The sequence below is a fragment of the Rutilus rutilus genome (assembly GCF_951802725.1).
Source record: "Rutilus rutilus genome assembly, chromosome: 1".
Classification (NCBI taxonomy): Eukaryota; Metazoa; Chordata; class Actinopteri; order Cypriniformes; family Leuciscidae; genus Rutilus; species Rutilus rutilus.
In genome coordinates this window covers 57,841,497-57,913,585 of record NC_140209.1, presented here as the reverse complement: position 1 = coordinate 57,913,585, position 72,089 = coordinate 57,841,497, and the positions used below count along the sequence as shown (strand labels likewise).

Sequence of the window (72,089 nt, the reverse complement as noted above, 5' to 3'; positions counted from 1 at the left end):
ATTCATATGCTTTTAATGTGTCCAAACTCTTTGGAAAAACTTGTGACTTGTGACTCTGAGTATGTGTCTATGGGTAAAAATAACATAGTTATGGGAAGTGAAACTAGACAGTCTGTTAGAACAAATTAAGTCATCATTAAAACCTTGTGATAAGTAATCACAAGATCAGAGTTTGCTTTACCTAGTAACAGAGGGGTTTACATATGAAGAACCAATCAAATAGTGAGGAAATTATGTAATGCAGCCTGACATTTATGCCATACCCTGATTCTATAAAAACTGTTGTATATGTGTTTTTCGGTGGGATTCTCAATGGAATTTGTCTGAGATCCTCCGGCCTCTGCTTCTTGGGAGAGATTCCCTGAGAACTGCTCGGGAAGATCTCCTGGCCGTGATTAAAGCATTTAAAGGACATTTGCAGATCTGTTTGTCGATTTATTCCTGCGCAGGAAGCTAGTTTAGGGAAGCAAGTTAGTTAGAAACTCGGCCAGTTGTCGACTGAAGACGCAAGAGCCGGAGAGTTAAGGTATTGGTGTCGAGTGTAGACGCCAGAGAGAGTTTAAGGTATTGGTGTCGAGTGGAGACGCCACAGATATTAAGATCAGTAGGGTGTCGAGTGCAGACGCCCCAGATAGTTAGGTTTAGGGAAAGAAATCCATGACACATCTCAATTCTTTTTTATTTTTCCACATATTGTGCTTGCAATTTGGCCTATAATATCCAAGGAAAACATGTCTAGTAATTGTGCAGTTAATTCTCATACTGTATTTTCAGTTTTGGAATATTTATCCTCTCCCCAAATTTGTCACTAATAAAACACAATAAAAATTATTTAAAGAAAAGGCTTATATTTACCTTTTAATAGTTTGTTTACATCTACCTTGTAAATATATTTTTTTATTAAAAAGGTTACAATTACAACAACAATTCAAGTGTAATATTTCTTTGTAAAAACTAAAGTATACATTTTATCATACATATTTCAAAGTTAAGGATTTGATTGATTATTTGATTACTTTATTTTTGACAAAACATACTATATTTAACATGAGCAAATATTGGCAAACAAAAGCTTATTTGAGGTGGCAGATATTTTACAGTAAAAATGTATAATCTATCCAAAACTAATCAACGAAATGTTGTCTTTCATATGTCTGTAACATAGGTCTTTCATTTTTATTATAAGAAATATAAATGTTAATTTGCAGTTTAATACGTTGCTTATACAAATACATTTTATTTCAACATATTTCAGTCGATTTTTACTCAGTATAGCAATACAGTTTACTAAAACCGAAACATTCATTCACAAACAGAAACGCCTGACTGTAACGTTGTTTTTATGAAATATTAGGGCATATAAATGTTAATTTTCAGTTTAATACGTTGCTTATACAAATAGCCTACATTTTATTTCAACATATTTCTGTCGATTTTTACTCAACTCAGTATAGCAATACAGTTTGCTAAAACATCATCATTCATTCACACAGAGACGCAATTTAAATTTAAACTGTCTTTTTGCGAGCTGTGATAAACAGCGCGCATCTCTGCGGCTGCCATTCATTCATTCACAGAAACGCGATTAACTTGAGAAGGAAAAAAAACGTACTACAGTATTCGGATCCTCTCTCCTGCAATACCCGCACTCTGAGGTAGATTTTCCGTTATTATTATTCCTCACAGCACTGCCAGATGGTGTAAACACGTAGGCTACAATGATATGATTAAACTTGTGTTTTCTCGAGCTGATATGGGGGCGTTCACAGGTTTGCTTGGATTGCCTCAGTAATTTGCGTTTGAATAGCACGCGCTCTCTGTGGGCGGAGTCACATTACATTTGAATGAGCTCTAATTAGCTCGACTGGAATCGCTCTCTTTTAATACAGATTTCACAAGATGAGAATATTTGTTTTTTATATAAATTACCTCATTTTAAAGAAGAGAATTCAAGCTTCATGCCTGTGTGTCTGTATGCCTGTTTGACTGAGTATTCGCTGAGTTATTGTTCATTTTCGGACGCGTTTCAGAATGGTCTTCACTGAGAGAAGGCAGAACTCGCATCACGTTTATTTTTCTTTATTTGGCAAAAAGCACAACACTTTGTTTTTATTGTGAGTATACACAAAAATAATACACATTTAACAGAATCGATTGATGTATAAAACGTGCTTGTAATATCAAAGTCAACAGAGCAAAATTAATTTATTTTGAACTGAACTGAAAAAAATCCAGCAAAACGCGCGGGCGCGTTTGTCGACCTCAGAGGGTTAATAAACCTTTTAACAAGCAGAACCACTGAAGGAAAGAAGAGAACAGAAAAAGAGACGAGCAGAAACACAAGAACTACAACTGACTTCAGACACAGTCTAAGATGAAATCCACTGAAGAGAAAAGAAGACATTAAATCTGTGAAGATCTCAGCAGAGGAGGATTAATCAACTCCACAAACAGCATTACCAGCTTCACTTATTACTAACCAGTCTGACTTTATTTCTGTCAGACGTCTGTAAGAAGTTTTTATAGAGAATTAACAGGGGTTTAACTCTAACGTGTTTCATTTGAAGTCACCATAACAGTGATTAGTGTTTCCATTAGTTGGGCTCCTAAATTGCACAGGATGCCACACCAGTCTGCACTCTTACCTTCACAGCTGATTGTGTCTGTGATTTTCCATTCTTTTGTGATCGTTTAAGTCCTGTTGCTGCTCCTGCTGCAAGTCCACCTCCCAGGAATTCTCTGATTACTCCTGCTGTTACTGCTGCTCCTGATGTTGATGATACTGGTGCTAGTGATTCTGATGCTGCTGATACTGGTGCTAGTGATTCTGCTGATACTGGTGCTAGTGATTCCGATGCTGCTGATCCTGGTGCTAGTAATTCTGATGCTGCTGATACTGGTGCCAGTGATTCTGATGCTGCTGCTGCTCCTGGTGCTAGAGATTCTGATGCTGCTGATACTGGTGCTAGTGATTCTGATGCTGCTGATACGATGCTGCTGATCCTGGTGCCAGTGATTCTGATGCTGCTGATCCTGGTGTCACTGATTCTGATGCTGCTGCTCCTGGTGCTAGTGATTCTGATGCTGCTGATACTGGTGCTAGTGATTCTGATGCTGCTGATCCTGGTGCTTCTGATGCTGCTGATCCTGGTGTCACTGATTCTGATGCTGCTGCTCCTGGTGCTAGAGATTCTGATGCTGCTGATACTGGTGCTAGTGATTCTGATGCTGCTGATACGATGCTGCTGATCCTGGTGCCAGTGATTCTGATGCTGCTGATCCTGGTGTCACTGATTCTGATGCTGCTGCTCCTGGTGCTAGAGATTCTGATGCTGCTGATACTGGTGCTAGTGATTCTGATGCTGCTGATACGATGCTGCTGATCCTGGTGCTAGTGATTCTGATGCTGCTGATCCTGGTGCTAGTGATTCTGATGCTGCTGCTCTTGCCTGTGATACTTTAAATATTGTTGCTATTCCTGATCCTCCAATTAATGTTTCCGCAGGTAATGCTGCTTTTACTCTTTTTACTAGGTCTACCACCCATTGTAAGCTATCTATCACCCAATCTATTGTATTTATTGCCGACTGTAATTGTGTTCCTCCTGCTGCAACCATTGCATCTCCTGCCAGCGCTCCAGTTACTGCTGATCCTGTTAGTGATTGTGTTCCTAACAATAAGTGCAATATTGCTGTTGCTGTTCCTGCTAGGCCTCCTGCTACTGCTATATATGCTGTTCTTTTTCTGGCTTCTGCTTCCGATAGTGATTGTAAAATGCTTATTCCAGCTGCTGCTCCTACTACTGCTGCAACTATTGTTGATGTTACTGAATCACCTGTTACTGCAACTGTGGCAACTGTCAGTGCTATTACAGTTTTTGCCCGTTGCTTGAACACTATAGATCCATGCTTAGACTAAAGTAACACAACTTGAAGCTTTTGTTACCATACCTCCAACACATGTACCCATACCTTAAACAAAAGCGCTGCTTTGCACTCTAGTTGCAATTCTGCAACACACTTACTCCTTTATGCAACACACTTGGTCCTGCATACTACACTCTATTTCATACATAAGACACTTCGTTCAAAAATGAAATCTCAGGGTGGCATTTGGAAAACACATGTATCCAAAATACAAAACACATCGGGTAATTGCAACCACTCAAATACACACCTGAAGGCACTTACTTGCAAAACTGAACACCAATCAGCCAGCTACAAAAAGGAGGAGGAGGAGGAGGAGGAGGAGGAGGAGGAGGAGGGCCCGGGATCTTGTGCTACGCCCCTGCCATGATTACTTACAGTATAACCATTTTTAAACCCTATAGAGGAATTATTTTCGGCTTGGAGATGGCGTGTATGACCGCCAACCACATGCCCGCATGCCTCTTCTGCAGGAAATGGAACAGGCCTGCAGCGACATTCAGGTGACAGCAATCCATGGATGGTTTCGACATGCAAGGGGATATTTTCCCCGGTGCCTAGCGGGAGAAGACATTGCTTGCGATGTCGATGAGGTCCTGTGGCCAGACCCCAACAGACGGTGGGATCCATGAGCCCACGTATGCACAATTGCCATGATTTTCTGTGTTTACAGCATAGTGTTTTTTCTATTATTATTTATTTTTTTTTTTTTTGCTTTATCTGAATTCATGTTACTGCAATATACAATATTGAGTAGGCCTATTTGCTTTTTTGGTTGTTTGAAAATGTGCCTCCTGAAAATATGCCTTCTGAATAAACAGTGAAAATCAAAGACTGCAGTGTTTTATATAAAGTAGACTAGTGTGTTCCCCCTGATCTGAAAGTGTATGCATATGATGCAAGTATGTGTCATTTTGTCATCAGAGTTACATTTTGACAAAGGAATGTTAGGTTTTGATAGCAGAGTTTAGGTTTTGATAGTAGAGTTTCAATTTGACACAGTGAATGGTATATTTCCCAGTGTTGTGTCATGTTTACTTGTGTGTAGAGTTTTGGCACAATGAGCGAAGTTTTGCAAAATGTGTTCAAGCAACGGGCAAAAACTGTATTACTGTTATTGGTGATTGTAGAGTTGCCCTTTGTTCTCCTGCTTCTTCTCCTGGCACTGCAATATTAAAGAAGAATTGTCTTCATGAAATGTCATCATCACAGAAATTATGCTCACTAATGTGTATAGGATATTGATGTTATCCATTTATAATTTACATTTCTTACCCATGTTGATTGATTTTAATTTGCCAGGATGACATAGATCTTCCCATAAGTACCCTTGTCAGGTTTACAGCTTTTTTCCCCCTCTTTATTTCCAAGCCATTCGCCCGCCTTTAAAGAAACAAATGTTAAAACATTTTAAAATATTTTATTTTATTTATTTTTTTGACATGCAGCAGAAAAAGACAGTCAGTCAGAATGTTCATGGTGGATGATTAACCAAGTCTTTTCCGAAGGATCACAGTAGGTGAACAGGTGAGTATGTGACTTCATTTTCACTAACATATTTGTGGAAATATGTAGCAAACGTTCAAAATGATAAACAGAGCAAATTATTAATCGACAGTAAAATTTAGATAACACATGAAAACATGCGTTGCTTGAAATGTGCAAGATGTGATTTAAAAAGAGAATGAACGGTGTTTGCGGTGGCTGAGATGCAGCTGTGTGTGTGTGTGTGAGAGTGAGTGTGAGTCGTCAAGGAAATGAAAAATGAAGTTCACGAGCACCGCTGAGCAGCGATTTCGGCCCTCAAGAGGTTTCATAGTGAACTGTGGAATTGTGTGAAACTTCGTTTTAAAAAGTGGGTGGGACAGGAGTCCTGAAATCTATTTCAATAGTAGGCCTACATTGAGTTTAATTTATAAATAATAATAAATATAAAGATTTGCATAAAGCGATCATGTGAAAGCAGGATAGGTGATTTGTTCCCTCTCTGTGAAGTCTCTTCACATCCTGATAGCAATCACTAAGTTAAAGAGTCTAAATATATGTTTATATATTATTGTATAGCCTACTGTATATCATCTGTGTAAGGCAGAGGACCATAAAATGATTGTCAAATCCTTCTTGCTAAAAAATTTATCTACTATATTAAAAATCTAATTCAGGATTCAGGCCCCATCATGACTTACTTTTAGCTTCTGACCAAGGCTGCATCTCAATACTAGTTTTACTTGATCTTAGTGCTGCATTCAACACTATAAATTAGGGGTGACCCCGAATAGTCGAAGATTCGATGCTTCGATTGGAGGAGCCTGATTCGACTACCGATCTCACGGTCGAATCTTCGCCAAAAAAATAAAATAAAATAGAACTACCGGTTTTCTGTCAATACATTAATATTCAGCCTATTATGATAATGCTGTATATAAAAATGTGCAAAGAAAGAAGCTTTTAATAAATATTTTTTAACGTGCGTGAATAAATCCAAACACCCCGTGACAGATTTAAGTTTCACTTTCAATCCGTGACCGACAGAGGAGCGTGTTAGCGGCAAGGATTTAAATCTTCAACAATGTCTGGGATAAGAAAATCTAAATGTACACCATCAGAAAGGATATTCTCCAAGGCTAAATTCAGCATTCAAGCATTTTTCGCACTTCTGCCGGCCAACGTTAACAAGATGGCTTTCCACGGGACATTCTAAAATGCTTAACGTGAAAAAAGCTTTTAAAACGCTTAAAATGCACTTTAAAGCAGCACTCAGTAGTTTCGGGATTTCTTCGCTGTATTCTCGCTTTTTGTTCGCAGGTTTCTCTCTAGAGCTCCCCCCACAGCTTCGGAATAGATATTTGACAACACTGTTGTAAAAACTCGTTGGTGATTCTCAGACACCAGAGGCTAGTAGATCAACGACATCAAAGCAGATGGGACATTCTTTAAAACGTCTTCTTCATTCGGGTTCGGACAGCGTGAGGGAGCGCAATAATGACAGTATTTTAGCAGATTTCTTTTGGCTGTAAAGCAATTGTTTACATCGCGAGACCTGATATCACGCGATACTTCCTGACGCAGCGGCCGGCGGCCCGCCGCCCCAAAGTTGCAAGTGCGAATATTCCGCTCACGGGCACCAGGGGGGTGCGAAACGACCACCATTCAACCCGAAATAAGTAATATAACCATTCCAATGACTCCGAAGCTGTTCAGTTAAAGGGACACTTCACCCATTTGCATTAAGCTTTGCATTGTTAGAAACCCAGTCATACTATTGAATGGTCGTGCAACATTTTCTCATTTTCCCCTGAGACGGGAGAAATCCGTTATTTACCTCTTACACTTCCTCCTACAATGACGCAAAAATCGTCATTTTGCGTCATTGTAGGAGGAAGTGTAAGAGGGGGGGATTTCTGTTCAGACTACAGACACTCGTTCCTCATCTTTCCCAGGGGGCGGGACCCGCTCACGCTACAGACCTATTACAGATCAGTGGGTGGGACTTTACTCTCTGAAACTGAAAGCAATATCCTCCATCTTGTTTGAAGCTAAGCTAACAGGCGCTGTGGAGACAGATGTAAAGTTATGACAATAGCGGAGGAGAGTGCTCAATATGATATAGAAGAAGAGGATTTCGGAAGTCTGATACTTGAATCAGGTGTTTGTGGCTACCTTTACAAGCCGCATTATAGCGAAGAGCCGCCGAGGCAGAAGACCTGCCTGCCGCGGACGAGGAGCCCGGACTGGCTCGGGTTAGGGCGGACTGGTGGCGCCGGTGATCTCACTATGCAACTACGAACCGCTACGAACACAGAGATAGAGTCCGTCTGTGGCAAAGATTTTCAACGATGACAATTTCTCCTGGACGAAATCTCTGAATCAGACGAGGACACGGACGTTTGTGTTGTGAACTATCCTAGTTTCGCACCGCATATGTTCTGACTGAACATCCAGGTACCATGCAATAATTCACCTTTTCGAAAGATATACAAACGAGGAGTAATGAGTTCGCCAACTAACTAGACATTTTGTGTGAATGTGAAATTAATTTCAAGCTCTGGTGGTAGCTAGACTTGTAGACGGAAGAGTGATTTCTCTTATAGGCAGATATGCGCTTTCTGGATTAGTGGGAGTGGCTTGCGGAGCTGTGCAATGTGGTGCATTGTGGGAGTTGTTTTTCATACAAATGCGTCCTGAAGTTATTTTTTGTCTTTTCTCGGTCACAAAGGCACCAAATTCAAAATTTCTTTTACATTTCGACTACATATATGACCCACTTTAAATAAAAAACAATGTTCAAATGGGTGAAATGCCCCTTTAAAGGGATACTCCACTTTTTTCGGAAATATGCTCATTTTACAACTCCCCCAGAGTTAAACAGTTGAGTTTTACCGTTTTAGAATCCATTCAGCCGAACTCCGGGTCTGACGGTACCACTTTTAGCATAGCTTAGCACAGATCATTGATTCTGATGAGTCCAGTAGCATTTCTTTCAAAATGACCAAAGAGTTTCAATATTTTTCCTATTTAAAACTTGACTCTTCTGTAGTTAAACCGTGTACTAAGATCGACGGAAAATGAAAAGTTGCGATTTTCTAAGCCTATATGACTAGGAACTACTCTCATTCCGGCGTAATAATCAAGGAACTGTGTGGCCGTACCATGAGTGCAGCAGGCGTAATGATATGACGCAGCGCCTGAAAATAGGTCTAATAGGTTAGACAAACTTAGTCCCGGTCACGTTGGAAGAAGTTACCGAGCTGGGGACTATTTTCAGGCGCTGCGTCATATCACTACGCCTGCTGCACCCATGGTACAGCCACACAGTTCCTTGATTATTACGCTGGAATGAGAGTAGTTCCTAGCCATATAGGCTTAGAAAATCGCAACTTTTCATTTTCCGTCGATCTTAGTACACGGTTTAACTACAGAAGAGTCAAGTTTTAAATAGGAAAAATATTGAAAAACTTTGGTCATTTTGAAAGAAATGCTACTGGACTCATCAGAATCAATGATCTGTGCTAAGCTATGCTAAAAGTGGTACCGTCAGACCCGGAGTTCGGCTGAATGGATTCTAAAACGGTAAAACTCAACTGTTTAACTCTGGGGGAGTTGTAAAATTAGCATATTTCCGAAAAAAGTGGAGTATCCCTTTAAGGTAAAAAAAGTTATCAAAAAAAGTTAAGTTAAGTTTTCTTTACATAATTTGATATTTTAATTTAACTATTTTAGGAGATTAAGCCGTAAACGCTTTTCACGTTTTAGAATGTATTTTATCCGCGCGCACAATTTGAAAAGACTCCAACGGACACAGACAGAGTGAAAGACTGGATTTGTTCTCACGATCAGGTAGGGTACAAGTGATTTCAAAACTTTTCAGCCGTTTCTAATTAGATTTTTGGATGCTGTGAACATTTTTAGCTAAAAAGACTGCCACTCCAGTTTAGCATTTATTGTTGTTTAATAATTTGTATTGTAATAATTTATTTATTTTAATTTTATTTATTGATCTGTCAGGGTTATCTAATCTAACTATTTGTGGCTTGTGTTTTAAATATATGTTCCCCTGCACTTTAGGCATTTTGCACACATTTGCTCCTCATCTTGTGACTTGATTCTGATTTATTTCGTTTTGTATTTTTATTTATTAGAAAGTTATATTCTGTTCTAATTTAATTTTGTAAATTGTTTATTTTTTTCTGTGCATTGATTCTGTGCTGAGCCAGGAGCCTGCTTGCACAGGTAATTTAGCTGATTTAATTTGATTTGCATGTGAAATGCAAATCCTGTTTGTGGCCTTTCTGGAGTTATGTTATTTCTTAGTTTTATTGATCCAAAATGTTTTTATACATTTTCTTATATATCTTTGTGTGATTTTCTTTACATCACGACTTTGAAAGGTTAAAGCCCCGCCCCCAAGCACATGATTCGACTATTAGTCGACTATAGGCAAGACTTGACGATTCTGATTCAACTATGAAAATCCATAGTCGGGGACACCCCTACTATAAATAGATCATGACATTTTCTTAAATGGATAACATAATTACACTGGTATTCAGGGACAGGCATTAAAGTGGTTTAGATCAAACCTGTCTGAATGTTACCATTTTGTTTATTGAAATGGGGAAATATCCAAGTTAACATCAGTAAAATATGGAGTGCCGCAGCCCGCAAGGGTCTGTTTTAGGCCCTCTGCTATTTTCAATACACATGCTGCCCCTCTGTAATATTAAGAAAACATGGAATTAGTTTCCACTGTTATGCTGATGATACTTACATTTCATGACCAGGTGAAATCTCTATAAATGATCCAATTTGACAGATCTGTGTTAAAGATATAAAAAATATTGGATGACCAGTAATTTTCTTCTAATACATTCTGTATTACTTATTGGACCTTAAAATAATGTACTGTTACTTCATCCTCAACAGTTAAAGTTCTGGGTGTTACAGTTGTGGACAATTTCACGTTCCTAGTCACCCTGGTGAGCTAAAAATGAAAATATGAATGGGAATATACTTCAGAGATATTTTACTCCTAAAAATTCATGGGGTGCCAATAATTGTGGCCAACGTGTTTTAGAGAAAAACGTTTATTTCATAATGTGATTTTACCCCTAATTTTAAATATTTTAGATTAGATTTTTGCAAAAAAATAATTATGAAAGATCAAAAGGATAAACAATGCAGATTAATTTTTAAAGCCATCTTTGATCATATTTACCAGGGGTGCCAATAATTCTGACCACAACTGTATATTAGATAACTTTTCGAAAATCATATTTAATATGTTACAAAAGCCTTCTTCCACCTCAGAAACATTGCTAAGCTACGAAACATGTTATTTGTTTCTGATGCAGAAAATTTTGTTCATGCATTCATGACCTTAAGACTGGATTATTGTAATGCATTACTAGCTGGTTGTCCTGCATCCTTAATAAACAAGCTACAGTTAGTCCAAAATGCAGCTGCTATTCTTACCAGGGCAAGAAAATATGACCATATAACCCCAATTTTATCATCTCTACACTGGTTACCTATTAAGTTCTGTATAGATTAAAAGTATTGCTACTGATCTATAAGGCCCTAAGTGGTTTAGCTCCTGTGTATTTAACTGATCTTCTATCACCCTACAATCCATCACTTTCTTTAAGATTACAAAACTCTGGGCTTCTGGTAGTACCTAGTAGCCTGGTTCTACCAGACTCTCGTACATTTCATTTGTACAGAGAGTCTGGCCTCTCTCCATTGACAAGCGTTAACTTCCTTGTAGGCGGCTATTCTGTTGAAGTTTAAAACTATTGGATCTGCCCAGAGTCACTCTGGATCTACCATAACCAATCGCTAACCTTTGGTCGTGACGTAACCCTACAACTCAAACTAATGCACGACATCAACGTCATCGTTCTCAGCCACTCCCTCTGTTCGCTGATTGGGCCGGAGAAAACCAAAGAATACACCACAATCCCAGACGTAGTACTGAAGGGAAACAGAGAATGTCTAATAAGGGGAGAACTTCCACTCTCAGTAAACTTCCGGCTTCTGAACTGGTTGCAGTTCCACTCTGATTCCATATGAGGGCGCTCACAGGACGAGTGCAGAATGAATGGAGGTCTATGGCAGTATACCCATCAAAATACACTTTTCTCAGGATATAATTTTTTGTCTAGTAATTTGAATGCTGTATTCGAAAAGAGATGCAAAGAAATTACACATCGCTGGGTGTTAGATTTTTTAGAGTCACTTATTTGCTTTAAAAAGTCTTTTAAAGTGTCAATGACGCATACACATCGTACGACCAGATATACTGATTTACGGCAATCCTTCAGTCACTCTGGTGCGTTCACGCTCTGCACTTTCTTTTCTCTCGAGGCATCGACAACACAGCTGACACAGGTAAATACACGTTGTTTTGTTTGTTTCTGGTCCCGCTTCGGATGCCGCGATGCCATCAAGCGGTATCTCTAGTCGTAATCAGTCCTTCACTGACCAATCAGCGTTCATTAGCAGAATGCTAGCGTGTTATGGGCAACAACAACTCAACCTGTAAGAAATCGAAAGGACATAAGTACTCGTTCATTCAACTTTCGACCTATAACCCATGTTGAACTTGCAAAACCTACAATCAAATCTGAGATTTATCAATGGCAATCGAGTGAAAGAGACGAATTTAGCCGTCTAGCCCCATAGACTCCCATTCATTTTGCACTCATGGGTGATCGCCCCCAGTGGAACTCTGGTGGAACTACAACCAAAATTCGGTACAATAGGACTTAATAGGGAGTGGGCAGGCTCTCCGTAGATGGGCTCTGAGGGAAATAAAATTGAGCGGAAGTATGCAGGAGGGCGGAGCCAGGCTAAGTACCTAGGATATCTAAGTCCACTAAAGGAGGGAGAGCGTTTTCACATTTGGCTCCTAAACTCTGGAATAGCCTTCCTGATAATGTCCTCTCTCTCCCAGTTTAAATCTAGATTAAAGACACATCTCTTTATCCAATCATTCAATGCACCTCATAACCTTATACTCCAGTTATATCAGATCAAAAGCACATGATTATATATTACTTGAAATATTATGAACAGCAGCTCCGCTGATTATTTCCCATTAGCTTTTCTGTTTTTACCTCGGGATCCTGAGTAAGCCAGCTCCAGTTTGGATCCAGCCTCTTATGAAGATTTCAGATGATCCAACACTTGTGAGGAGAGGACGCCAACCCCTGCGAGGACATCAGATGATGCCAACTCTGAATCAACATACAAAACTGCCAAATTTTCTATATACTGTAATCATTATGATCACAACTTGTAATAATTGCTTTAACTCTTTCCCCGGCTTTGACGGAATTTTCCAGTTTTCTGTGTTTTCACTGTTATACGGTAGGGGGCGCTATCACACATCTTCTGAAAGAGTACAGAATCTCCTGATCAAAACCTTTATTTTACTGTCTATGATCAAAACACAGGCAAAACAAGAAGCAGAAACAAGCGATAAAATCAACACGTTGTAGTCTTTGAAAACAATTTTCTCAGCTTTTGTTTAAAATGTTGTTGTTTTTATGAAACTTACCCACATTTAAGTGTTGATAAAAAAATAATGCCTAAAGCTACAGAGGATCTGTTATTTATTTTGATACATTGTATGTTCAGATATTCAACAAAATATTCGGGGGGCCATGAACGTTTTTTGAAAATTATAAAATAAAATAAAAATGCTGGCAGTTGCAATGTTTTTTAAAGACTCTGGTGGGGAAAGGGTTAATGAGCTCATTGTTTCTGCCTAAATGAATACATGATGTTAGCTAGCATGATCTGTATTATCTTAGAACTGTACATTTTGACATATTGACATTACTTTGACACAGTATATAGGTATATAGACATATGCATTCGTGAGTAGCCTAAATCTTCGCTCAGTCATTCATGAGCTTTGAACTCGTAATTATGATATTTTCGACTCCACTTGAAGGACACATACAGTAAACACAGCAGTAAAGTGTGTGTGTGTGTGTGTGTGTGTGTGAACGAGGAAGCTGCTTTACAGACACGCCTATTTTACACACGTCACTCAAACACAGAACCAGGAAACTATTTCAGCTCCTCAGTTCAGAGAAACAGAAACTGAAGTGTTGTTGAGCTGTTGTGTGTTTGTGTCTCTCTGTATTCATGCAGTAAAATGGCAGAAGCCAGATTTTCTCAGGATGAGTTCACGTGTCCAGTGTGTCTGGATCTCCTAAAGGAACCAGTGACTATCCTCTGTGGACACAGTTACTGTAAGATCTGTATTACAGACTGCTGGGATCAGGAGGATGAGAAGAGAGTCTACAGCTGCCCTCAGTGCAGACAGACCTTCAGTCCAAGACCTGCTTTAGCTAAAAACACCATTCTGGCTGAACTGGTGGAGAAACTGAAGAAGACTAAACTTCCTGCTGACTGTTACACTGGATCTGGAGACGTGGAGTGTGACGTCTGTACTGGAAGAAAATACAAAGCCGTCAAGTCCTGTCTGGTGTGTCAGGAATCTTACTGTCAAACTCATTTAGACCGTCATGAGGAATATCACTCTCGTAAACCACACAAAGTGATTGATGCCACTGGACGACTGCAGGACATGATCTGCCGTAAACATGATAAAGAGCTAGAAATGTTCTGTGTCACTGATCAAGAATGCATTTGTGTGCGGTGTAAAGAGTATGAACATAAAAACCACAAAACTGTATCAACTGCAGCACAGAGGACAGAGAAACAGGTATGAACTGAGAGAGATTGATCACGCAGTGATATGAAATAAATATGAATATATATGCAGATATGAAAGGTATATAGACATAGCCCCACCTACTGGCAACAGAAACTGGCATGGTTAACACAGTAATGCAGTACTAACCACATAATTATTGTGTACTAAGCATGCTAGAAACATACTAAACATGCTAGTTTTATATTTATACTAAACTTAGCTGAGTCATGAAGCATGCTATTATCACCATTATACAAAACATTTTGTAACTGACTTTGACATACTCTTACTATATATACCTCCTTAAATGAGCCCAAATAAAGCTGACACTAATCACGATTTTGGTGACTTTAAATGAAACATTCAATGAATCGTCAACACCAAAACCTGTTAATTCTCAATAAGAGCTTCTGTAGCGTCTGACAGAAATAAAGTCAATCTGGTTATTAATAACAAGAGAAAGCAGCATTTGAAAAAGACATTGAAAAAGAGGCATGATGTGATTGGCTGCCAAAAAACACCCGTTAATCTTTAAGTTTTCATGAATTAAGATTTAATTTATTTATTTGAATGTATTGCTTTATTTATTTTAGAGCATTTTATGGGATACCATATAAAATATACCTATAATTTTTTCATAAACACAAACTCTTCTCCACCCAGTGCTATTCTAGAGTTACATTTGAACACACATTGTGTGTTAAAATATACACAACATGTGTCAAATACCATCAACACATGATGTGTGTTGTTTTTTAACACATCTCTTTTTAGAGTGTATACCTCCTTAAATGCACATTGCCCAACCATGCTCTGTCTTCCTAAAGCCACCGAGTGACGCTTTCATCGCTGCTTGCAGCTTTAATTCACATATACTTTTTTAAAGGAATGCTGTTTTTAAAAGTTTTTTTTTTTTTTTTAAAGGACCAATTTTGATTCACAAATCAAATCATTGATCAACTCATGTACTCAGAGCCCAAATCAAAGAGGATGACGTCTTTAACCCTTATTGTGTGATAGTAGTTTTATGTGTCATTCGCTGTTATTGGTTTGTCCTCCAGAAACAGCTGAAGGAGACGCAGATGAAGATCCGTCAGAGAATCCAGCAGAGACAGAAAGATCTTCATCAGCTGAGAGAGGCTGTGGAGTCTCATAAGGTGAGTCTGGAGAAGAAGAGAAGTGTGAGACGTCTCAGTTTGGACTCACTGAACTCACTGTGTGATTGTGATGTGTGTGTAACAGCGCTCTGCACACACAGCAGTGGAGGACAGTGAGAAGATCTTCACTGAGATCATCCGCTCCATTGAGAGAAGCCGCTCTGAGGCGACACAGCGGATCAGAGATCAGGAAAAGACTGCAGTGAGTCGAGCTGAAGGACGACTGGAGCGACTGGAGCAGGAGATCAATGATCTGAGGAGGAGAGACGCTGAGCTGGAGCAGCTTTCACACACACACCATCACATCCAGTTCCTGCAGGTAACAGAGATCTAGAAGAACTGGATCATAGTGGACTTGAGCAAGAGACTCACAGAGAAACATTTCATGAGAGCAGAATGAGACTAACTTAAGCAGGGCAAAAAAAAAAAAAAAACACTCTAAAGCTCAGCTATTTGCATTTAATACAAACATTAAACTATACCACATTCATTTAACTGCAAATAACATGCAATTAAGTTTCTGAAAACAACAGCCAATCTGCACTTATATTTTTTAAGGTTTATTATTTCTGTTACAAGTACGGTACTTTCTTTTTCACAAGGAGTGTAAGTGTGAAATACTAGAGTTTGTAGCATTAAATGATGAATATGAGAAGAATGTGCTGATTGTGTGAAAGTGCTGGATTGAAGCGAGTCACTGAAGAGAAGTGAAGTCAACAAGAGCCGCTCAGATCTGATATAGTGCAGGTTATTGGCTGAAGTGTGGAGATGATGAGTTTTGATTTCTGTTTTCTGTAGAGTTTCCAGTCTCTCTCAGCACCTCCTGAATCTACAGACGAACCCGACGTTTCCTTCAGTTCTCTCTCCTCTTTTGATGGCGTGAGAGAATCTGTCCGTCAGCTGAGAGACAAACTGGAGGATTTCTGCAAAGAGGAGCTCAAGAAGATCTCTGATAGAGGTAAAGTCCTGCGCCTCGTTTATACAGACGTGTGGAGAATGATCCGAAATATGAACGTACAACAGTTTCTGAAATGTTCCTATGATTTATAAAACATGCGCACAAATAATTGTCCTAAACGCATCCCACTTTATAAATCACAGTTCATCTTCAATTCAAGTGCATCAACTCTACAGAACAGCCACAAACATCCCTTGATGGTTTAGAAGTAATTAATATTTATGTTTATATTGAAATTGAAATCTATTGAAATTTAGGATTGAATTCGATACGTGTGTTTTATATATGAGGCATCTGGAGATTCTTCTGTTCTCAGAAATGAGTCCTGCATCATCTAATATCAGATTAGAAACGTCTTAGAAATGGATGTATTTTATCTTGTCATTTCTCTTCACACTGTTCATGTCTGTTTATTTCCACAGTCACATTCACCAACATGAATCCCAAGACCAGGAACGACTTCCTACAATGTAAGTCACTGAGAAACAAGCAGAAAAACTCACTGAATGTGTTCATGTTCTTCCTGTAGAAGGAGAAATAAACATGATAGAAGAGTTTTATAATTGATCATGTAAATGATGATTTGCACAGGATATCTGATCAGCTGTACTGAGACACTGATGATACATTGTTCAGATACATTAAAAGATCAGACAGATTCATAATTCCTGATTCTGATATGTTTTCTCTCCATCAGATTCCCATCAGCTGACTCTGGATCTGAACACAGTGCATAAACGCCTCAGTCTGTCTGAGAGGAACAGAGTGATTACTTACACTGACACACAACAGTCGTATCCTGATCATCCAGACAGATTTGATCACTGGCGTCAGGTGTTGTGTAGAGAGAGTGTGTGTGGACGCTGTTACTGGGAGATTGAGTGGTCTGGGAAAGGTGTGTATATATCAGTGTCATATAAGAGCATCAGCAGGAAGGGAGCGGGTGATGAGTGTCTGTTTGGTCGTAATGATCAGTCCTGGAATTTGATCTGCTCTTCCTCCAGTTACACATTCAGACACAATGACATAAAGACTGTTCTCCCTGTAAAGTCCATCAGCAGAAGAATAGGAGTGTATGTGGATCACAGTGCAGGAACTCTGTCCTTCTACAGCGTCTCTGACACAATGAGCCTCATCCACACAGTCCAGACCACATTCACTCAGACGCTCTATCCTGGGTTTTATGTTTATTCTGGATCATCAGTGAAACTGTGTTGATGTTTCAGAATAGACTGTAGAGAGATTTTACCCAGAATACTTTGAGCTGATAAATCAGTAACAGTGAGATGTTACAGAGACTCTTATTTTAATTTTCATTAATATAGCTGAACTTCTGCTACTGAAATAACACATCAGAATAAATGTGTGCATTAGTTTTTTATTTTTATTTTTTATTGCTAACAAGCATCGGTCGATACTGAAAAAAAAAAAATCCACCTCTATCAAAAACAACTTAAATGATGGTGAAGAATTCTGGAATTTACATTTATGGATATGAAACTTGCCTAACAAAATGTAAAGGTTTACCATAGTATATAGTTTCTTTTCTTTGTATTCAAAATAAGTGATAATGTTCTTCCCCTCAATGTTGATTTTGTGTTTTGTTTTACATAATATATCATTCTCAAGTTCTTTCCAAAATGTAATACTGTATGAACAACCATAAAACAAATGGGTTACATTTTCAAGTTCATTTTTACAAAAAGTACATTTGTTTTCAATATCAAGAAATCTTGAAATGTACATCTTAGATGGGTATATGTTATGTAGTATTTTTAGATGTAATTCTCTCATTTTATTTGTGACACAAAATTTAAAAGGAACAAGCCATGCCTTCTGCCAATTAATATTCATAAAAATAGCATTCCAAAAAAATTTTCCTCTAGGTATTATTTTTTTGGCATTGTAGAAACATTCTCTGATATGTTTATTAGTACATTTTTTGCTTAGAATGTCAATACCGTTTATGTAAAGAATGTTAGGAGTAGTGCGTTGTACATTTTGCTCTACATAGCTTTTCATTAATTCTAATATTCCACTGGGGAATAGAGTTAATTACTGAGCTAAATTCTTTACATTTTACAGGGAAAGTTTTCTGTGTAAGAAAGTCTTCATAGCTAAGAAGTTGACCATTAGGGCTAAATAAGTCTTTTAAATAAATGATATTTTGATCTATCCAGTTTTGTAAATACAATGATTTGTTCCTTTTAATAATACACTCATTGTTCCAAATGATAGATTTATGTGGTGAAAAGTTATGTGAATAACATAGCTTCCAGGCTAACAGAGCTTGTTGATGAGATTCCGACATCTGTAATTTAGAAATACTGTAATTACAAGACAGTAAGAACTTGAGACCTCCAACCTTCTTGAATATATTATGAGGAATCCATAATATATCCATAATGAATCTGGAGCTTTTAAGCATTCCTTTAACCATTTAACTTGAAATGTATAATTTAAATCAAGTCTAATAGATCAAAACCACCTTTAGCTTTAGGACCAGAAAGCAAAGCTTTTCTCAAATGATGGTGCTTATTCTTCCATACAAATTTTACAAACATATCATTGATTTCTTTACATGTAGAATCACAGACATTAAGGGAGAGTGCTGGATACACAAATCTAGAAACTCCTTCAGCTTTAGTCAGAAGGACCCTACCTAAGATTGATAAGTCTCTTTGAAGCCATAGGTTCAATATAGTTTTAGATTTGTTCATTTTGGGGGAGAAGTTAAGTCGTTGGCGCTCTATAACATTCTTACAAACAAAAACACATCAGAGATATCTAATACAATTTTTAACAGGCATATTATATATGGTTTTAACATTTGTTTCAAACAGACATAAAATTTCGCATTTAGATTTATTCAATTTTAGTCCAGAAGCAGCTGAGAATTCGTCTATTAATGCTACAGCATTTTCAATCTGATGTTTGTCCTTTAAGAATAATGCTGTATCATCAGCTAGTTGGGTCAGTTTAATTTCCTTACCAAAAATAGATAAACCTTCAATTATTGGGTTATTTAAAATATGTAATGAGAGCAATTCGACAACAATCAAAAATAAAAAGGGAGAAATCGGACAGCCTTGACGGACGGATCTCAGCACTGGAAATCTTTCGGTAGTGTTTGGATATAGTATGACACAACTGTCAATATTTTTATAAAACATTTCGATTGTTGAAATAAAATTTTGACCAAAACCAAAGGTTTGAAGTGCTTTAAATAAAAAATGATGTTCCACCGTATCAAAAGCCTTGTAAAAATCAAGAAAAACTATAAGGGAGTCATTATCAATGTTTTCAGAGTAGTCTAATAAGTCAAGAACAAGCCTTATGGTGGAACTAATATGACGGTTGGACATAAATCCAGTTTGAGTTTAATATAATTTCTCCAAGATCTTTTAGCATATACCAATGAGATAATTTTGTAATCTATATTTAAGAGCGTAATAGGTCTCCAATTTTCTATCATAAGGTGATCTTTTTCCGGTTTAGGAATTAGTGTTATAATACCCTGTTTCATACTTGTTGACATTTCTTTCCTATCTTGACATTCCTTAAATAATTCCAATAAAGGATCCACAATAATATTCCAAAAATGTAAATAGAATTCAACCGAGAGGCCGTCGTTGCCTGGAGATTCTCCTTTTTTCATTGATTGGATTGCTTCTGATATTTCTGATTTTGTGATGGGTCGTTCACAGTTAGTTTTGAAGGGCTCTGAAATGGTTGGTGTATATTTTTTAATTGATTCAATAAACTTATCACAATCATTGATTTGGGAATTTGATTTGTATATGTTACTGTAGAATGAATAAGCATATTTTGAAATGTCCAAATGATTAGTGGTTATGACATCATCAATCTTGAGTGCAGAGATATTGTTTCTTTTTTGATTTCGTTTCTCTAGGGCAAAAAAGTAGCTAGAGTTCTTTTCGCCTAATTCCAACCATTTTGCTCTTGACCTTATGAAGGCTCCTTTAGCCATATTAATATATGTATGATCTATTTCTTCTTTTAGTCTCTTCAATTTAATTTCTTCTTCCTCTAATAGACTATCTTTCTTCAATAATGTATTTAGTTCGTTCATGATACTAATTTCTTTTGAGGCGTTATTATTTTCTCATTGCTGCTTCTCTTATCTTAAATTTAAAGTATTCCCATTTTTGTGTATGATTCATTTTAGGATCCCTAAATATCTGTTTCGCTGTTCTTTTAACATCACCACAACATATTTCATCATTTAATAAATCATTGACAGAAACCACGAAGATTGTTTAGATTTTGTTTAGTGCCTATTAAATGAATTTTAATCAATTTATGATCAGATAAGGGAGCAAAATCGTGAGATGCTTCTGAAACAAATTGTGTGCAAGAAGGTGATATAAGCCACAAGTCAATTCTGGATTGTAGAGATCTATTCGTATTACTCCAAGTAAATTCTTTTGTATCAGAATTTAATTAATGCATTAATTAATTAATGCTTTTAAATCTTGAATGTTGAACTGTTCTCATCGGTAATCGATCTAAGAGATCATCTGGAGCATCATTATAATCTCCCCCAAGAATCAATTGTGCTTCTTTGTACTTCAGTTTAAGAGCTTCAAGTTTCTTACACAATTGCATACACATTGTTTTGGCTAGAGCTGTGTTGTTATGATTATATAAGTTACAAACTATAAAAATGGTGTTATCCAGTTTGAAAACTGAAATAATCCATCTACCCTCATCTGAAAATAATGATTCAATAATAATTTTTTTAATTTGTTGAGGAGAATTGCTACACCAGCAGATTGTTGAGAGGCATGACAAAAGTAACACTGATCACCCCATTGTGCTTTCCAAAACTTCACGTCATTTTCACTTGAGTGAGTCTCTTGAAAAAGGATTAAATCTGCATTTTTTCGTCTGCAAAAAATAAAAGACTTTCTTTTGGTGCTGTCACGGATACCTCTAACATTAAGGGATATTATTTTTAAGGAACTGAAATGGAAGTCTGTCATAGAAAAATAAAGTAAAGTGAACTAGAAGACTGTAAAATAAACAGGAACTTGTAGAGTGTTGAGATATAGACACACAAGTAGGTACTCTCAAACGAGAACTCTAAATATTGAGTACCTTATGAAATTGAAGACTCATTTCTTTCTCTTTTTTAATATAAAGAAGTGAACAAATTGCTTAAATAAGCAAGTAACTGTGCCACTGTAGAAGTAGGTTATTTAACTACTAGTACTCATAGTGCAGTATGCTAATTTCAAACATAGGTAACCATCACATCAATGTGATTGTGCTATACAGTGGACAATAAGTGCCTTAGTAGGAGAACTTAAGTTATGAACATTTTTCCGGTAAATCAATACATCTAATCAAACATGTAAACTTAAATTAACCATTGTTCCTTGTGAACAATAACCTGAGTTAGCTTGAGGTATTTAAGGGATCTTATTAATATTACTTAGCATTCAACTTAACTTAAGATCACCTTATTATTCATCTAATTGACTCTTAAACTGTATGTCTTACACCATCAATGATGGCCACCGGGCCGATCCATTTGGTCTTCTTCCCTTCGTCTCGGGCTTGTTTAACCTTTGGCCAGAGTTTGTTTCTGCACTGTCTCTCCATGTAAGTGAGGTCTTCTGCCATCCGTAGATTTTTTCCCTTCAACACATCGGAGTTGAGGGAGGCTCTCCATACTTTGTGTCGGAAAGTGCGCATGGTGAATTGCATGATAATGGGACGTGGTTTGTTGTCATCTTTATTTCTCCCCACTCTGTGTACAGTGTCTACCTGGGCCCGTATTCATAAAGATTCTAAGAATCCTTTCAGAAAACTCTTAATTTAGCTTAAAAACTTTTACGTAGGAGTCTTAGCTTAAGAGCGATTCGGGACCGATCTGAGAGCAACTCTGAGTAAGGAAAAGACAAAAACTTTCATCTTAGTAAGGAGGCGGGGTTGACCCCGTTGCTATGTATGACACAATCTTTTGAAGACTGTGATTGGCTGGTTGTCCAAGAAGGAAAAAAAAGTGATTTTAAGTATAGGGTCTATTCTAAGCCTTCACTTTGAAATTACATGCGTAATTTTTCCTATTTGACCGTTCTCTCTCTCACACACACACACATTATAGGCCTATATAAATCCTTTTTTATTTTCCATGCTGTTAATTTCCTATAAGGTATTTGATTGCTTAGAATGATAAAAATTGTTCCACTCTTTCCAGTTACACTGATTGCTGGCATGTCTATTTAAGTGGTGGTTTGAATGTTGAGTTTAATGTTTCAAACATGGAATTTTCCCAGTTGCCAAATATCGTAATGTAGTGATTACTTTCATTTCTGGCACTATGGAATTTCTGCGCTGTATCGGAGATGTTAGCGTGTCTCTAATAAGATCAGTCACAAACACGATCTCTGCACGATCTAATCTATAGCGTCTTATTAACTCACTGTCATCCATTGTCTGCAACACATTTCTTCTCCCTCTTTGTCTTTCTGCCATTTTCTCCTCTGCTAAAGAAACTCTTAAGCCTCTTAAAAGTCCTCATCTGTGCTCCTAACAATTTTGACCTTAAGACCTCTTTTAAGGGTTAAGATGCTTTCTGAATGACTTTTTTCTTTACTAGGATTTTTTCTTTAATTTTAAGAGTAAACGCCCACATTTCTAAGAATTTTGTCACTAGGAGCTACTCTTTGCATTAAGATTCTTTATGAATACGGGCCCAGGATCCCAAGTCTGGACTTTTCTTCTGGAATGATCTGGGCGATTATTCCCATCACCTCCTTTCTCACATCTTTGTTGCTGTATTCCGGGAGATTAAGCAGACGGAGATTCCATCGTCGGCTATATCTCTCAGCCTCCTCCTGCCGCTCCTGAATTGCAGTCGCTCGCTCGTTCAGCTTCTTCACGATGTCATCTGTCACCTTACACTGCATCCCAAGGTCTGTCATATGCTCCTGCATGACCACAATCTCCGCCGTGTTCTTGGTGCAACCCTTTCACACAAAATGCATTCAATGACCACATTTCCCAAAATCCACGAACAATTTTGTCATTCATATTTCACCTTCTGCAAAACACTATATATTTGCAGCAGAATTTTCCACTGCTTTCAAAACTGATCAAAGCTCATTCAAATCAGAATTATGGCAAACTAATAATTTCTGCAGGGATTATATTGAAATATAAAATATTAGCAGAATATTTACAATGAAATTAAATAATAATTATTACAAACAACTAATTTCAGTCCTATTTTTAGTCTGGATCATGGAAACTGAGGAAAGAAGAGTGGCAGAGAGAGGGAGGACTAGAATCCTCACTGTACTGTACATCCATACATTCATCCGACTATTCCATACATTTTCCAGAAGTGAAGCTTGTCCTGTAGGGTCGTGGGGAAGCTGGAGTCTTTCCCATCGTCTCGGGTCGGAGGCAGGAAAACACCCTGGACAGAATGGCCGGTCCATCACAGGATGAGACACACACATTCATATTCACACACACACACACACACACACACACACACACACACACACACACACACACACACACACACACACACACACACACACACACACACACACACACACACACACACACACACACACACACACACACACACAGTCTCCACTTCACCTGTCCTGTATGTCTTTGGATTGTGTGGGAATCCCAGAGGAAACCAACGTCATAATGGAGAGAACACACAAACTCCACACAGAAAGGCCTCCGGACACAGCTGGACTCCAATACTGCACATACGCCATTACAGTGTGCTAGACATGCTTTTAGATTTTTTTGCTTCAGGATTTTGTTGTTGTTTCAACTTTAATTTTTTTGCATGTTAATGACTATATTTAAAGACATAGGGAAAAAAAAAAACTTCTGCATTTCTCATTCATTCTTTATGCTGTAATACAGTCAGTCAAATGAAAAGGTCTTATTCTTATGATAATGAATACATATGTGGGGAAAAAAACATTCAAACATTAAAAATAAAAGTTCAACATTTATGAAACGCTCCCTGTTGTTAGTGATTTTAGGTCAGTCTGTTATGAGTGAAATGTATATTTCCTGAATGAGAATTGTTCAGTGTTATGGTGGAACGAGTTTATTTTGAGACATATATGAAGCGTTTTGTTGTTCTGAGTGAGTTTTGGAGGTGAGATTCACTGTTTGGCCAAGATTCATCTTGATAATGCAGAATGTGTGAAGAGTTTTGAAAATGTGGCTTCAGTTTTGAACAATGCTTGTTAGCAATTGAAAAAAACCCTCTAAATCCTCATGTAGTCAGTAAGAACAGTGTGTGTGTGTGTGTGTGTGTGTGAGAGAGAGAGAGAGCGAGAGAGCTCAAGCTCTTTTTTTTTCTCAAGCTCTTTGTTTTGATGAAAATCACATTCATTTAGTTTTATTGTAGTGAAACATAAATACATAAATCATTTTTATGGTAACACTTTAGAATACTGTTCCTTCATTAATGAATAACTACACAGGAATAAATGAGTAATGCACTATTAACATTCTAGTAACTACTATTAACTAACAAGAAACTCTGATTTTCATACCTCCCAGATAACTACACTGAAAAAAATGATTCATTGACTAGTTGAATTTACTAAAAGAAATTATGTTAATTGGATCCACATAATTGATTTTAGCTACATTTAAACAAATGCATTACGTTGAACTAAGTTCAGCTTAATGCATTTGTTTAAATGTAGCTAAAATCAATTGCGTGGAACCACTTACGATCATTTTTTTTAGTAAATTCTACTAAATCAATAAATAATTTTTTTCAGTGTATATACAGGTTCATAATTAACATGAATAATGCATCATTTATAATAAAATGCAGGGCTCGAAATTAACTTTTTTACTTGGTAGCACTGGTGCTCCCAACTTCAAAAAGTTAGGAGCACCAGCAAAAATTTAGGAGCACCCACCAAAAATTAAGGAGCACCACAACTACAAATTATATATTAACAAATTTTATTTCATCCTGTGGCCAAGATTTGAAATTTGGTCTTCTGGCTCTATATCATCTCACCCCGATGATATTGGCACATGATTTGTCATTTGACATAAATTTAGTGAAGGCAAGCTCTTCTTTGGCGATGGTGTATGCGGTGTTATATTCATAGACAGTATGGTTATATTTGACGTATCCTGCCGATTAAAAGCCTTAATAATTGAACCTGATTTGTTTGCCACACACCTGTTCCTGCATTTTTTGCTTGGCACTTGGCACTCTATTGCTATTAATATGCTGTATTAATCTTTGTTAATCTTAGTTAATAAAAATACAGCTGTTCATTGTTCATTAATGTTACTTCACAGTGCATTAACTGTTAAAAAAAAAAAAAAAATCAATAATGTATAGGCTATTAGTAGCCCAAATGTTGAAATTAACATTAACAATGGTTAACAAATTAACAAAGTGCAGTTTTTTTAATAGTACAACTGTGTTAACTAGAATTTAATAAGTGGAACATTATTGTAAAGTGGTACCGATTTGTTACACCGATTCAGACGTCTCGTGAGTGTGTTGGACAGATCAGTTGTTTTAACCATAGATATCATATAAAGGCTAGATGTCTTAAGGCGGAGTCACTTCCGGCATCACCGGCGGCCATCTTAGGACAGGGCTCTGTGAATTAAGGTGAGTGAGCAGCACGCACACAAATCCTCTTATCTCGCTGAAATCTGGACGGATTTACAAACAGTTTGGTTTCTTACAAACGTTATTAACGTGGCTATAATTCTGAATGCTTAAACATTTTGAACATAATTATTCATATGTATACAGTATAATAGCTACATCTCTGACGTTTATAACAAACCAAACCGTTTGAAAATCGGTAGAAAATTGAGCAAGTTATGGTTATTTAAAAGTACATGCACCATGTTATGAGTGAGCGAGCACCCTGTCGTAAGATGGCCGCCGTGTGCGGATGTCGAGCTCCATTGGCCAGCAGCGCGGACGAGACATCTAGCCTTTATATGATATCTATGGTTTTAACCATTCATTAAAGTGAATCGGTTCAAATGAGTCATTAGTTCGCGAATCGGAGTGTCATTAGTGGAAGTGTAGCATACGGCAAGCGTTGTGTGATTATCCCGGTAGTTTATTTTTTAGCACAATTCACACTCCACGGTAATTTAGGAGAAAAAAAAAATCTCCGAATGCTCCACGTGAAACTTCGGTCTTCCGCCCTTTTTCTATCGTGTCAAATGATTTTGATTAATATGCGCGAGGGAGAGAGAGCAAGACAGCGCTCGTGTTGTTTGAAGACGTGAGAGTGCGCGCGCGCGCGGCCGGGGCTTTCTCTCGTCAAGCGCAGCAGTCACTCACGCACCGATCAAAGGCTTTGGCGGCCGCTAAAAAAAATCAATGCAGGAAAAACCCCGGGATTGGTTATATAACGTTGGATAGAATGACGGTCCGGCCATCGCGTATCAGCGCACATAAGGTACACACTGTGAAGTAATTTGCAAACGTTTTTTAGAGAAATGAAAACAGGTCGCACCCTATTTTTTACAGTCTATGGTCGCACCACAACCATTATTTGCACACGTATTTGCACACGCACAAATGCTCCCAAATATATTTTTAGGTCGCACAGATTAAATTTCAGGAGCATATGCGACCAAAATGGTCGCAATTTCGAGCCTTGAAATGTAACGGTAACCCACTAGTAATGACTTGTTAGTGTTACTACATCCTTCTAAAGGAACTAGTAATTATTTGGATCAGTATTGTAAAGTGAAAAGCTTGATAACTTCCTAATATTGACTGAAGTCACGGTAAGCTTTTGATATTTTCATAAGATATTGAATAGTAATTCCTTCTGATGGATTTGGTAACACTTTAGTCATTACTAGTGTGTTCCCATGATCTTCACTTTAGAATACTGATCCAAATAATTAGTAACTCATTTAGAAGGATGTAGTAACACTTGACACATTACTAATGGGTTACCATTATATTGTACATTATGCATTATTATTTCATAGTAATTTAAAGGAACACGCCGAGTTTTTGGGACTTTAGCTTATTCACCGTATCCCCCAGAGTTAGATAAGTCCATACATACCATTTTCATCTCCGTGCGTGCCGTAACTCTGTCTGACGCACCCACTGCTAGCCTAGCTTAGCACAAAGACTGGAGGTAAACGGCTACAGCTAGCACACTGCCTAGAACCTTGCACGGGGGAAAACATCCAGCCCTAACCGAGACCTGGCCCGTGGTGTTCAAGCCCTAATCCGGCCCGAGACCAACATCAATATCACTTAAAGACGCACACACACACACACACACACACACACACACACACACACAAGCTACTAGGTAAAATTTAATTATAGGCCTCAAACTGTAACGGTCACCAGCTGGAGTGCCCTTGAGAGCCACCAGAGGGCACTCCACACCGGACTATCATATTCACTCACAGACTACATTTCCCATCCTGCATCTACCTGGACTGATTACTTCATACACCTGCACTGCACTGATTACACACACCTGCACCTCATTCACACACACATAAAAGCCACTTCCACACTCCACTTCTCTGCGAAGTATTGCATTGCCCCGGCGTACAATTTCTGAGCGTTTTCCCTGTGTTTGCTGAACTGTTACTGACCTTGGATTGTTTATACCGACTTCTGATTCTTCTGCTGCCTGTCTTGACCCGGATTGTTCATTGGACTGTGATTCCTGCCGCCTGCCTCGACCCTTGCCTGTTTTCTGTTTCTGCTCTGAGATTATCTCCATTGTTCTGTCTGCCCCTGATTTACCCTGCCTGTTGATTATTCTAATAAAGCTGCAATTGGATCTTACTGCGTCCTCCACATCATTACACAAACATAACTACCACCACCGACAATTATGCCCACAAATATTAATACAGACTGTCCATTACAGAGAAGCATAAGCATGCAGTAGAGAATATTATATAGCCAAATGTGATCCAGCAGTAAATGAAGATTTACGGCCTACCTTTTTTTGATGTCAGGTAACTTTACTGAAGAACAACGTTTCAAAGAACTCTTCGTCAACTGGCTAACGTTAAATAATAATAAAAATATGATAAAGGGAAAAAAATCCGTTGAACTGAGTATAGGCGCTCATTCACTGTTTATTCACAAGTGTTGAGAAGAAAAAGAATAGCATCCACTGTTGAAGGCTTCAGGCTCATTGTTTGTTGTGGTAATCAAATCAAAACTCTTTCAAAATGCAGCTTTTCCTGAAGTATTCATTCGGTTCACATGACGTCACTGTAGCTTTGCGCTGCCATCTTTACGACCGACGGTCTCAGTAATGCCTGAGTTCTTTAGGTTAATTATATTTCCATTATACTCTCAATGCCCAACATTATACAGACAGATATCAAATGTACAGATATCGACAGATAATGTTTTTTCTTCATTTTATTTGTTGGATCTGTTTAAATGTTAAAGCACTTTATCATGGTAAGTTAGAAAGATTTGGGGTTGTTTTGAATATAACCGTCTGTCTGTCTGTTAGTTAATACCTACCTAATCTAACGTAATAAATATTTTTCTGAAGTTCATCTTCGTCACATGCGCTTTAGATGTTATTTTGTGTAAGTAAAGCCTGGTTCACACGGGACGATTTTAAAATTGTCGGCCGATTTTCAAAACCTGAGAGACCCCACACACAGCGATAAAAAATCACGGGTCTAACAGTTTTGGTCGTACAGTGTGTGGTGCGCAGCCACAAGGCAAAATCAACACATCACACACGAACCGATTTGACTCCCGAGCATTCCCAGGTCAGACGGGAAATCTCGCAAAATCCCTCGAGATCAAACGTGACTTCAGAGTAAACAATCATGGCGGACGAAGAGGATGCAGTGGCGATAGTTTGTAGTTTGTTTTTAACCGAAAAAAAAAAAACGTTATCAGTTGGTCCTCCATCTACGACGTCCACCGGACTTTCTGGTGCGCCATGCCGCCGGCTGTTTTGATTTTGTTTCCCGATGCTTCCTCGCCGCCTCGTCACATCGCTTTCTGATTGGCTACACGCCACAGTCCACAGGCTGCGTGCTCGTTTGTCCCCGGGGGACACCACACACGAGGAGAAATCGGGCCAAAAAAATCCAACATGTTGGATATCCCCGATTTGAGATCGGAGCGGTCCCGACGTCCTTCCGAGCAGACGAGAGCCGTCTTAACACACCACACACGGCAGGAATATCTGATCAGATTATTTTACGATTAAACGGAGCATCCTTAAGATTGTCGGAAGGGGTGAATCGGGGCTAAAATCGGCCTAATTATCCTGCTGTGTGAACCAGGCTTAACGTTAGCTCTGCAGACGATGCATAATCTCAGCCTTGAAATGCATATTAAAGGACTAGTTCTTCCAAAAATTATAATTCTGCCGTCATTTACTCACCTTCATGTGCAAATCCTTAAGTTTACTTTCCGTGGAAGACAAAGGGACATTTTTGAATATGTAGCCTAATGGAGACTCTTCTTGTCGATGTAATGAAAGAGAATGAGTAACGTTAGCCTACTGGGGGCTGTCACGCAAAAGATAATAATAATAAAGACAAAAAAACATCACAAAATTATCATAAAAAGTGATCTAATACGACTCGTCCGTTATATTAATATCGTTATTTATTCATATGATAGCTTTATGTGACGAACAAACTGCAATTTAAGTCGTTATATTATAATCACTGATGAGCTTTACCTCTTGATAGCTTTTAATTGTAGCCGAATCGTGAGTGAATCATTCAAAAAGATTCGACTCGAAAGATTCTTTCATTTCGATATTTGTGTGTATTAAACCTTCTCTATAATTGAACATCTGTTCTTTCGGACAGATATGGCAGTCTTTTATGATTCGGCTGATGTCTCTGGTTGTGCTGATGCTGGTGTCTCAGCTGGACTCTGCCAGTGCTGCTGTTCGGATTAGATAGATTCATTCATGCCAGCCGAACAGCTGCAGATTCATACATTCATTCATGACATCGCCTCGACTCTCATGAACGTGCGCCATGAAGCTCTATCACTTAAGTATTTCTATATCATGAAAGGCCAATTGGGGCAAGCCTGGGGCAGATAATAATGAACTAAAGAAAACTGGGGGTAACAAATAAGGATCGGAGGCTAAAATTGAAATTTTCTCCAGGTATCTCTGTCTCTCTCTCTCATTCAAATGGGCAGTTTGGGCGGCCATACCGGGCGAGTCGGTCGTAAATATGGCGCCGTTCTATTTGTAGTGACGTAGGTGGCATCTATGAATTGGGAACTTTTAGTAACTCCCCGCTCCAACTTCTCCCTGATGCTCTGCATGGTCAACTGTCACCTATAAAGCATTGCACTCGCGTAATCGCATATTGCGTTGCCTATTTCGTTAGCCACATAGCATAATTGCCTAAGTCATATTTCAATTTCTTTGGAAAACAAGATAAAACAAAAAATGACTTAGGCAATTATGCTATGAGGCTAACGATTTATAATATTATCAATATAACAATATTTCATACAGTAGCCTGCGCTCTGCACGTAAATTATGGGCATGATGAAAGGAGAAAAGCTAAATGAGCCCGAGTCCGACCAAAAGCCCGATCTGTAAAAAAAAAAAAAGACCCGACTGGAAAATGTTGCCGTTATTTTGTCACTTATTGGGAGCAGTATGCTAGCTGTAGCCGTTTACCTCCAGTCTTTGTGCTAAGCTAGGCTATCGGTGGGTGTGTCAGACAGAGTTACGGCACGCACGGAGATGAAAAGGGTATGTATGGACTTATCTAACTCTGGGGGATACGGTGAATAAGCTAAAGTCCCAAAAAGTCTAGTGTTCCTTTAATAAAAAAACGGCACTGTACTATGAAAGCCCATGCAAATGAACTCGTCCTCCGTAGAGGTCACAGTATCAAACTGAAAAAAGAAGAAGAAAAAAAGTGTTTTAAAAAGCCCAGAATGCACAAATATGAATATGAAGTTAATTCGATGGCTTATTAAAATATCACAAAATACTTAAAGTGAACATTGCATTATTTTATACATTAACAACAGCCTTTCAAAATGTGTCATCAATTCACATCAACTCCGTCAGATATTTTTCAAATTCGAAATAAATCAGGCATATTTTGGTCAGCTTTAACCCTGAGGACCCCCTTTGACTTCTCTCTGTTGATGGATGCAGCAGTCCAACACATGGTCCCGTAAGTTTTACTTTTTTTTTTAAAAAAAAATCAGCAAACAAGTTGAAATCCCTGTGGTCACAGCTTTTATGTGTCAACACTATCTTCAAAGTAGGGATGATTTAAATCAAGAATTTTGAAATAAAAGTTGATATTTTAGTTTAGTGGCAGCTGGCAACTGAGGAAACTCCAAATGGCTACCATTTACTAGACATGATTAAGTTGAGAAAACATGTTGTCAACTCTCTCAGATATTTTGTGTGACGGTGTTGACATGTAAGCTGACGGAGTGGAAGATGTCCTTTTGATACTGACGGGGACAGCTCTTCCCCTCCAAGCAAGCCGGACCAGAGAGCTCTATGCCATAGCCCCTGATGTTATGGACTTCATAGAGCGTAGGCATGTTCAACACCTCTTGTCCAATGCCCAAGTCCCGCAGGTTAGACAAACTATTATATAAATATCTAATGCTTGGCTCTACACTGAAGCCAGTAATGACAGATAAAACTCTCTCTATATATTTACTTACTTGTTGAGAGAAATTGAAGCAAATCATAGAAATGACCTGCCTGAGGCCCTGTAGAACAAAAGAGGAATTACCTGTCTGAACCCCTGTGTTAAAGTAGAGCTGGAATTACAACAGACATTTCAACCAATTTAGATTTACAGAAACACTGACATTATGAGTCTGATTGTTCACTTTTCATTTTTATAGTGAGCCTTTGGAAGGAGTCAGGAAATACATGAGGAGAATTCTGGATCCTGTTACACTTCAACATCTGTACACTATTAACACTATTACATAACTTTCTTAGTTAGTTCTCAGCCTAATGTGTCCTCTTGCAAATCAGTTGTTAGATTTACAGTTTAGTTCAAATATAGATGACCAATAGAGGACCTCCAGAGATACATTTGCTTTTTTCTTTTGATACCAGGAACATTTTGACATTTTCATGTGTGCCTTAAAGATCCTGTCACCAGGTACTCTTTGTTTGAAGTTTGATACTCTCTCCCTTTGCCATGTCAAAACTAGGTAAATATCTTTAATCAGTTTGATTCTCGATTAGTTTGTCAATTGTGTGTCAACACCGTTAGTTGTGTGTCAATACCGTAAGATGGAGGTTTTTCATTTTTATAAAAAAATTTATGTTTCTTTTGTTCAATTGAGTGTGTTCATACATTAAAACACCAACTTATCTACATGCATCAGTGTCTTGTGTTCACAAAACCACTGATTGTATATATTAAAAATGAAAACATTAGTAAACTAAATGAAGGTAATTTAAAATGGCTAATTTCTAAAACAATATTAAAAGTGTATACAATGCAATTTATCAGTTAACCTTGCTAAGGCACACCATTTCTACACACTTAAAGATTCTGCAGTGTTGTTGAATGGATCAAACACACACACACACACACACACACACACACACACACACACACACAAAAAACATATTTTCATGTGTCAGAGAGTTGACAAATGTCAAGTTACTAAATGAGTAAATGTAGCCTACATTTTTATAAAAAGTGGTTCAATAAAAAACCTGTTCCTTTTCATGGTATGAAAGATGAGACCCGTGTTTATGAAGATATCCAATTCAAATTAATGTAGTATCGATTTTTTGTTTGTCACTTTTCAAAAGTACTTTTGTCCCTTATCTCAAGAATCAGTGACTTAATAATTCATTAATCAGAGTTTCTTGTTAGTTAATAGTAGTTACTAGAATGTTAATAGTGCATTACTCATTTGTTCCTGTGTAGTTATTCATTAATGAAGGAACAGTATTCTAAAGTGTTACCGTTTTTATACCATCAAAAGTACCTTTCAGATGAAATGTTCAAACACAGGGTTCATTACAAAATGAGCAGATCGAGGATAGTGTGGTTTTGAATAATGAAATAAAACAGTTGTGAACAATGTAAGGAGTGAAAATGTAGAAAATTACATTAGTAGTGGAGAAAATAGTGTTTAAAATGTAAGGAAAATTGTGATGCAGAAGATGAGGGATGAAGATGAACTTCCTGAGGTTTAAGATATTGGGTCACAAGGGATGAAAAACATGAACTCTAGAAGAAATAAATGATTTGATTGAATAAATTAGTTTTGCACACTTGAATTACGAGACCGTAGACAAACGTGATGAGATGATGACTGAAACACACACACGGCACATCTCTCACACACTTGCTGACTGTAACGTTTGATCAGGCACCAGTCCATCAGAGGGAGCCATCACCTGAATATTGAACTCTGTTACTTCCTGTTCCTGCCACATCATTTCCTGTCACCCTGTATTTAAGCCATGTGCTATCACTGCCTTATTGAGAAGTATTGGCAGTTCTCTGCCTTACTAAGCGTTCTACCATTCTCTATTGATGACTACAGTTATGACCATTGGTTTGCCTTTTGACTCATGCTTTTGGATTGCTGTTTTTTGGATTTGTCTGCCATTGGATTGTTTTACCTGTGCTTCGACCAAGGCCTGTGACCTGACTACGAGTTGTGACTATTGTTTGGATTTTACGCTCAGATCCTTTAATAAAGATCCGCTTATGGATTCCACTCAGCCTACATCTTCCTTACACTGACAGACTATTCTTTAGGACACATTATAATATATACTATATCTGATTATCTGTAAGTGTGAACTTTTGAAATGTGGATGGATGGATGGATGGATGGATGGATGAGGGAAAATAGTTTGAAGTTAGTTCAGAATAGATGGATGTTCTGGGTGTTTGCTAAAGTGTTGCAAGATGGTTGCTAGGATATGCTGGGTGGTTGCTAGGCTCTTGTTAAGCAGTTGCCGGGGTGTTGCTACAGTATATGGTTGCTAGGGTGTTCTGGCTGACCTTCCATAACATTCATACAGGCATTTCCACTTCTGTTAATAACAGAAACTCAAACATCATTTGCAAAACTGATCCAGTACTCAGTGCTTTGATATTTTGGTAGGCTATTTCTTTCTAATGTTAACAAATTGACAAGATTTTGTTGCTCTTCATACAATTGTACAATGTCCTACCTGCCTGTCAACATGTGTATTTTCATACCTCCGCGCACCTGCTCGCGCAGACATCAGCCACCTTTTACAGTTCCTCCTGAACCAAAACAGCGAGATTATTCTGCGCTCACGCCATAACTACTGTAATTTTGAAGAGATGGAAACCTGTGACGTTATACTCAGAGTGGTTCGTTTCAATGGCAAGACTATCAACGGCGAAATAAATCTGCAGCAGTCAAGTGGTACAGGTCAGAGCTCTTTAAGTTGTTTATGTTCATTATTAATGTGATGTTATGTACTTTGAGACATCAGGTAGTTTAACACCGTCTCTCATCTCCTGACGCTTTGCAGACTCTGCTTTGTGAGTTCGTGTGTTTTGAAGGAGACGAGGCTTTGGAGACGCTCTGAAGGGAGGATGGGATCTTATGCTTTCAAAGCTATACTTGCTATTGCTAGCTCTCTGATAATTGCCTTCACTACCTTTAATGGTCTGGTGGAAGAACTTTTGTTGACTAGGGTGTCAGATCATATACTGTATTTTTCGGACTATAAGTCACACTTTTTTTCATAGTTTGGCTGGTCCTGCGACTTATAGTCAGGTGCGACTTATATATCAAAATTAATTCAGACTGAGATGAAAACATTACCGTCTACAGCCGCGAGAGGGGGCTCTATGGCGGAGTTGTTCAGAAGCGACACCAAGGATGAAGAAAATTCATAGACAGTATAAGAAGTGGACAGAGCCATCTCATTAGAACTCAATTGAGACAAGTGAAGCCCATTTTTAGCGATTTTTTTAGGACTTCCGTTCCTGACGCAGACTCAAACCGACTCAAACAGAGCTTGACGACGTAGATGTGACGTGAGCAACCCGTCTGTCTTTTAGTAGCTGTGCCAAGAGAAATCTGAATCATTCCCTTCCGAAACTTGCAGAGACGGAGAGTGTGAGTAGGAGCTGTCCATGAGCTAGGAGCAGGAGAAACTTTTGCTAGGTATTCTGATTAATTATTTTGTCATTTTGCCTCTACGTCTCCCCGATTGCCCGCGAGCTTCTCCTCCCGTCCATACGGTAATCTCTCTACTGTGCGACAGAGAGTCGCGTGGTTATGACGCAATCGTTAGCCTACTTTTACAAAAACTGCTTCTACGGGGCCATAACATAAGCTACAAGGTAATGGAGCCTTTTATACATTGTCGTGTTTCTTTAGAAATAAATAATGGACAAATGGAGTCTTCAAACGCCTCAGATGTAAAGTTATTCGCTGTCAAAGTGACGCCAAAATGAATGGGAGTCAATGGAATGCTAACGCAAGTGAAGTTCTGCTACAAGATGGTGGCACGCGGCCGGCTTCAACTTCCGGTCGACTTCCTTCCCGCTTGAGAAAATTCAATGGATTCAGTGATGTGGAATGAGATTGCTTGTTGGACTCGCTGGCTTATGTTAATTTAGCCTATTCAGCCTCCCAGGTATATGTTCTTTATGCTATTGTGTAGCTGAATAACTGTTAATGTGTTGCGTTAACATACCGGACACCTACTCAGCCTGTTGTTCTGTGTGCTACTGTGTAGTTGAATAACTTGCCTTTCCATATTAAATGTCTGTTCTTGGTCTTGGATTTTGTGAAATAAATTTCTAAATAAATGCGACTTATAGTCCAGTGCGACTTATATATGTTTTTTTCCTCTTCATGACGCATTTTTTGACTGATGCGACTTATACTCCGGAGCGACTTATAGTCCGGAAAATACGGCAGTTGTTTTTTTTTCCATTAAAACCAAAGATGTTCATCAGTGATTGTTTGTCAAAAGCATGGACACGTAATTTGTTTTGAGATTTCACCGGAACGAATAGAGAGTCTCCGCCACGGTGTTGAGCGACAGATCGAAGTGAAGTCTGTGTGAAGTGCACGAGCGCCAAGAAAACACTGTTGCCCTTCGCCACTGACAACAGCGGCAACAAACACTCAGCATGATTTAAAAACATTGTCCGGTCCAAGGGTTGGGGCCAGAGGGACACTGGGCCCAACTGAAACCTGATTGGCCCCTGAAGTGCCCCTGCCCTGTCACTCATGATCGCTGATCTACGTCAATTCAACCCGCGTAAACAGCGCTCATTCAAGGACGTGCATTTATTGCACAGACGGCACAAGAGCATTTAACGTAAGGGTCTAAAATGAATGTGCAGTTCAGTTGAATGATAAAGTTTGCGCTCTTTAACTTAATGCTGTTGAACCTGTAAACTTTCTCCATGTCCGTGCCACCACGTTGCCCGACTGAAAGAAGCTGCCATTTCTGTTGCATAACATCACTTCACTTGAAGGACACATACAGTAAACACAGCAGTAAAGTGTGTGTGTGAATGAGGAAGCTGCTTTACAGACACTCCTATTTTACACACGTCACTCAAACACAGAACCAGGAAACTATTTCAGCTCCTCAGTTCAGAGAAACAGAAACTTAAGTGTTGTTGAACTGTTATGTGTTTGTGTGTCTCTGTATTCATGCAGTAAAATGGCAGAAGCCAGATTTTCTCAGGATGAGTTCACGTGTCCAGTGTGTCTGGATCTCCTGAAGGATCCAGTGACTATCCACTGTGGACACAGTTACTGTAAGATCTGTATTACAGACTGCTGGGATCAGGAGGATGAGAAGAGAGTCTACAGCTGCCCTCAGTGCAGACAGACCTTCAGTCCAAGACCTGCTTTAGCTAAAAACACCATTCTGGCTGAACTGGCGGAGAAACTAAAGAAGACTAAACTTCCTGCTGACTGTTACGCTGGATCTGGAGACGTGGAGTGTGACGTCTGTACTGAAAGAAAATACAAAGCCGTCAAGTCCTGTCTGGTGTGTCAGGAATCTTACTGTCAAACTCATTTAGACCGTCATGAGGAATTTCACTCTCGTAAACCACACAAAGTGATTGATGCCACTGGACGACTGCAGGACATGATCTGCCGTAAACATGATAAAGAGCTAGAAATGTTCTGTATCACTGATCAACAGTGCATCTGTGTGTGGTGTAAGGAGAGTGAACATAAAAACCACAACACTGTATCAACTGCAGAACAGAGGACAGAGAAACAGGTATGAACTGAGAGGGATTGATCACGCAGAAATGAAAGTGTCTTCATTTACTCACTCATTTACTCATGTTGTTCCAAACCGGTTTGACTCACTTTCTTCTGTAGATTGTAAAGATGATATTTTGAAGAATGTCTCGTCTATTTTACTCTATACATTGAAAGTCAAAGAGGTTCAAAAGTTTCAAGCTCCAAAAAGGATAAAAAACATAGAAGTAATCTTAACCACTAGTGGTTTAAAAACAAAGTGTGATTAATTGTATTGACGTGCACTTGTAGTAAAAGTATATTTAAAAGATAAAACTGTACTTGCAGATAATATAATATTACTGAAATGAAAGGCCATTTAAGTGCACTTAAAGGGTCATGAAACGGTAAGGGGATCTCTGGATAATCCGTGTATCATTCGTTCAGTCGTTTTTTTTATTTAATATTGAAAGTAGAAAAATGAGAAAACGTACTCGGTAACTAACGTAACCTCGGTTCTCTCTAGAGAGGGAACGAGTACTGCGTAAGTCTTACGCTAAGGGAAAATCTCTTTTCCGCGAGATACTGAAGCCAAAAATTATCCTTAATTTTGAAATAATGTAAAACGCGTTGCGGCAGCATGCAGACACAGGCGAGACGGCTCACGCGCCTATTAGCTGCCCTGCGGCAACTGCAGCAGCCTATCGATAAGGCCCTTTCGTGACGTCAGCTCCAATGGGGGCACTTCGCACCCAATACGTCACGTCCCGCCAGAATGAGCGTGGCCTAGGGCTATAAATATAGCTTCGAGAGGCTAGCTCACTGGTTTTTCATCGCCGAAGCGAACCAGAGCGTGTGCAGGCACGGCAAGATACGCAGTACTCGTTCCCTCTCTAGAGAGAACCGAGGTTACGTTAGTAACCGAGTACGTTCTCTTACGAGAGGTTCTCTCGTACTGCGTAAGTCTTACGCTAGGGGAACACAGTGTAAAACGCTGTGCATGCTAAGATCCAGCACCAAAGTCCCAAGGGCAAGTGCCCGGGCTCATATAGTACATGATCATAAGGGACTCACAGAGAGCCCAGGAAAGAGTGGCTAAAATAGCATCATTCCTGTAATAATATAACATCCTATAAGGAGCAGTTATACTGATGATGTGTCGTACAGTCAGGGCGACCCCCGGCCTGGACTGACGAATATAGTGGGTCTTACACACTGCCCATAGAGCTGCGTGATCAAACAGCGAGCGTTTGCTCAAGCAGTTTCAGTATTCTGGCCCGAACACATCAGGGCAGACCGAATTTAGACCGAAAGCATCTTAGCCTGCAAGGCGGGAACCTCTAGGTTATAAAACCTTATAAATGTAGACAGGGAGGCCCAGCCTGCCGCCATTCAGATATCTTGCAAGGCAATCCCACTAGACCAAGCCCACGACGAGGCCACGCCTCTCGTGGAGTGTGCTCTGACGCCTAATGGGCATTGTAAGCCCTTAGAGGTATAAGCCAGCGCTATAGCATCAACTATCCAACTGGATAGGCTCTGTTTCGACACGGCAAGTCCCTTAGAACGTCCGTAGAGTGAAACAAAGAGCTGCTCTGTCTGTCTGAAAACAGACGTGCGAGACACATAAGCTCTTAATGCCCTGACTGGGCAAAGGAAGCTTGCGTCTCCTTCCTCGTCAGAGACCGGTAGGGCTGACAGGGAAATGACCTGCGCCCTAAACGGTGTGTTGAGGGTTTTTGGAACATAACCATGCTTAGGTTTGAGTATAACTCTTGAGTCATTGGGCCCAAACTCCATGCACGTCGCGCTTACTGAGAGCGCGTGTAAGTCCCCTATGCGCTTCACTGAAGCGAGAGCCAGAAGAAACACGGTCTTGAAAGACAGGTGTTTAAGATCAATCGTCTGTAAAGGCTCGAATGGGTCACCTTTCATGGCTTCCAGCACTGTAGAAAGGTCCCATACAGGGACTGAGGGAGGTCTGGGAGGATTCAGTCTCTTAGCTCCTCTAAGGAAGCGGATGACTAAATCGACCTTCCTACTGACTGACCCAGCGTTGTTTTTGAGAACGCTGCTATGGCTGCCACATACACTTTGAGCGTGGAAGGGGTCCTGCCCTTGTCCAACAGCTCTTGTAGGAAGGAGAGAACCTCCGTCACCCCACAGTCTAGGGGCGACACACCACGAGCTGTGCACCAGCTGGAGAACACTGACCATTTCGAGGAATAGAGACGTCGCGTAGACGGAGCTCTAGCCTGCGTGATCGTGTTTAACACTCCGCTTGGGAGGTCAGCGGGTACCCATTGATGGCCCAAACATGAAGGGACCACAGCTCTGGGCGCGGATGCCAAAACGAGCCCTTGGCCTGAGAGAGGAGGTCCCTCCTCACTGGCACTGGCCATGGGGCAGTGCTTGCTAGCTGCATCAGAACTGGGAACCAGGGTTGATTTTTCCAGAACGGCGCTACGAGTAGCACTGAGCATCCTTCTCTGATCCGTTCTATCACCTGAGGCAGGAGAGAGACGGGAGGAAAGGCATAGAGCGGGCGGCGGGGCCATACATGAGCCAGCGCGTCCCTGCTCTTGGAGAAAAATTCCAGACAGTGAGCGTTTTCTTGAGACGCGAACAGGTCTACTTCCGCTCTGCCGAATTTCTTCCACAGCAGCTGGACTGTCTGTGGGTGTAGAGGCCACTCGCCTGTCGGAACATTGTGGGACTAAGATATTATCAATCAATAATACCCACCAGTAGTTTATATTTTCCACAATTAGCTCATAAAAATAAGGTGCTTTTTGTCTCAACCATGTCTCAACTGTACCCATATGTGGTACAGTTGAGACAGTACAGTTGATACACCCATTTCTAATGATGTAAAGGTAACTAACCATTCATTGTAAATATAAAAAATAAAGACAAATAAAGAAAATAACAATTGGGCAACATTTTTGTTTATTCAACCATTTATATTTTTATATTTAAATTAGCACTGGTTAAAATTTATAACGCAGGAACAAGATATGAAACAATATTTATTAATAATACACAGTTTAAATATCACAAATATCACATTTTATTTTCATTTGCGTCCTATGCTGGATAATTATGACGTTTAACCTGTTATCATAACACTGAACAACTACACAGTGTGTTTCCTAGAACTCTATCGGGGGTAGGCTACAGTTGATACACGTGTGTCTCAACTATCCCCCGCTGGCCACCTCGCATATTTCTCTAGATTTTGCAATTACCTTGCGTGACACAATACCATGAAATATGCCAGTTTTTAGGGCATAGAATAACGTTTGTGGTGATACCAGTTACGTTTAACAGTCATATAGGGATAATAAGCTATTCATTGTGGAGAGTGCATGAAGTGAACGTCCTACTTTAGAAAAAAAAAAAACTTTTCCCGATATTTTCGGATCGGAGATGCGTCCACTGTTCAAATTTCCCACGATCAAAGAGGACACTAATACGCATGTGCACAGCAAAAATCACAACTTGTGTTTGCTGCGAACGCAAGTTATTTAAGGTGTCTCAACTGTACCTATGTCTCAACTGTACACAGTTTACCCTAGTCAATGCATTATTCTTTTCTTTTTGTATTAGTGTTAAAAATATTTGATTTACAACTAATTATATTGATTTATATCTTCATTTATTATTATTTTTAAATTACTGGGCGAACCATTCGTTATCTGGTTGTTTGATGAAAAAAAGATGACATGTAGTTGCAATAAACGCTTTAAGAATCCACACAACGGAGGACTCTTATTCTGCAGTGCAGAACTGAGGAAGAACTGGGCTGCGTTCAGCCCATAGACTGTAAAAAATAGGTTCAGCCCCGACAAAACGTTGCACAACGTTTTTTAAACAGAAACGGTGATGCGTTGATCACACTGTTCTGATGACGCAAGAGTTGCAACTATGGCAGCTGAGAAGTTCTTTGTGTTCTTTGTGTTCTTTGTGAAGAATTTTCGGAGCCTGATGAAGTCGGTATAAATATGTGTTTAATACTACAAAATATGCCCGATGTTACAGTTACTGCACTTGCCGCCCAGAACAAAAGAGAACATCCCAAACGAGTGAAGGGATTGCTGAAACTGAAATGGAAGCACACATCTTACCTAATTCAGACTAAAACACATCTATTTAGCCTCACATACTGACTTTATTTGTAGTTCATACTGTTTTAATACCCTGTATTTTCTTTCTCATTTTTAGTAAAAGCACTTAATTACCATTGTTTATTTCTATACCAATACACTAAAAATATAAACAACTACATCATTATGTTGATATCCTATATTTTTTACAATAAAACTTTTGACAAACATGTCTTCTAATATCCTCAGTTTTTGCGTATACCGAGCTGCATCGAACACATTTGTAAATTACTTTCCTTGAACCCATTGTGCGAGTTCACTTTAATACCGCGTTCTTTATATACATGTTGCTGCTGATTGGACTGCAGTTCTGACACACCCACCAAACAAGAGAAAACGTATCTCAAACCGTTGCACACCGGTGCACACCGTTCTCTTACGAGAGGTTCTCTCGTATTGCGTAAGCTAGCTTACGCTGCGGGAAAGTCTCCTTTCACGAGATACTGAAGCCAAAAATTATCCTAATTTTTATAAAACTTGTCAACGCAGTGCGGCAGCCTGCAGACCTAGGGCAAGCGAGTCGCGTGCCCATTGGCTGCTCTGCGGCAACTGCAGCAGCCTATGGCTGAGCCTTGCGCGTGACGTCACGTCCAATGAGCGCGCTTGGCGCGCTTAGTGCGTCACAGCCCGTCATAGGGGTGTGGCTTAGCGTATATAAGCAAGGATCAGAGGCTGCTTCGCTGATTTCTGTCTCTTCAGCGAAGCTCTTCGCATCGCTGATCTCCGAGGAAGCCGCCGTTGAATCCAGCGACCAGCACGCCGAGGATATCAGCCTGAGGACGCCGGCCGCTCGCCGCCTTCAGCCTTCCCTGCCTGCTGCGCCATCCGGCACTTATATCCTTTTCTGCTCTGTGTTGTGTGTGTGTGTGTCCGCCGCGACACACTTGCATCTAAAAGAGCGCGAGGCGTTGTTGCAAATGCCTCGCACATCCTGTGGCTCGTGCAGAGCCTCGCTCAGCGACGGAGACCGCCACGTGCTGTGCGCTCTCTGCCTGGGTTTTGACCACGCTGTTCGCGCTCTCTCCGAGGGCGGCTGCGAACAGTGTGAAGAGTTACCGATGTCGACCCTACGGGCTCGACTCGCTAAACTGGAAGAAACTCCATCTTCTCCGGCCGCTTCTTCCGGGCCACGTAAGAAGAAACGTCGCTCTCAAAGGCCGCCGGAACTGGACGCTTCAGCTGAGCGCTCGCCGGAACCTCTCCCGCGAGCCTCGCTCTCTCCTTCCCCCCCACCCTTCTCCGACGCGCAGCGGCCGGCCACTGCCCGCACTGCCGTCGCCCTGGGGGACGATGCAGATGATGCCGCTGACAGCTGCTCTCTGCTCGCGTCTGACAGCGAGGAGTGGTCGGGCTCTCACCGCTCCGCCCCCTCGACTCTGGAGTCCTCTCGAACCCGCGCTAGTGTTGACGCAGAGCTTCTCCGCCTCCTCACTTTAGCGGTCGAGAGAATGGGACTGGATTGGTCCCCACCTAAGGAGCCGGAGCCCAATCGCCTCGACGGGTTTTTTCTGCCTAGCCGCCGCCCTGCGCCTGCCTCTAGGTCAGCACCCTTCCTGCCTGAGCTCCACGCTGAGCTCTCTAAGTCCTGGAACGCTCCGTTCTCCACCAGACTCCGCTCGCCTGTCTCTTCGGCTCTCTCCCAGGTGGACGGAGCCGCCGAGAACGGCTATAACGGCATCCCCGCCGTTGAGGATGCTGTGGCAACGCACCTTTGCCCGCCGTCTGCTAGATGGCGCTCAAAGTCTGCCCTGCCGTCTAAAGCCTGCAGGACCACCTCAGCTCTCGCCGGCCGTGCTTTCGCCGCCTCCGGCCAGGCTGCTTCCGCCCTGCACTCAATGGCTATTCTCCAGATCCTTCAAGCCGACCTCCTCCGTGAACTGGACGAGAAGGGCTCGGATCAGTCTGCCTTTACCGATCTGCGCAGCGCTACGGATCTCGCGCTGCGCGCTACCAAGACTGCTGCTCAAGCCATCGGCAGATCCATGGCCGCGCTCACCGTCATCGACAGACATCTCTGGTTGACGCTCGCGGACATGAGTGAGTCAGAGCGCGCTGTGTTTCTCAACGCACCACTCTCGCCCACCGGCCTTTTTGGCCCTGCGGTCAGCGGAATTGTGGATCGGTTCTCGGAAGTACAAAAGGCTTCGCAGGCGATGGACCTCTTCCTGCCCCGCCGTTCGAGCTCAGCCACAGGCCGCTCACAAACTCAGCCTCCTGTGCGCGGCTCTAACCAGCGCTCTTCCAAGCCTCCCAGCGCTTCGCAGCGACGCCAGGGCAATCGCCCCAGGTCGCGCTCGACCAGCCGTCACAGACCGCCGCCCCCACGGGGCCCGCGGTCCAAGATCGCGTTGAAGCCCGAGCCCGCGAAGTCCTCCTAGCATCCGCAAGGAGGAAAAGATGGTTGAGTCCCGCTACGGCCGGACCGCCATCAAAACGCACAGCTCTGTCAGTCCCCTATGTTCAGGCTACTGCAGCAGCACACACCGCAGCCAACGAGCCAGTATTAACACTCGCTCGCCTGCACACAAACGCCGTTTTCACGGCGACCCAGATAAATCTCAAAAAGAGTATAAGTGCTTTAAGTGTAGAAAATGTGCCCACACCCATGTGCTCACTGCTTCACACAAGTACAATCCCCATGGTAACGCACCCAGAGCGCTCTCTCATAAAGCGGCCACACACCGCTCGAGTTCTAAATGTAGTAAAAGTGCCCACACTTCCGTGCTCACAACTACTCGCTGCTCGCTCTGTCACTCAGTTACCTCAATTCGCCACGGCTCAAGCCGCAGGGGTATTGAGTATAGGAAAAGTGCCCACTCCCGCGTGTTCACTGCCTCACACAGACCAGGTTCCCATGGCAACGCGTCCAGAGCGCTATCTCATAAAGCGGAGACTTTCCGCTCGAGCATCAAGTGTAGGAAATGTGCCCACAGCCCTGTGCTCACACCTGCCCACTGCCCGCTCTGCCAGACAGGTTGCAAACCTCATAAAACCCCCAAACACTGGCCGTGTCATAAGTGCAAATCCCGCGCCAGCTCACGAGCACGCGCGCCCACTTTCAGACACCATAATCCCCACGCCGCTCTCGCACCTGGGATGTTTGACAGCAGTTCACGCTCCATCATCCGAGATCGAGCTACTAAATTCTGCTCAGTCGGCCAGCCCTGTTCTTCTGCCCTCGTGTCCGAGCATCGGCGGCGCGCGCGCCGCCCCGCCTTCTCTGATACAGGTTCCCCATCCCGCGCAACGCGGCGATCTGAACCCAGAGACCATTCGACCCCTAGCCATGCATGCAAAAGCATGGGAGGCTATTCAGGGCGCGTCAGAATGGGTGCTCAACACCATAAGACACGGTTATTCGCTCCAATTTGCTCGTCGCCCTCCGCGCTTTCTAGCGCAGACGGAAACGAAAGTAAGTTTGGACACAGCACATCTGCTTCAAGCAGAGATAACAAAGCTGCTGCGAAAAGGGGCCATAGAACAAGTACATCCTTCCCTGAGCGAGTCAGGCTTTTACAGCCGTTACTTCCTCGTTCCCAAGAAGGACGGAGCATTAAGACCTATTTTAGATCTGAGACATCTGAACAAGGCTCTCATGAGACGGCCGTTCAGGATGATTACAACCAGACAGATCCTCGCGCAAATTCGCCCAGGAGACTGGTTTATCTCTCTCGATCTGAAAGACGCTTATTTCCAGATCCAGATAACTCCCCGTCACAGGCCATTTTTGAGATTCGCCTTCGACGGTCGAGCTTATCAATACACAGTCCTGCCGTTCGGCCTGTCTTTAGCACCCCGTACATTTACGAAATGCATGGACACGGCTCTCGCTCCCCTGAGGAGTCAGGGAATGCGAATTCTGAACTACTTGGACGATTGGCTCGTTCTAGCGCAGTCAGAGACAGAACTGGTGTCTCACAGAACAGCGTTACTCGACCACCTCGAGGGTCTGGGTCTAGCGGTCAACTGGACCAAGAGCTCGCTCTCGCCCCGGCAGTCGATTTCCTTTCTCGGAATAGAACTGGACTCGGTGGCGATGACGGCCAGATTGTCGGAGCAGCGCGCGCGCCGCATTCAGCGCCTCGCTGCATCCTTCAAAGAAGGCAACCGGGTTCCCCTGAAGGCATTCCAGCGCATTCTGGGGCATATGGCCTCAGCTGCAGCGGTTCTTCAGCTGGGTTTACTGCGCATGCGCCCGCTTCAACGCTGGCTGAGAACGCGCGTATCCCATCGAGCCTGGGCGACCGGCGGCTCGCTAATCAGAGTGACTCAGGTCTGTGTCTCAGCCCTGCAGCCCTGGCTAGCAGCCGAATGGTATCACACAGGAGTGAATATGGGAGTGGTTTCACACCGGAAAGTTGTCTCGACAGACGCGTCCAACCTAGGTTGGGGAGCGCTCTTCGAAGGCAGACCGGTCTTTGGCCACTGGTCAGACCAGGAGAATCTCCTACACATAAACTGTCTAGAGATGCTCGCGGTCGAGAAAGCGCTCATGCACTTCCTCCCTTTCCTCCATGGTCACCATGTTCTAGTCCGCACGGACAACACTTCAGTAGTGGCCTATGTGAACCGCCAGGGCGGTGTCAGATCAAAGCAACTCTGCGCCCTGACGGAACGCCTCCTCGTATGGGCTCAGCACTCTCTGCGCTCTCTGAGAGCATCGCATGTGCCTGGCCATCTGAACGAGGGCCCCGACAGACTGTCCAGGGACAACGTTCCCCCTGGGGAGTGGTCTCTACACCCCCAAACAGTCCAGTCGCTGTGGCGCCGCTTTGGCAGAGCGAAAGTCGACCTCTTTGCGTCAAAAGACAATGCGCACTGCCCAGCGTTCTTTTCAAAGAGCGAGGACGCGCTGGCCCAGCCTTGGCCCAGCGGCCCGCTATATGCCTTTCCACCAGTCTCTCTGCTGCCTCAGGTTATCGAGAGAGTCAGGAAAGCGCGCCACACAGTGCTCCTCATAGCCCCGTTCTGGGAGAACCAAGCTTGGTTCCCGGAACTCATACAATTGGCAGACTCAGCCCCTTGGCCGATTCCGGTGCGGAGAGACCTTCTCTCTCAAGCCCGCGGCTCGATTTGGCATCCCCACCCAGAGCACTGGTCTCTGCATGCGTGGAGCCTCAACAATTACATGCTGATCTACCAGAAGGGGTGATGAACACGATCATACAATCTAGAGCCCCCTCCACGAGGCGGCTCTACACGTCTAAATGGTCTGTGTTTAACAAATGGTGCACTACCAAAGGGCTCAATCCACAGACATGTGGGGTCTCGCACGTATTGTGCTTCCTTCAAGAGCTACTGGACGCGGGCAGGTCCCCCTCCACGCTCAAAGTCTATGTCGCGGCCATTTCAGCGCTCTCTGTTTCAGAGCCGGGCCGCGCATTAGGAAGGAACGAGTTTGTCATCCGCTTCCTTAGAGGAGCGAGGAGGATGAACCCCCCGCGACCCCCTTCGGTTCCTATGTGGGATCTTTCACTGGTCTTGGACGCACTGAAAGCACATCCCTTTGAACCCTTAGAAACTGTGGATATGAAATACCTCACGCTCAAAACCGTTTTTCTGATAGCACTGTCTTCAGTAAAACGTGTGGGAGACCTTCACGCGTTATCCACTAACGCTGCGTGCCTCGAGTTCGGACCCAATGACTCTAAAGTTATTCTCAGACCGAGGCATGGGTACGTCCCAAAAATTTTGGGCACTCCCTTCAGAGCGCAGGTCATTTCCCTTTCAGCCCTGCCGAATACTGGCTGCGAGGCAGATAGTCACCTCCTCTGCCCAGTTAGGGCGCTGAGAAGCTATGTTTCGCGCTCCGCCGCTTTCAGGCGTTCAGAGCAGCTTTTTGTTTCGTTTGGTGGGCGCACCAAGGGTCTCGCCGCCTCGAAACACACTCTGTCCAGATGGATAGTCGATGCTATCGCAGCTGCTTACGCATCTAAAAACCTGCAGTGCCCCTTGGGCATTCGGGCACACTCCACCAGAGGCATGGCCTCATCGTGGGCGTGGTCCAGTGGGATTCCCATTCATGACATTTGTGCAGCGGCAGGCTGGGCCTCCCCCTCCACATTTGTTAGGTTTTACAACCTGGAAGTTCCCGCCTTGCAGGCCAAAGTGCTATCAGTCTAAGTCTCGCGTAAGCCAGCCCACTATCTGTGCGCGGGCTACGTTGCTGATTTAGCTCTACTGGTTGAGCTGCATTATATGGAAGTGTTAGTTGGACCGGCTGTGCCGCTCCCTGCCCCATATTACGTGCTTGTGTACTGTGGTATCTTGGCCGCCCAGCTCCGCTTCGCGTTCCCTGGGCTCCCCACGGGACTCATTCAGGATGCTGGGCGCGCGCACGGCGTTGACAAAGGTGTTCCCGCAGCGTAAGCTAGCTTACGCAATACGAGAGAACCTCTCGTAAGAGAACGTACTCGGTTACTAACGTAACCTCGGTTCTCTCTAGAGAGGGAACGAGTATTGCGTAACCCGCCGTGCTCTCGCCACGAGCTCGTTTTCGCTTCATGCGACAGAAACCAGCGAAGCAGCCTCTGATCCTTGCTTATATACGCTAAGCCACACCCCTATGACGGGCTGTGACGCACTAAGCGCGCCAAGCGCGCTCATTGGACGTGACGTCACGCGCAAGGCTCAGCCATAGGCTGCTGCAGTTGCCGCAGAGCAGCCAATGGGCACGCGACTCGCTTGCCCTAGGTCTGCAGGCTGCCGCACTGCGTTGACAAGTTTTATAAAAATTAGGATAATTTTTGGCTTCAGTATCTCGTGAAAGGAGACTTTCCCGCAGCGTAAGCTAGCTTACGCAATACTCGTTCCCTCTCTAGAGAGAACCGAGGTTACGTTAGTAACCGAGTACGTTTCCAGGAAACATGACGTTCAACCCGGAAACCGTAGCAAAACGTTGCGCACCGTTTTGAACTTGAACATGCCCCTGATGACGGGTCAGTTTGATCTTCGGCTGACAAATCAGAGGAAAGGGGCGTTTCATTCCCGCCCACGTGTAGAAATCGAATATTCCAGCTGTTTAATCATTTTTCTACCTCAGAACGAAAAACGAAAAATCAAGCTGAATTCTTGCTTTTATTTTTTTATTTATGCTGTATTATAAAATACCCATTTATAACAAATAAATAAAATATATTTGGAAGGCTCAGTTTGTGGTTCACAATTATTTGATTAAAAACAACAAAAACAATAAAACAAAGACAAAGTCACTTATATTAAACACTTTTTTTATTTATGTTTTTGTTAACATAAGTTATCTTGCGCCTTTAATTGCCTCCGCTATCGTCCTGTCAATCACCTGTCTCATTCTCGCGGGTCGCGGATATGATTACAGTTTCAGTAAAAATGTATTTCACCATCATCGGTACCCACCCTCAGCCGATTGACATTACAGTATTTGCAATCACCATCCCGTGGCAAAACGGAGCGTCTAAAAGAAAAGTTCTGACTGCTGACTAAAGGGTCAATATCACTATAAAGTGCCTTTGGTGTCCTCATCAGAATCGCTCAGTCATCATGAACATAATGCAAAATAATGAAATTCTGAGGTTTTATTATAAATGGCCAAACACTTACACACATACAAGTACAATGATACGTCTCTTAAAATGTGTTTTTCTGATTTTATACCATTTTCTTTGATTGGATGTATGGCATGTAAACACTTTTTTTATTTATGTTTTTGTTAACATAAGTTATCTTGCGCCTTTAATTGCCTCCGCTATCGTCCTGTCAATCACCTGTCTCATTCTCGCGGGTCGCGGATATGATTACAGTTTCAGTAAAAATGTATTTCACCATCATCGGTACCCACCCTCAGCCGATTGGCATTACATATTTGCAACCACCATCCAGTGGCAAAACGGAGCGTCTAAAAGAAAAGTTCTGACTGCTGATCTGGGGTGCGTTTCCCGAAAGCATCGTTGGCCAACTATGGTCGCAAGTTCATCGCAATGTCCATTGAACTCTATTGGTAACGACGGAACTTGCGACCATATTTGGCCAACGATGCTTTCGGGAAACGCACCCCTGAACATTGGTCAGTGAGCCTCTCCCGCTCGGCGCTGCCAAGCGCAGCTTCACCACACACAGCTAAATAAAACAGGCTGGTGGCAAACTAATAATTAATATTTCTGATGTAATGATTTCTGTGAAACGTGTAAAGTTGCACAGAAGAAAGCCCAATAGGACCTGCCCTGTACAGTTTAAGAATCTGTAGCTAGAGGACTATTATTTTGTTGAACAGACCTGACCAGAGCGACAACTGATGACGTCACATGCTCAGATATGCTTGACCAATCGGCGGAAGGGGGCGTGTCAGGCCGCCCAGATGTGGAAAACGAATTTTGAAGTCATTTATTCGTTTTTTTGCCTGTGAACCAAAAAACGAAAATCTCGTTTTTTCGTTTTTTTGAAAAAACGAAAAAACGAATAAAGGGGCCGTTTTCTCATTTCTGTCATCGCCAGTGGCCCATGCATATCGACTGTCACTAAAAATCAGTGGTAAAACGTGAGGAAATGCTAGATTTTTTTTTATAGCTGGCAAAGTTAAGGTCTAATGAAATACATGGACACCTTATTTTTGTCCTTTCAAAAGTAACTGAATGTCCTGCTACATATATTAGCCTACAGTAATCATAATGTATTTAAAACATATAAATTGTTTCTATACACACTAGAAATGCATATATTTGAAAATAATACATTTTCCGCTTTAAAAAAAAATGGACAGTGACATAAATTTTCACAAATTAAGCATACGTTCCATACACTTGAGGTATTATCGAAATATCAAAATTTTAATAACGAGTGATTATTTAACAAAAGGTAAGTAAAACGGCCAGGGTTACATTTTAGACACACACACACACACACACACCTCTGAAGCGATAGAAAAGTCCTCGGAACCGCATCACTCGCAAGACGAAACCTACATTGGTGTACAAGGCCGAAGTCCACCATTCTCCCGTTGAATGGTTGCTACACACACATAGTTTAGATGTGTCCGTGGTTGATGGCCAACCAACCGCCCGCAGTCAGAGTCTAGCCCGGGCAGAATCGCGGGGAAAGATGCACTGGAACTTTTGCACCACGAAAACAAACGCGCGTCCCATCATTGCTCTCTCATCTACTACGCGATATCACAGTTCTCTTACGAGAGGTTCTCTCGTACTGCGTAAGTCTTACGCTAGGGGAAAATCTCTTTTCCGCGAGATACTGAAGCCAAAAATTATCCTTAATTTTGAAATAATGTAAAACGTGTTGCGGCAGCATGCAGACACAGGCGAGACGGCTCGCTATTGGCTGCCCTGCGGCAACTGCAGCAGCCTATCGAATAAGGCCCTTTTGTGACGTCAGCTCCAATGGGGGCGCTTCGCGCCCAATACGTCACGTCCCGCTACAATGGGCGTGGCCTAGGGCTATAAATATAGCTTCGAGAGGCTAGCTCACTGATTTTTCATCTCTTCAGCGAAGCTCTCGCATCGCTGGATCCGGAGAGAAGCCGCGCCGTCTGAAGAAGCCTTTCAGCGGGACGAGTCGACACTCTGAAGCCGCTGGCCGCGCCGCCTTCAGTCGCCTTCCTGCTGCGCTATCCGGCGTTATATCCTTTATCTGCTACTGTGTTTTGTGTATGTGTGTGTGCTCGCCGCCGCGACACACACCCTCATTGCACTAAAGAGCCGGGCGTCTTTTTCAAGACGCCCCTTTGTCACGCAGCTCTCGCGCTCGCTGACGGCGACTGCCCTCACTGCGAGCCAGTTACTGCCTATGGTGACTCTGAGGACTCATCTGGCATCCTTCTCCGAGACTGCTCCTCCGCCCCCCCCCCAACCAACCCGCAAAGCTCGCCGGTTCGCTTGCCGGTTCGCTTGCCTTGCCTGCTTGGGGGATGGTACCTTCTCTCCCTCTGTTCGAGCCGCGCAAACCGCGCCGTTCACAGGGGATGTCAGGAGCGGACGGTCACGGGGCTAGCTTTCTCTCTCCCTCTGTTCGAGCCGCGCAAACTGCGCCGTTCACAAGGGAGGCTGGAAACGGACGGTCGGGGTTAGTTTTTCTTTACGTTACAAGAAAGCTACCCTGCCCTTGCGCCCCATTCACGCGTCACTCACCGGCGAAAAGAGAACTCAGTTCCCTGATTAGGCGACTGGAAATATCAATATTGCAGCAAACGAGCCTGTTATAAACACGCACGCTTGCAAGCAAACGCCAAAGAAAACATGTTGACGCTCTCTTATATGCTCGTGCATCTAAAAGCCTTTGTGTTCCCCCCTGTGGCTCAGTGGCGGAATATTAGGTTTTTCGCACGAGAGACCGGTGTTCGAATCCCGGTCTAACGGTAGATATTTTATGCCGCCAATGCTTCGCTCTGTCAGTTCCCTGAAAGGCGACTGCAGATGTGCATTTTGCAGCCAACGAGCGCGTTGTACAACCCGCTCGCCTGCACCCAAACACCGTTTCTATGGTTTCCGTGCGTCACTGGCGAAAGGAGAAAAGGGTGTTTTTAGTCCCGCTGCGGCCGGGCTGACCTCCACTCCTCACACATTTCTCATTCCCCTCTGAAGTTCAGGTGACTGGAAATGTCAATATTGCAGTGAGCGAGCCTGTTGTATTGCAAGCACTCCTGCAAACAAACGCCAGCATGTTGATGCTCTCTGATAATACTCGCGCTAACTGAATGCCTATGTGTCTTCCCCTGTGGTCCAGTGGCAGATCCTCAGGCATTCGCGCGACAGTCTCGTGATCGAATCCCGTGTCTACCGGCAGAATTTTTTTTGCCGTCAATGCTCGCTCTGGCAGTTCCCTGAAAAGGCGACTGCAGATGTGTATTTTGCAGCCAACGAGCGCGTGGTACAACCCGCTCGCCTGCACCCAAACACTGTTTCTATGGTTTCCGCCTCTGAAGTTCAGATGACTGGAAATGTCAATATTGCAGTGAACAAGCCTGCTGTAATACACGCAAGCCTGCTGTAATACACGCACGCCTGCAAACAAACGCCAGCATGTTGACGCTCTCTGTTTCTATGGCAACTTCTCACTCGTTCAGTTCCAGTAAATGTGACTGTTCCAGTGTATTCTGCAGTAAACAAGTCGGCGAAGCAGCCCGCTTGCCTGCACACAAACGCCGCTTTTACGGCTACCCAGATACATCCCATAAGAGTGTATTTTCTGATGTCCCGGCCACGGCCGATGGTGTTATGAGTGTAGACAAAATGCCCACTGCCCAGTGCTCATTCCTACACACAAACACAGCCCGTCACACAGGGCTCGCGCACATGAAATCGACCCAGATCGATTGCGCATTAAACGTGGTAAATGTGCCCACTGCCCAGTGCCCACAAACACTACGTTCCGCATATCTCAAGGTTTCTGTAAAAACAAAACCAACGTGCATTCGCTCTGCTCAGGCGGACAATGCTCTCAGTGTTGTAAATGTGCCCGCTATCCCGCGCCCACATTCACACATAGACATGACAGGTCCTACGGGACTCGCCCAGCCCTCCCCCTCTCGGTTGACCACCGCAAAGGAGTCGAGCGCGGGCAATCTGCCCGCTGTTATTAGCGCGCCCCCTGCCTCGAAGCGCGACGCTTATGTTGCAGCACACCGAAGCCCCTCTGTCGCTGAGCGACCAGAGCGCGCTCCACATTCAGCCCCTAGCCATTCGTGCAGATGCATGGGCAAGGCTACCCGGGGGTTTTGAAGTGGGTGCTAGACATTATAGAAAGAGGCTATTCGCTACAGTTTCGCCGACGCCCTCGCCGCTATGCGACACGCGTCGAAACTACGGTAAAAACAGAAGTAGCACCACCTACTTCGAGACGAAATTTTGAAACTGTTGAGCAAAGGGGCCATAGAGCCTTTATCTCAAGCTCAGAGCGAAGGAGGGCAATACAGCAGATACTTCCTGGTACTGAAAAAAGACGGGGGTCTCAGACCCATACTAGATATAAGGCAACCGAACAGAGTGCTTGCGAAGCGACAGTTCAGAATGCTCACGACCAGAAAAATCCTCCCGCAGATTCGCCAAGGAGATTGGTTTGTGTCAATAGATCTGAAAGACGCATATTTTCAAATACAAATAGCGTCACGTCACAGGCGACATTTGAGATTCGCCTTCAAGGGCCAGGCATATCAGTGCTCAGTCCTACCGTTCGGCTTGTCTCTAGCACCCCGTACATGTACGATGTGCATGGACGCAGCGCTCGCACCCCTCAGACTACAGGGCATGCGAGTATTGAACTACTTGGACGATTGGCTGATTCTAGCTCAATCTCACTCGGTGCTCATAGAGCACAGGACCATTTTGCTCGATCACCTCGAGAATCTGGGTCTCAGAGTCAATTGGGCGAAGAGTTCTCTGTCTCCCAGACAGATAATATATTTTCTGGGTACAGAACTGGACTCGCTGTCTATGATAGCGCGACTGTCACCACAGCGCGTACTAGACATTCAGCGCGCAGCGAGCTCTTTCCGCTGCGGCGCATCTGTCCCGCTCAAGAAATTTCAGAGGATGCTAGGTTTCATGGCCTCAGCATCATCAGTACTTCAGCTGGGCTTGCTTCGCATGCGCCCGCTACAGTTCTGGCTGAAAGCGCGAGTACCGCGCAGAGCGTGGGCTTCCGGTCTGCTTCGTCTCAAGGTCAATCAGAAATGCATCGCAGCTATGAAATCTTGGAAAGCAAACGACTGGTACCAATCAGGTGTAAGCCTGGGGACTTCCTCGAGTGTGAAGGTAGTGTCTACGGACGCATCCACCTCGGGATGGGGAGCACTGCTCAAGGGCAGACCGTTCTTCGGCCAATGGTCAGAACGGGAGAAGCTTCTACACATAAACTGCCTCGAAATGTTGGCAGTAGACAACGCGCTGATGCGTTTTTGTCCCCAAATACAAGGACACCACGTCCTGGTCCGCTCGGACAACATGTCAGTGGTGTCCTACATAAATCGCCAGGGCGGCCTCAGGTCCCAAAACCTGCACAGGCTGACAGAACGCCTCCTGGTGTGGGCTCAGCGCAACCTGCTCTCGCTGAGAGCAGCGCATGTGCCAGGGCTCCTAAACGTAGGACCGGACAGACTGTCCAGGAACAATGTTCCGACAGGCGAGTGGCCTCTACACCCACAGACAGTCCAGCTGCTGTGGAAGAAATTCGGCAAAGCGGAAGTAGACCTGTTCGCGTCTCAAGAAAACGCTCACTGTCTGGAATTTTTCTCCAAGAGCAGGGACGCGCTGGCTCATGTATGGCCCCGCCGCCCGCTCTATGCCTTTCCTCCCGTCTCTCTCCTGCCTCAGGTGATAGAATGGATCAGAGAAGGATGCTCAGTGCTACTCGTAGCGCCGTTCTGGAAAAATCAACCCTGGTTCCCAGTTCTGATGCAGCTAGCAAGCACTGCCCCATGGCCAGTGCCAGTGAGGAGGGACCTCCTCTCTCAGGACAAGGGCTCGTTTTGGCATCCGCGCCCAGAGCTGTGGTCCCTTCATGTTTGGGCCATCAACGGGTACCTGCTGACCTCCCAAGCGGAGTGTTAAACACGATCACGCAGGCTAGAGCTCCGTCTACGCGACGTCTCTATTCCTCGGAATGGTCAGTGTTCTCCAGCTGGTGCACAGCTCGTGGCGTGTCGCCCCTAGACTGTGGGGTGACGGAGGTTCTCTCCTTCCTACAAGAGCTGTTATATTATTACAGGAATGATGCTATTTTAGCCACTCTTTCCTGGGCTCTCTGTGAGTCCCTTATGATCATGTACTATATGAGCCCGGGCACTTGCCCTTGGGACTTTGGTGCTGGATCTTAGCATGCACGGCGTTTTACACTGTGTTCCCCTAGCGTAAGACTTACGCAGTACGAGAGAACCTCTCGTAAGAGAACGTACTCGGTTACTAACGTAACCTTGGTTCTCTCTAGAGAGGGAACGAGTACTGCGTATCTTGCCGTGCCTGCACACGCTCTGGTTCGCTTCGGCGATGAAAAACCAGTGAGCTAGCCTCTCGAAACTATATTTATAGCCCTAGGCCACGCTCATTCTGGCGGGACGTGACGTATTGGGCGCGAAGCGCCCCCATTGGGGGGGCCGAAAGGGCCTTATCGATAGGCTGCTGCAGTTGCCACAGGGCAGCCAATAGGCGCATGAGCCGTCTCGCCTGTGTCTGCATGCTGCCGCAACGCGTTTTACATTATTTCAAAATTAAGGATAATTTTTGGCTTCAGTATCTCGCGGAAAAGAGATTTTCCCTTAGCGTAAGACTTACGCAGTACTCGTTCCCTCTCTAGAGAGAACCGAGGTTACGTTAGTTACCGAGTACGTTTTACATGTCTGTCATTGGAAAGTTCCACGTGGTGTAATGAATAATTAAGAGAAAGTGTCTTCTCATTGGATAAGAAAACTCAGTACATGAATAATAATGAGACACCGATGAGTCTTCAAAGTGCTCTGGACATTTTAAACCCGGAAGATGAAAATAGCGGAACAAAACTAAAATTTAACCATTTCCCCCCTACTATTAACTCTAACAGATGCTAACATTGTCTTCGATGGTGTTCAACACACATACCTCTGTTAAAATCTCAGTTTACGGTTTCATGACCCTTTAAAGAGAGTAAATGTTCATGACTGTTTCACTTAATAAATACACCAATGTCAAATGAAAGGTTTTACTTTAAAGTACCTTTAAATAATTTTTAATATTTCAATGTGACTCTTTTGCTCCGTGCTTTAAAGAAGTGCACTTATTTTGATGTGTTGACATACTAAAGCACATGTAAAGTACTTGATTATAATTACAACGGTAGTGTGTGCTATTCTATATATTTAATGTTAATTTATTTTTAATGTACAACTTCATTATTACAGTATATTTTAGTTTATCATAAATGCTTGTCTGTACAGATGACAGTACACTTTAACTATATTTTAAAAAGAATAGAATTATGAAATAACATTTGAAGAAGTACTTAGAAATCACTGTTAAGTTCAGCTAATTGCTTTAAATATCAATTTAAACTATAATACATTTTCATGTAATGGCAATTAACATGCAACTACGTGTCTGTAAACATTACATTCAGTTCACACTTAAAGCTATAGTAGATAATCCTGTTCAGAAACACTTTTTTTTATACTGGGTGAAATGGTCCTTCCATCCTGAGAGTAGTCAATACATTATGTGTTCAGAAAAAGGAATGAAAACAATCAGACCTCTGTAGCAGCTGCAGGACAGTAAAAACTCTGACCAATCACTGCCACTCGGTGCGAATGTAAATAACCAATCAGATGCCTTCATGTCTCGTGCCCGAGCCCCACTGCGTGCGCTGCCCTGCGTGCACTCATCACATGTCACCGTTCCGGAAATATTCAGCTCACTACACCGAGTAAGCAGGAGTTTGCGGCACAATGGATTGTCACTCTCCCTCACTACCATGGCAACCACCCCTGCATGCACGCGCGCACCCGTTTGACTTGAAGAGGGGAAGAGGCACGGAGAGAGGCACGGATAGCAAGGAAGAATCACAATAATGGCAGAGAAAGAGCAGTCACAATTCCCAAGTACCTGCATAAAAAGTCAGCGAAGGCAAAAAAAAGGAACTAGTAAGGTAGAAAGGTAGGCTACTTGTCACCAGAGTGTAACGTTTGTCCTCTTCAGAGCCAACAGTGCTTTCATGCTTTCATCGTGAAAGCGCTTACATGCAAAACACCGTATATGTTATGAATCTTACACGAAATTCACCTTCATCACAGAGGTAATGGTAAAACGTGTATCAATGCAACCTGTTTTTAGCTTTGCCTTATGTTACTAGCTCGTTACCGAATCAACCTCAATATATTTTAAACTTTACCCGTATTGATATGCTAGCTTGATAGTGAGTACTAACAACAGCCATGAAAGTTGTTTATATTCATAATGATAAAGTTAGGTATTTTATTACATGTGATTCTGACATGATGTCACTACATGCACTGTGCTCCTCTCCTCCGCTTGGCACTGGCAAACGCGTCCTCCAGCTGCAGACTTCGGCATCGCGCGTTCATGTGTTTTGGGGGCGTGGCTTTGGAAGGAGCCCAGAAGGAAGGGGGTGGGAGCGAATGGAATAAGTAGCTGTGTTTATTGCAGTCCTGAGAGGACTACAGACACTCGATTTTTATACTCTCTTTTTCAGAGTACTTAAATTTTAATTATGTATTGATATATAAAGAAAGTTTAAACTAATTTGGATTTTTTTTTTTTTTGAAAATTCCTGCCTACCCTACCTTTAAGTATATTCTTTTAAAGTATATTATTCACATATACTTTTTTAAAGGAATGCTAATTTTAAAAGTATTTATTTTTTTAAAGGACCAATTTTGATTCACAAATCAAATCAAATCATTGATCAACTCATGTACGCAGAGCCCAAATCAAAGATGATGACGTCAATAACATCAAACTTCACTGATCTGTGGTTTGAACCTACAGTATAAACTTGCCATGCTAGATCTTTAACCCTAATTGTGTGAAAGTAGTTTTATGTGTCATTCCCTGTTATTGGTTTGTCCTCCAGAAACAGCTGAAGGAGACGCAGATGAAGATCCGTCAGAGAATCCAGCAGAGACAGAAAGATCTTCATCAGCTGAGAGAGGCTGTGGAGTCTCATAAGGTGAGTCTGGAGAAGAAGAGAAATGTGAGACGTCTCAGTTTGGACTCACTGAACTCACTGTGTGATTGTGATGTGTGTGTAACAGCGCTCTGCACACACAGCAGTGGAGGACAGTGAGAAGATCTTCACTGAGATCATCCGCTCCATTGAGAGAAGCCGCTCTGAGGCGACACAGCGGATCAGAGATCAGGAAAAGACTGCAGTGAGTCGAGCTGAAGGACGACTGGAGCGACTGGAGCAGGAGATCAATGATCTGAGGAGGAGAGACGCTGAGCTGGAGCAGCTTTCACACACACACCATCACATCCAGTTCCTGCAGGTAACAGAGATCTAGAAGAACTGGAGCATGAGACTCACAGAGAAACATTTCATGAGAGCAGAATGAGACTAACTTAAGCAGGGCAAAAAACACTCTAAAGCTCAGCTATTTTTGCATTTAATAAAAACATTAAACTAAACCACATTCATTTAACTGCAAATAACATGCAATTAAGTTTCTGAAAACATTACAGCCAATCTGCACTTATATATTTTTAAAGTATATTATTTCAGTTACAAGTACGGTACTTTCTTTTTCACAAGGAGTGTAAGTGTGAAATACTAGAGTTTGTAGCATTAAATGATGAATATGAGAAGAATGTGCTGATTGTGTAAAAGTGCTGGATTGAAGCGAGTCACTGAAGAGAAGTGAAGTCAACAAGAGCCACTCAGATCTGATATAGTGCAGGTTATTGGCTGAAGTGTGGAGATGATGAGTTTTGATTTCTGTTTTCTGTAGAGTTTCCAGTCTCTCTCAGCACCTCCTGAATCTACAGACGAACCCGACGTTTCCTTCGGTTCTCTCTCCTCTTTTGATGGCGTGAGAGAATCTCTCCGTCAGCTGAGAGACAAACTGGAGGATTTCTGCAAAGAGGAGCTCAAGAAGATCTCTGATAGAGGTAAAGTCCTGCGCCTCGTTTATACAGACGTGCGTAGAATGATCCGAAATATGAACGTACAACAGTTTCTGAAATGTTCCTATGATTTATAAAACATGCGCACAAATAATTGTCCTAAACGCATCCCACTTTATAAATCACAGTTCATCTTTAATTCAAGTGCATCAACTCTACAGAACAGCCACAAACATCCCTTGATGGTTTAGAAGTAATAAATACTTATGTGTTTGGAAGTTTTTCCCCTCTGTCTGCCACGCCCCATTTTTCTTTGCCACTCAGTTCCCCATGCAATTCACCACACCTTTAACTAATTAACCTCAATCAGCCACAGCCTTCATTAGACAGCACCTGTGCACAGCCCCTGCCTCTTGTTCATGCCACATGGAGGAATCCTTGTGTGTTGCTGCTGGAAAGGCCGTGTCTCCTGCCTTGTGTGCGTTATTGAACTATGTAAGTTCCATGTGTTTCTCTTTGATGGTATGTTAAGTTAATTATGAGAAAGTGAGCACGAATCTTGCATTCCTTTCAGTTTGTCTGTTTAAATGAATTGTGGCCTTGTATTGTGGCATTATATAGTTAATTGTATCCCATATCCTTTTCCCTCCTTGAAACCACACACACACCTAATAAAGAAAGTCATTGTGTAATTAAAGTGACTGGACTGTTCTTACCGACACCTCCACTGGTTTCAAGCCAGCCACCTACATATTCCTTTCAACCTCTTTTTCATGGTCCTTCGAGCCGGAGCCATTGACGACCAGTGGAGATGTCCAGTCACTCCTTGCCTTCATTACTTCAGCGTCCTCACCGCCAAGCCCCGCGTCCTGTACGCTATGATGACTACGTCATGGAATATGGTCAACGGCCACAACATCCTGCTGAAGCACCAGAGCAACCACTGCTTCACTCTGCAGACATCTGTGGTGTTGGACCTCAGTATCAACCACAGTGCAAGTCTGAGGAGGAGGAAGAGCCACCTCAACTACCCAGCGAGGAAGAAGAGCCAGAGCCAGCAACAGACCCTCCCTCACCTGTCTATTCCAGAAGAGCCCTAGCCCCTGAGTACCCACATGACTCTCATGTAGCCCCAATTCCTGACCCTCAAACTGAGCTCTTACAGCAGTTATTAGAAGAAGTAAGAAATCAAGGTAGACTAATCCAGCGCTGTATGCTTGGTAAAGGCCATTCCTCACGGTCTCGTTCAGGACCATCCCCTGAAAACCTTGGCCCTCAGTTAGTAGCATCACAAGCCCAGCATGCTGCAATACCACTCCAGGCTACCACAAGTGACAATAAGCCCTTTTCTTCCCCACCTCGGCAGCAGCTTCCTTATCCACCTCCTGTAAGCCGTGCCCCTGCCATTCAGCCCTTAGCTCAGTCCTGCCAGCACATTAATCCTTCTGACCATAGTCAGTTCCCTGCCACCTGTCAAGTCTCAGTTTCACGTAACTCCTTGCTTCCAGCCTACAGGTCGTCACTCAAATTTCGCCTAGAGTTATGGTCCACTCTACCCAGCCAGCATACCAGCCCCGCAATGTGCAGCCCCGCCAAGCCATTTAGCTCCCCCTTCAGGCCGACTGCAGTCATATAGCAAGATAGAAGGTCCCTCATTCCCTGATCTTACTAGAGAGGATGAAAGCCAGTATATGATGTTAAAGATGGCCCTATCCAACCTGTTGGACCCAGGAGAGTTGGAGCAGTATAAATATCACATCTTGCTGGATCACTTAAAGGTAGATCAGGCGAAGCGGCTTGCCTTAGCTTATGTTTATGCCCAAGATCCCTACACTCAAGCCCTAGATGAGCGTTATGGCCAACCCAGACAGCTTGCTCTGAGAGAGCTCCAGGCTATAATGGAGATGCTTTCAATCCGGATAGGTGATGGTAGAGGTCTAGATCAGTTTTCCCTTAGAGTACAGGCCTTAGTGGGTCTCCTCCAGTCCATGGGCCGCGAAGGTCTCTCCGAGCTTACCTGTGGCTCACATGAGTTTGAACAGACCAGGTCCCCTTTCCTATAACCTCCTAGATTTCTCCTCCTGGCTGCAACAGGAAACCCGCTGCCAGCCCAGAAAGGAGAGAACCCTTCAGCCTGTCCGACCAAGGCCACCACCCTCTCACCCATTCAGAGCTACAGCTATACTTCATGGTAGGAAGACTTCCCAAATGACCTCCCCTAAAGTCCAGATAGCTCCTCCTAGAGCCAGTCAGTTTCCCCCCAACACCACATCCACACGCTGTCAAGTGTGTGCTTACTGTAACTCCCATGGACATCATGTCAGTAAATGTGATGACTTCCTCCAGCTCACTGAAGATCAGAGAACTAGTTGGATCAAAGGACAGAATCGCTGCTGGCGGTGTGCACGAGACCACTTTGCAAACCAGTGTGATCTGAAGGGACGCTGCAACCAATGCAATGGGAAACATCTGCAGGTCTTATGCAACATCAACCAGAGGCAAGTGCAGAATTTCTACCTAGACCATCCTAGCGATTGCAGTAAAGTGCTGCTGAAGGTAGTTGAAGTGACCCTATGTAATGGAAAAGTAATGGTCCTTAGACATGTATGCCATATTGGATGATGGGTCAGAACGTACGATCCTCCTGCATCCTGCCGCCCAGAAACTCCAGTTGGTCGGAGAGTCTGAGAGCCTGAAGCTGAGGACTGTGAGACAGGATGTCCAGACTCTAAACGGTGGCGCCGTGTCCTTCACCCTCATTCCAAAGGCCCATCCAGAGAAATCCTATGCCATTAGGCATGCCTTCACTGCTGATCAGCTTTCCTTGTCTGAACATTCTCATCCTGTGAAATCCCTCCAGCGGCGCTACACATCTCAGGCAGATTCCCTTGAAGCAGCATGATAACGTAAGCCACCTTCTACTCATAGGAGCTGATCATACCCACCTGATCACTCCAACACTGTCTGTAAAGTTAGGCCCTCCTGGAGCCCGTGTAGCAATCAAAACCCGCCTTGGCTGGACGTTACAGGGCCCTGCTAGAGATATTGTTGGCTCTCCCTCCACCAAGTGTCACTATATCTCCTTTAAATGCCCACCTGATGACATCCACCACAATGTGCAAAAACTGTGGCAGCTGGACACAGTACCTTCGAGGAACACAAAATTGGTTGTCCGCTCTAAACAGGACCAAGATGCAATTCACCAGCTGGAGACTCAAACCATCCGAATTCCTGTTGTTGACGTCCTATGGTATGCCACACCTCTCCTCCGAGCAGATCCCTGGCCCTCCCTAAGGAAGCAGTTATGTCCCGTCTTCGCAGCTGTGAGAGGCGACTGCTCCAGAACCCTTCACAGGCGGAGACCTATACCAGAGAGATCCAGAAGTTAGTTGATGCTGGGTATGTCAAGAAGTTAACCTTATCTGAAGTAGCAGATGCTCCTGAGTCTTGGTACATACCTCATCACATTGTCCGTCATAATGGAAAGGACCGCATTGTATTTGATTGTTCTTTCTCCTATCAGAATCAATGCCTGAATTTGCAATTGCTCCCTGGTCCAACCCTTGGGCCTTCCCTCCTTGGAGTTCTGCTCCGTTTCAGGCAGCATAGGATTGCCATCAGTGGAGACGTTAAGTCCATGTTCCATCAGGTGCACCTGCTACCCCGAGATAAACCCCTCCTGCGCTTCCTCTGGCGTGACCTAGACAGTAGATCTCCTCCAACTGTATATGAATGGCAAGTCATTCCATTTGGCACCACCGCCAGCCCATGCTGTGCCATTTACGCCCTCCAGAGGATTGCCAAGGATGCACAGGCAGATGAGCGCGTTACCTATTCCATACAGCATTGTTTCTATGTGGATAATTCTCTGTGATCTCCCTCCCGATGCTAGGTATATAGTCAGCAGCCATGTCACCCTGTAGCCCAAGACTGGTTGCCCACTGAAGCTAAGCAGGGCTGAGCCTGGTTAGTACCTGGATGGGAGACCTCCTGAGAAAACCAGGTTGCTGCTGGAAGAGGTGTTAGTGAGGCCAGCAGGGGGCGCTCACCCTGTGGTCTGTGTGGGTCCTAATGCCCCAGTATAGTGACGGGGACACTATACTGTCAAAGAGCACCGTCCTTCGGATGAGACGTAAAACCGAGGTCCTGACTCTCTGTGGTCATTAAAAATCCCAGGATGTCTTTCGAAAGAGTAGGGGTGTAACCCCGGCATCCTGGCCAAATTTGCCCAGTGGCCTCTGTCCATCATGGCCTCCTAATCATCCCCATATACTGATTGGCTTCTTCACTCTGTCTCCTCTCCACCAGTAAGCTGGTGTGTGGTGGGCGTTCTGGCGCAATATGGCTGCCGTCGCATCATCCAAGTGGATGCTGCACATTGGTGGTGGTTGAGGAGATTGCCCCTTCTATGTAAAGCGCTTTGAGTGCCGAGAAAAGCGCTATATAAATGTAATGAATTATATTAATTATTATAGGTCAGACCAGGCAGAGCTCTGGCTGTCACACCATCCTTCCCTTGATCCCATGGAATCTACTCTAGGCCTCCACTGAAATTGCCATACGGACACCCTGAAATACAGGAACAGAGCCATTGAAGCTACTACCCCAACCATGCGTCACATCTACAGAGTTCTTGCGAGCCAGTACGATTCTCTTGGCTACATCCTCCCCTACACAACAAGAGCCAAGATCATTGTCCAGCACCTGTGGGCAAAGGCAAGAGAATGGGATGACCCAAACCTTCCCCATAACATCCTAGAAGCCTGGGTTTCCTGGGAAGGAGAACTCCCTAATCTCTCCTCAATAGTACTGCCCCGTTGTCTTATCCATTGGACAGTAGACACCCCCTCAGCCATCCAAGACCTGCACATTTTCTGCGATGCGTCAGAGCAGTCTTATGGCGCAGTCGCTTATATGCGGACTAAAGATGGTCAACAGGTGAATGTGTCCTTCCTAATGGCGAGGTCCCGTGTTGCGCCCAAAAAACAACTATCTATCCCTCGACTTGAACTGTGCGCAGCCCTCATTGGAGCTCAACTGTTCAATCTCCTCCAAACAGAGCTCACCCTCAACATCAGACAGGTTACTTTATGGAGTGACTCTACCACCGTCCTCTATTGGCTTCTCTCAGACTCCTGCCGCTATAAGGTCTTTGTTGGAACCAGGGTGGCTGAAATCCAGGAACTCACCAAAGGCCAGGAATGGCGCTATGTGGATTCCCAGAACAACCCGGCTGACGATTTGACTAGAGGGAAGCAGCTGTCTGATCTAAGTAAGCCTTGCAGGTGGAACCAAGGACCTGCCTTCCTCCTGCAACCCCCTGACCTGTGGCCAACTAACCCCACAATAGATCAGGCCGAAGATCCTGTAGAGCTACGTAAGCCCAGTTTCTTTGGTGCCGTATTTATTGGCCAAAATCCCTCCATTTCTGACCCTACCCAGTTCACCACCTTTCAGGATCTCCTTGACTCTACTGCTGCCTCCCATCATGGGGTGGCCGAGCCTCCTGCAACACCATCGGCAGCAACCTACCTCGATGCAGAGATTTCTGTCCTTAGACAGACCCAGCTGGATTCCTTTGGAAATGATCTGGCATGCCTTCAGACTCACAAACCCCTTCCACATTCCAGTCGTCTTCTCTCCCTTGCTCCGGAACTAGATCCAGTGTCAGGTCTCATTCGAGTAGGTGGGAGGTTACGACAAAGTAGTGACCTGCCCCCTGATGCCATACATCCAGTTGTCCTGGACCCTGCCCATCCGATCACAAAAATTATAATTAAAGATTATGATGACCACCTACATCATTCTGGTCCCGAGAGGCTATTCGCTGAACTGAGGAGGCGATTCTGGATCCTGAGGGGTCGTGAGGCTGTCAGGAAACATCAGCACAGGTGTGCTAAGTGCCAGCAGTCCCGTGCCAAACCCCTTATTCCTCAAATGGCCGATCTTCCTCTTGCTCGCCTACGCCTCCGCAAACCTCCCTTCTATTCCACCGGTACAGATTGTTTCGGGCCCTACACTGTGAAAGTTGGACGGTGGGTTGAGAAAAGGTGGGGAATTATTTTCAAATGTCTGACAACTAGGTGTGTACATCTAGATCTACTCAGTCACATGACTACAGATTCCTTTTTAATGGCACTAAGGCGCTTTATAGCTCGCAGAGGCAAACCTTTTGAGCTGCTTTCTGATAGAGGTACCAACTTCATCGGAGGCAACAGAGAGCTACAGGAAGTCTACCGATCCTTGACCCCTAACCTTCAGGCAGTCCTGGCCAAACAGAGGATCTCCTTCAAGTTCAACCCCCCACACGCACCCCACTTCGGTGGGACGTGGGAGCGTGAAATACGTTCCATCAAGATTGCCCTGCAGACCACCCTAGGTGCTCAAGCTGTCACTGAAGAGGTGCTACGCACAGTGATGATTGAAATCGAAGGTATCCTCAATTCAAAGCCCCTAGGTTATGTCTCTTCTGACGTTGCGGATCCTGATCCGGTGACTCCTAACCTATTGCTCATGGGGCGGCATGACTCTTCCCTCCCATTGGTAACCTATCCTGACTCTGAGCTGCGCAGCCGCCGTCAATGGCGTCATAGTCAGATTCTTTCTGATCATTTTTGGATCCACTTCCTCAGAAATTATCTTCCTTCTCTCCAGTCTAGACAGAAGTGGTGCACTGATAATCCTAACATCCAACTAAATACTGTTGTTCTCATTCTCGACCCTCAGCTTCCACGATCCCTCTGGCCAATAGGTAAAGTGATTTCCCTCCATCCCGCCAAGGACGGCCATTGTAGGGTTGCAGATATCCAGGTGGGGGACAAACAGTACACAAGACCCGTTGCCCGCCTCATCCCACTTCCTGCCCTACCTCAACCCCCATGACCTTCCACTCTAGCAAATTTGCAAGGCAAATTTGGGGGCGGCTGTTTGGAAGTTTTTCCCCTCTGTCTGCCACGCCCCATTTTTCTTTGCCACTCAGTTCCCCATGCAATTCACCTCACCTTTAACTAATTAACCTCAATCAGCCACAGCCTTCATTAGACAGCACCTGTGCACAATCCCTGCATCTTGTTCATACCACATTGAGGAATCCTTGTGTGCTGCTGCTGGAAAGGCCGTGTCTCCTGCCTTGTGTGCATTATTGAACTATGTAAGTTCCATGCGTTTCTCTTTGATGGTATGTTAAGTTAATTATGAGAAAGTGAGCACGAATCTTGCATTCCTTTCAGTTTGTCTGTTTAAATGAATTGTGGCCTTGTATTGTGGCATTATATAGTTAATTGTATCCCATATCCTTTTCCCTCCTAGAAACCACACACACACACCTAATAAAGAAAGTCATTGTGTAATTAAAGTGACTGGACTGGACTGTTCTTATGCCGAGTTCAGACTGCACGATTTTAGCCCCGATTTTGGCTCGCCGACAGGTTTTGAGAAATCGCCGACAAATGCCCGAAATCACAGGCAAATCGGTGCTCGTTCACGCGAGTGACAATCACGCAGTGTGAATAAGCAAAGACGCGATATGAGCGAATCGCCGACGAGTCGCCGACACCCGTGAGATATTTGGCATGCTAAATATCTGGACCTGTCGGCGATTCAAAATCCTGCTGTGTGAAAAGTGTTCTGACTGAAAACTACATCGGTGATGACCGACAGCCAATGAGAGAGCAAGATACAGCAGCGGGGAGTTCGGGGAGGAGTTATAGGCCACAATTTCAGTATTTTAATAGGTATGATTACAATTATATCAAACGGAAACAAAGCACAAACATTTGCTTGACCAGCAGCAACAGCAGCACATTGCAACATTATTTACTTACCCCAAACTCTCTTTTCAGAACACACAGTCCTTGCTCCCCTTGTCTTCCCAGCCATTTCCTCACGCATAATGTTTTTCTTTTTCTCCTTTTCGCTGCAAATCCGTGCACAGACAATTTGGATCGCAAGCTTCTTGCAGGCTATAATTTTTAATAACAATTTCAAACTCGCGCGAGAACTGCGGTCTTACGCACGCGGGATTTTGCGTTATTTCCTTATCACTTCTCGCGTGTGTTTGGTTGCGAAACGTAGTTTGCGGGCCAGACAGGAGTTGTCGGCGATTCTTCCTCCTGAAAGTCATGCAGTGTGAAACCTCCTGTCGCCGATGCATCGTGCAGTGTGAACACACCAGCAACTGAATGTTACTCTGGATAGTCATGCAGTGTGAAAAGAACAGTGACCCGACTACTTTGAAAATCGTGCAGTCTGAACTCGGCATTACCGACACCTCCACTGGTTTCAAGCCAGCCACCTACATATTCCTCTCAACCTCTTTTTCATGATGTATATATTGAAATTGAAATCCATTGAAATTTAGGATTGAATCTGATACGTGTGCTTTATATATGAGGCATCTGGAGATTCTTCTGTTCTCAGAAATGAGTCCTGCATCATCTAATATCAGATTAGAAACGTCTTAGAAATGGATGTATTTTATCTTGTCATTTCTCCTCACACTGTTCATGTCTGTTTATTTCCACAGTCACATTCACCAACATGAATCCCAAGACCAGGAACGACTTCCTACAATGTAAGTCACTGAGAAACAAGCAGAAAAACTCACTGAATGTGTTCATGTTCTTCCTGTAGAAGGAGAAATAAACATGCTAGAAGAGTTTTATAATTGATCATGTAAATTATGATTTGCACAGGATATCTAATCAGCTGTACAGAGACACTGATGTTACATTGTTCAGATACATTAAAAGATTAGACAGATTCATAATTCCTGATTCTGATGTGTTTTCTCTCCATCAGATTCCCATCAGCTGACTCTGGATCTGGACACAGTGAATGAACTCCTCAGTCTGTCTGAGAGGAACAGAGTGATTACTGGCACTAACACACAACAGTCATATCCTGTTCATCCAGACAGATTTGATCAGTGGTGGCAGGTGTTTTGTAGAGAGAGTGTGTGTGGACGCTGTTACTGGGAGATTGAGTGGAGTGGGAATAATGTGTATATATCAGTGTCATATAAGAGCATCAGCAGGAAGGGAGGTATTGAGTGTGGATTTGGATTTAATGATCAGTCCTGGAGTTTGTTCTGCTCTTCCTCCAGTTACTCATTCTGGCACAATAACAAACGCACTGTTCTCCCAGTAAAGTCCATCAGCAGAAGAATAGGAGTGTATGTGGATCACAGTGCAGGAACTCTGTCCTTCTACAGCGTCTCTGACACAATGAGCCTCATCCACACAGTCCAGACCACATTCACTCAGACGCTCTATCCTGGGTTTACTGTTTGTTATAAATCATCAGTGAAACTGTGTTGATGTTTCAGAATAGACTGTAGAGAGATTTTACCCAGAATACATTGAGCTGATAAATCAGTAACAGTGAGATGTTACAGAGACTCTTATTTTAATTTTCATTAATATAGCTGAACTTCTGCTACTGAAATAACACATCAGAATAAATGTGTGCATTAGTTTTTTTTTTAGTTTTTTTTTTAATTGCTAACAAGCATCAGTCGATACTGAAGCCTCATCTTCAAAACTCTTCACACATTCAGTGAAACAGAAGTCTATGCCAAACTGTGAATATTTTTTTCATTGCTTTTGTAGTGTGGTTAAAAAAAAAAAAAAAATATGATTTATGCAATACTAAACAAAATGGTATCTGAGTTAATTGTTGTTTTGTTGGTTAAAGTCCAACTGAAATCGAAATTGACCCTATTTACTTTGTTAGCGCATATTACTAGTCTTGTGGTGAACAATTAATCCGTGCAAGTTAATACACAGAAAAAAATTGTTTGCCGTCGTAATCTTTAATCAAAGTCTGAAAAGTTACTTCCGGTCTGGAAGTTCTGGCGTTCCTTCTCTGATGACGTAAGTTTGACGGCTTGGTCTGGGAAACGCTTAACCACTCCCCTCAAACCGTTAGTCTGTAATGAGCGAGAGATGGAGAGGAGGAGCGCTAGAGTAAAACCCTGCCCTCTGTTCAATATTCCTTTTCACTGGGAAATACGTCACAACACTGGAGAAAAGTCGTTTGCAACTTCCGGTTCACGCGGACTTTAACTGGAGAAAAATAAATTGTAATTCAAGAAATGTGTGTGTGTCACAAGTAAATACAGCCTGACGCACAGACAACAACGAGTCCATGGCTGCGTTCGAAACCGCATACTCAATACTTAATTTCAATAAGTACTTACTTAACGAGCGCTAAAAGAGTAGGTACTTTATAGCCAGATCTCGTTGAGTATGAATGCGAACCGGACATCTGCCATGTTGACGTTATCATGTGACCTACGATGCGTTATCACACGCGCAACAACTTAAAAGATTTGAACGACACGTTTAATTCATCTATCTGTACAATATCTTGATATTGATTAAACTTGCTCATTTTGTGGTCTTTTTGAAGAAACTGCTGCCCATTTATTTTGTGAATACATTTAGGGTTGATATAAGTTCTTATATTTAACCCTACTAATGCGACCCACCGTTTTATCCTTAACGATATTATTTATTTTTATTACGAAATCCCAAAATTGTCATTTCTTGAATATGTTGTTAATTTCTTTATTTTATATCCAAACATTTTCATCCACAAGCAAAAGTGGCTAACTGCTTTATGTTTTCCTCTTTTTCTTGTTGAATTTAACTCTCGTTTCATCCCTCAGGCCTATAAATAACAAAAAATGAATTTTTTAAATCTATTAATGAATTATTTAAGAAAATATATATTAAGATGTTCAATCTTGTAGGTTCTTTTTTCCTGTGTAAAAATCTCATATTATGTATGCAAACCCATGATATATGTATATATATATATATATATATATATATATATATATATATATATACACCTCATAACATCAGTAACTCGACAGCCCTACCTAGAACAGTTTTCCTCAGCGTTTGTAATGTCTGCACAAAGGAGAAGGGCAGCTGTGCAAAGATTCGCCTTTGGAGAAAACTGTTGATTTTATACTCGAAAAATGTAAGTATCATTAATATTAAAAATTAATATTACCCCAGTCCCAGAATGAATTGCATTGCTATCCCACCCCAAAACATACAATAATAACAACGATAAACTCTGACCAATACTTAATTCTTTTTGTGTATCTGTATCTTTTCCCAAGCTCTTTGTTTTGATGAAAATCACATTCATTTAGTTTTATTGTAGTGAAACAAATACATAAATTGTTTTTATGGTTACACTTTAGAATACTGTTCCTTCATTAATGAATAACTACACAGGAATAAATGAGTAATGCATTTATTACTATCTGTATTGTATTAATACAATCGCTATGACAGTTTTTTCAATACATTTAACAAGTTTCCTAAACTCTTAACGCACCAACACACCTAAAACACACAATTGGCAAAACGGTTAATTTCATGCTCAAAATCACACATTGTAAACTAAACTCCAACACTAATTTTCAAAATACAATAATACACTAACACAATACACTATGCCTAACAAAACACTGCAAACATGTTTCAAAATCAAATAATTATTCAAAACACTAACACATGTTCTCTTCCAACAGGAACATTTAGTCAATCATAACACAATGACAAAAAAACACTATCATCAGCTGAAATTACAGAAACTGCATTATTTTATATGTGTCAGGTCTGCCCTTATACAATAGACAGTATATTGTATTGATCATAGATTGTGTTTTGCACTGCAGTTTCTTTTTTTTTTTTTGAAGTCTCTCTATATTTTTGTTTTGTTTGTAATGTAAATGCATGCATTTTGTTGTTGTTGTTTTTTGCAGCAGAAATTCAATACAACAAAATAAATGACCCTTCTTAGAGTAGCTTTATAGAATGTATGGTTTATGAAAAGAAGACGACAGAGACAGAAATGCTGCATAACGGCTTTATTTGCAACAGGACATTTCTGCAAGATAACAAAAAATATGCCATATAGCTGCCATTTACAGTATTACTGTATGTGAAAATACAAAATATACAAACATAAAAAGCCATCTTCCAATCTGCATCTGCATTTACAGTATCACTATATTAAAGGTAGGGTAGGTAATCCTGTTCAGAAACACTTTTTTTTATACTGGGTGAAATGGTCCTTCCATCCTGAGAGTAGTCAATACATTATGTGTTCAGAAAAAGGAATGAAAAAAATCAGACCTCTGTAGCAGCTGCAGGACAGTAAAAACTCTGACCAATCACTGCCATTCGGTGCGAATGTAAATAACCAATCAGATGCCTTCATGTCTCGTGCCCGAGCCCCACTGCGCGCGCTGCCCTGCGTGCACTCATCACATGTCACCGTTCCCGGAAATATTCAGCTCAAAGCACCTGCATATGCAGTCAGCGAAGGCAAACAAGGCAAAAACTACTTCCTCGGACCCTGCCCGCACTCTTGAACGACCTCCTCTGCTTCGCCCTCGACCCCGGACCTGTCCTCGAACCGACGATGCGGTACTTGTCTCCGGACTCGGAGTGTACGTTAGTCTTCATTAGAGTCAACAATGTTTTCATCATGGAAACTCTTACATGCAAAACACCGTATATGTTATGAATCTTACACGAAATTCACCTTCATCACAGTGTAACTGATGGTAATGGAAAAACGTGTATCAATGCAACCTGTTTTTAGTTTTGGCTTATAAATATAGCTCGTTACCGAATGAAACTTTACCATTATCGATATGCTAGCTTGATAGTGAGTACTAAAAGAAATCTTATTTGTTTATATTCATAGTGATAAAGTTAGGTATTTTATTACATGTGATTCTGACATGATGTCACTGTATGTACTGCGCTCCTTCCTCTCCACTCGTCTCAGGTAATAAATGCGTCTTCCAGCTGAGCCTGAGCGTTTGGCGTCGCGCGTTCATGTGTTTTGGGGGCGTGGCTT

The 72,089-nt window shown here is 42.7% G+C and overlaps 2 protein-coding genes across 2 annotated transcripts; both read left to right on the top strand.

Annotated features, from left to right (window-relative positions):
• Window positions 1-13,480: 13,480 nt before the first annotated feature.
• LOC311286654 (tripartite motif-containing protein 16-like protein) lies at window positions 13,481-18,442 on the top strand. The gene is made up of 6 exons (XM_084402917.1): window positions 13,481-14,163; window positions 15,216-15,311; window positions 15,397-15,630; window positions 16,110-16,269; window positions 16,692-16,739; window positions 16,967-18,442. The coding sequence occupies exons 1-6, from the start codon at window positions 13,591-13,593 to the stop codon at window positions 17,485-17,487; spliced, it is 1,632 nt and encodes a 543-aa protein (XP_084259043.1). The 5' UTR covers window positions 13,481-13,590; the 3' UTR covers window positions 17,488-18,442.
• Window positions 18,443-36,909: 18,467 nt separating this feature from the next.
• Window positions 36,910-69,599, top strand: LOC311286697 (tripartite motif-containing protein 16-like). The gene is made up of 6 exons (XM_084402952.1): window positions 36,910-37,544; window positions 58,210-58,305; window positions 58,391-58,624; window positions 59,084-59,243; window positions 67,723-67,770; window positions 67,998-69,599. Exons 1-6 carry the CDS (start codon window positions 36,972-36,974, stop codon window positions 68,513-68,515), a joined length of 1,629 nt encoding a protein of 542 aa, XP_084259078.1. The 5' UTR covers window positions 36,910-36,971; the 3' UTR covers window positions 68,516-69,599.
• The last annotated feature ends 2,490 nt before the right edge of the window (window positions 69,600-72,089 follow it).

Excerpts from the sequence above, each read along its gene's own strand:
- LOC311286654 (XM_084402917.1), top strand. The coding sequence starts at position 13,591 with ATGGCAGAAGCCAGATTTTCTCAGGATGAGTTCACGTGTCCAGTGTGT. Across the intron at positions 15,312-15,396 it reads AGGCTGTGGAGTCTCATAAG|CGCTCTGCACACACAGCAGT; the intron begins GTGAGTCTGGAG and ends TGTGTGTAACAG. Across the intron at positions 16,740-16,966 it reads CAGGAACGACTTCCTACAAT|ATTCCCATCAGCTGACTCTG; the intron begins GTAAGTCACTGA and ends TCTCTCCATCAG.
- LOC311286697 (XM_084402952.1), top strand. The coding sequence starts at position 36,972 with ATGGCAGAAGCCAGATTTTCTCAGGATGAGTTCACGTGTCCAGTGTGT. Across the intron at positions 37,545-58,209 it reads AACAGAGGACAGAGAAACAG|AAACAGCTGAAGGAGACGCA; the intron begins GTATGAACTGAG and ends TTTGTCCTCCAG. Across the intron at positions 58,306-58,390 it reads AGGCTGTGGAGTCTCATAAG|CGCTCTGCACACACAGCAGT; the intron begins GTGAGTCTGGAG and ends TGTGTGTAACAG.